We start from the raw sequence: 72,089 nt of genomic DNA, 5'->3' as shown, positions 1-72,089 counted from the left end.
GGTACTGTTTTCACATATTATGCTGACTCTTACAGTTTTTGAAGAAAAAAAAAACAACGAAAAAGAGGGAATTTCATTCTGTAATTGTCCTGGCTATCCCAAGTTTCTATAACATGGCCATTTACCATGTGGGACACTGTCATGTATGCCAGTTTGTCCATATTGCACTGTACATTTCCCTGTTTTGGTTTTAACATCTTATCCTGCTGAACCATGTATGGAGGCTGGTTAAGTCTGGATTGTACCTTTGCTGTGTTCGGCTGGGGACAGCCTTTGTTTAACCCGGGGGGAATATGTAACAGTCACAATGGTGTGGTGTCTCTTTAATGTAACATAAGTCAAGGGGTTATGAGGTCATTAGTGTGCGCCACTGCCCTCTCTGTGATTTATGGGAGCAATGTGCTTGCACGCGAATACATGGAGAGAGACGGACTTTTTATGTTGTGACTTTTTAACCATTCTAAATAAACTGGTCTATCTCTTGAAGTGGTTCTGAGCCACAATTTAACATTTGAACTGGTATTTGTGTAGAAACGCATGTGTTGTGGATAAATGTATGCATCACAAAATATTTTTATTTTTAGAAATAATGTTAGTATTTGTAATCTAAGTAAATTTAACAAATCATTTATTTTCATTTGAAATATATAAAATTATACCAAAATACAAATAGATAGATTTAATCTTTTGTCCAACTAAACTTTCTTACAAAACAAGACACAACTTTCACTGTGTTCCCTCTTAAGTTTGCTCATTAGGTTAATGACTTCTTTGTTTACAAAGGGCTGACAGGAAAGATGTGTCATACTCACCCCTCTTGAGTGAATTATCATTAGTACCTAGCTCCAGTAATGAACCTCAAAGGGTTTGGTAACACAGTACTTGTGTCTTTTATTTCTGTATTTGATATATAGATATATCAAGATTGGGCTTGATAAAGTTGGGCTCACATTATTACACATCTGAATTGAAAACCACTCATTTGTTTGTGCTGTGAAGAAGAAGATGAGGAGGTCAAGATTTCCACCAGGAGAATTACACCCCAGAAAATATTCTGTATGTGAATCATCTTGTTGTCCTTTGTGCTATTTGTTAAAGAAGCTTAATCTAATGATTGCACAATTTATTAAAGAGCAGCTCTCTAAACACTACTCGTACACAAATCAATAATCTACAATAGTGTTACATCCTCACTTCGTATGGATACTCTGAAAAACAGTCTCAAATCAGAAGTACTTGACTCCCTGGTATAACTCTCAAATGCGTACCTTAAAGTAGATCACTCCAAAATTTGAGAGTAAATATAATCTCACTAATTTAGAATTTTATTTAGCCTGTAAAGAGTTTGCCGCTCTATAAGAAAGCCCTCTGTAAAGCAAGGGCATCCTACTATTCATCATATTGAAGAAAATAAGAACAACCCTAGGTTTCTCTTCAGTGCTGTAGCCAGGCTGAAGAGTCACACTTCCTCCAAACCAAAAACTTGAGTCTATCTGAGCGTCTGAGTGCAAGCAACTTTATGACACCAGTTTATGTGCATATAGGGACCTCTTGAGGAAAGCAGTGTTGTGGAAATGTATTTCCACTGAATTGGGCATGTCAGGTTTTTTAAACACTGAAATAAATTGTTGTTAGACATAAAAGTCATGGGTATGTGTGAAGTTTTGCTTTATGTACTAAAAATTAATACATTGTTTGTTATCTAACATGATATTAATATTATTTAGAATCAACAATCAACTTTCCATGCAAACTTTCTTGACTGTGGGAGAAAGCTGCAGTACCATAAAGAATTAACAGCCCTCCCAGGCACAGGGAAAAGTTTACCCAGAAAGACCCCAGACAGCTGGGTTGAATTGAATTGGCTTAGTCACAACATGTACTACCCACTTGACAATATTTTTTTTATTCTTATGACTTTGCTTGTTTTTATTCTGACTGTGCAGCATGAATTTATTTTCCTGAAAAAACAAAAACAAATGCCACGGCCGTGAAGCCTGTTAGTCAATAAAGTAGCCACATGTGATCGTGCTTTGCAAAAAAGGTACACGCACTCATCTATCCATACCATGCATGCCTATGATTACTTAACCTACCAGAGATTTGCTTGAATACAGCTGCAAGCTGTGACCTAAGGGGTTCAGCTGGACATGAGCAATAACTAAATAACAATTAAACCATGCCATGGCATTCTTAAAGATGTAGGCCTAGGCACACTTAAGTGGGATTTGGGAATGGAATTTACAGTGTGTTTCCTACCTGTGCCTAAGCAGAGATCCCCAATGCTTCCTCAACAACATGTCCTTCTGTAAATATTTTTTAAGTAATTTACAAATTTGTTGAAAAAAACTGTCTCAAATTCTCCAATTAAAATATAGATAAAATTACACATTTTCAAAAGCCTGATGTGTGCATATAAGAGAGGCTGTGTATAAGGCTTTAAAAATCTGTCACAAAGGTGACGTTGTGTCTGACCTTATTGCGTATCTATCTGTAGACGTTTTCTTTTCAGGGGTGCAAAATTATGGGAAGAGACTGTATAGAAACATGATTTACAAAGGTCTGTGGGAGGGAATTTAATGCATATTAGGCAGAATTTAGAGCCAAAAACATGTGCCTTATTTTTTCAGTGCAGATGTAAGAGTTACTGCTAGCAGGGCTCAGTTATTTGGAATGAGAGGGGGATGCAAGCAAGGATTTTCTTTTACTGGGAGCCAAGTTACTTGTGTCATTTTTTTTCCAGGTGTGCCCACACAGAGCAACATTTTTTGTTTGTTTTATGTCTATTTCATATAGGATCATTTAACAAACCAAACTGAAATGTCTGTCAATATGTAGCACTCCACTCTCTTAGCTATCTAAACTATGTTAGGCTGGTGTTGGAGCCATTCATTCATTTTGATAATTTTATAATAAAAACTTCTTGCTGCTTTCAAGTACTATATTTGGGTTCCAAACACCTGATCAGATATAACTAAAGGTCTGTAAACAAACAAAATAATTATTGAGGCAGTTCAAATAAATAATTACTAAAGTTGATTAGTTTTTGTTTAATAAAATATGAATATTTACAGCATAGCAGGAAAAAGGCATAGTGTTGTTCACAGACACACAGTTCCACTGAATATTAAAAAACAATCAATCTTTTTTTCCTAAATTTTGTATAAATTGAATTGAATAGTTAAGGTAAGGCAAATATGTTGTGTAAAACCCACAAAATAGAATAATTCTCACTTCTGTCCCAGTCCAGGTGAGTGGTGTTTCAAACATTTTGTGACAAAATGTTCAGAAAATATGCACGCGACACCGGTGTTTTAGCTAGCAAAGCGGCGTGGCTGATGTGGAGTGAAGCCACGTTAATGACAACGTGTTTAACCATTAGAGATGTGAGCAGAACAGACGGAACAATTGACAGAAAAAGTGTGGACTTTATACCAGTTTTTAAATTGTGTTGATAGGCCACGTAAAACCAGAGTTATGATAAAAAATATATGCAATGTTTGGTTTTCTTCCTGAATACTATCGTTGTTTATATTTCCTGCGGGAAGAAATGGTAAAAATGCCGTTTTATAAAGAAAACGCTTGAAAGCACTCTCCGCCCGTGAGCAAAAACAAAAACAAAAAAACCCTGCCAGTTCCTATTGGTCGAAAAATGTACCATGTCGACCAATCAAAAAATGATATGGCAACATGGCATTTGGTTGTTTAGGAAGGGGGAAGTTTTAGGAGTGACGGTAGTGTTTTGAGATGTGAGAGATTTGCGACGTTTAGCGCAAATCTTGTGTAGTTAGTGTGTAGTGTAGAGATTTCTTGTCACAGCATAGGATACATTCAGGTTGCAGCTTAATGAGAATGTTTCAAAGTGTTAACTGACAAATACAGTCAGCACTAATATTTCATATAATATATCCATTTGTGAGTTAGCAGCACACTTCAGTATGTGGGTTGTAGCCCAAAAAACTTCTCATATATAAGATGAAAATGTTTTTAGTTTATAGAAAAAAATCTAATTTTTAAATTTAGACATCTTTCTTTTTACGGTCCGTTCCTATCCCATCTGACGTTTGCTATTTTAGTAGTTGATTCAACAAAAATATCCTCTTACTCTCTTGATGTGACCCTTGACTTCTTAGCAGTTACTAAATTTTTTAATGACCTCAACTGTTTTCAAAGGAAATAAATATTCTTAGGGTCATAAAAGTCTGCTCAGACAACATTAAAACATTAATTTTGTTATTTTGTTTCAAAATAAAGCAATTACTGAATTGTTATTGTTACACAGTGTTGCTCACAAAAACTATAAATAATGACTAAAAAACTGTCAAAGAATCAATGAGAGAAGATGTTAATTCAGTACTTAAATCGTAAACTTGTGGTCTCTGGATTTTAATAAAAACTCAGAAAAGTCCCAGAGTGAATTGGAATATTTTGTGTTTCAGAATTTAACTGTGTAAGAAAATTATCTTCAACATTAAATGTGACTTCTCACCTAAATAGCGTTTAAAAGTTCACAAATCACCAAACAAGATTTAGAAAGTCCATATATGAATATTTGAATATTTCAATGCAATTGAGTTTTATTTATATAGCGCCAAATCACAACAACAGTCGCCTCAAGGCACTACGTATTGTAATGTATTTGTGCCCAGTATGTAAGTGTATTCACAGTTCACAAGACTCTAACCAGCTGTGTTAACCTTCCTGAATATCTTAATAATCTTACTTTTAATTTCCTTTGTCCTGAGACAATAAACAAAAGGATTTACAAGAGATGGGCCGAGGATGGTGCCAATTAACGAACCCTGGCGTTCTTCAAGAGTTAACACCACACCAAATCTGGTCAAGATAACAATAACAAACTGAGGACAATATAAACATGATACACAAATCAGGTGACTCACAAGAGTGCTTCCCATTTTCTTTTTGTCATTATTTGATAATATTTTCACAAAAAATAAGATCCCACAATATGAAAGACAAATGAAAGTGAATGTGAAAAATGACACAAAAAAGTATATACTGGCAACTTGGTTGAAATATTTCTCTGGGTTAACACAAGTGGTTCGCATTACTGCAGCATAGTCACAGAAAGTGTACCTAAGCCTTGAATTGCAGTGAGGGAGCGGTGCAACTGTTACAGGTGTAAAAAGCACAAAACTACAGGCAACAATCCACACAATGTATGTAAATACTAGTGTACGTGTATTCGTTAAATAACTATGATACTGAAGAGGATAGATTATAGCAATTAACCGATCAAATGCCATAATTGTTAAAGAAAACATCTCCATTGTTGCTCCCACCTGGTAAACATACATTTGAATTAAACACTCCACATAGGATATGGTATTAACACCAGCAAGTAGAACCCCGATCATTGTTGGAGTGGAACTAGAGGTATAAAGTATGTCAACAACAGCAAGATTGCAAATCAGAAGATACATTGGTTTATGTAACTGCTTGTCAGAAACAATGAAGATGATATTGACCAAACTTGCAAAAACAGCTAATAAATAAGTTATCAGCATAACCATACCAACTGCTACAGGCCTTTTGACTGTGTCAAACCCACCAATAATAAAATGTGTTAGTTTGATTGAAGCATTCTGTAAAGACATATTTAACAAATATTAAGTTACAAAACGTTTCAAGATGTAGTTGAAGAAGTAAAAATATGCTGAAAATGTTAACCGTGTTTAACAGTTGTAAAAAAAGAAACTGTTATAAGCCTTCTAAACCCAAACAGGTTTGGGTTAACTACAAAAAATTCATTTTAAGTCTCACAACAACAGGAAGTTTTAACTTGGCAGCTCCCTTATCCAATCACACTGGATGTCAATTCTCTGTGTTTACATATCACCAGGGACTGCAGACTACATGATGTATGATGTCACCCCCACCCTCCAAAACCAATGATAGATGAGGATAGATTGGAAATCATCAATTTTAAATTCCACTAATTCTATTTACATACTTCAGCACAAAATGCCACAGGGCCTTATCAGTACCAGTGAAGCCCAATTTACCTCTGATGCTTCAAATGCTAGAACACCTATATAAAAAAAGAACCCCAACAACAACCAAATGAAAAAAGGAAATAAAAACAAACAACCATTTAGTGAATTCCAACATTATATTATAATTTGGACAGACTTTATGAAGAAAAGAACAATTTTTGGAGCATTTTTTAAGCACAAAATTCATATTGATAAAAAAACATATGCAGGCCTTTTTACTGAGGAGATGCAGCCTATTATGCGTAAATTCAGCAGATAAATGCATTGGTATAGCACTCTTCTACTCTGAGCATTTTCATATTTACTAACACACTTTCATACAGCACTTAAAGACTTTTTGACAATTGTAAATAAACTGGTCTATCTCTTGAAGTGCTTCTTTACAAAACAAGACACAACTTTCACTGTGTTACTTCTTACGTTTGCTCATTAGGTTAATGACTTCTTTGTTTACAAAGGGCTGATAGGAAACATGTGTCATACTCACCCCTCTTGAGTGAATTATAATCAGTACCTAGCTCCAGTAATGAACCTCACAGGGTTTGGTGACACAATACTTGTGTCTTTTATTTCTGTATGCGATATATAGATATGTCAAGATTTTGGCTTGATAAAGTTGGGCTCACATCATTACACATCTGAAGTAAAAATCACTCAAATAATAATCATAATCATAATAACAGTTCATGCTGCTCACAGACCCCAAGACCCCAGAGCCGGGTCCGTGACAATGTTAGTGTTTAGTGTTAGTGTTGTACTTAGGAAATTCTGCATTTTGAGTCAAGGGTTCATGTGCTAGGTTATGCCTGAATATTTAGATAATCATTTACGTTTCTGAGTGGTTTTGTAATTTCCTCAGAAGAGCTAGAAACTGAGACAGTTGTTTAGCATGTGTGGAAGGCACGCTCACTTTAAGTTCCCGATTATTCATCGTGTTAGTCTTTCATCTTGTGTACATTAAGTAACTTTCACTTCACACCTGCTTCTCCACATGCTTTCTGCATTAGAGTCCTCCCTTATCTTTTTGCCAGTAAACACTTTTACAGTGTAGCTATGTGCTGGAAATGTTACAGACGCAGAAGTTGGTGAGCCAGCTTTATGAAGGAAAGTAACTTGTGTCACATTGACATGGCTATCAAAAATTCTACTGAGGGCCACTGTGCCCGTGTCCTAATTCAGCGGTACCATTGGTAGGCCGGGCCATTTGAAAGCAGCAAGAACATAAAGGCCAAAAGTGAATGGCTGTTAAATGGAACCTGACCTCCATCATCAAATCATGCCTCCCCTTTTAAAGATTTTGCTGAGACCAGAGGAAAGAGTGGTGTGACTGGAAAGCTGCTCATACAGAGTGTGTAAAAGCCTGTATCAATAAAACGCATAGCAAGGTGCAATGCCGTGTGTGTGTGGGTCCTCATTCTTGTCATACTCAAGAACACTGTTGGTCAAGTTACTTGAAAAAAGTAATCAGTAACTAATTACTGATTAGTAATTAGTTTTACCAGTTTTCTATGCTTTGAACACAAAGAGAGACTCTTGCAACTGGAGCTATGGAGGACAGCCAGCAAATAATGATCCATTTCAGCATCCTCAGTCCAAGGTATGGACACCCACACCTGTAAGGGGTAGTCATGCTGACACTTGAGATCTAACAAAATATGTGAAACGAAAGGAGATGATCAGCTGTGGCCTGCTGAGATTTGCTGATTGGCCAGAAAACTACTGGGCATACAACCTTCAGACGAGACGGGTAACAGCTACCTCGAGGTTCAAAAGAAAGAATGCAGTGCCTTTTCCTCCATTTTTCATTTTTTGTCAAACTTGTGAATGAGGAAGCCAAAATTCGTAATGACCCCAATTTTAACTGTGTCACTGCTGCCAACACCAGCAACCCTAAAATTGAAAGGATGATACAACAGAAGTATCGTTCACCTGTTTCTGCTATGAGCACGGAAATATCAAGTGATGTGGGAGCCACCCCTAACATTCCTACAGGCAAAAACAACTTGGACCCCGATAAACAATGTCAACAATAATATATACAGAGAAAACCCAACAATCATATGACCCCCTATTAGCAAGCACTTTGGTGAGTGGGAAGGAAAAACATCCTTTTAACAGTAGAGATAGTGTCCATTTCCCGAAACCTAACTGGAAGCTGATTCCATAGAAGAGGGGCCTGGGAACTAAAGGCTCTACCTCCCAATCTACTTTTAAATACTCTAGGAACAACAAGTAAGCCTGCAGTGCGAGAGTGAAGTGCTCTAATGGGGTGATATGGTACTAAATAAGGTCATTAAGATAAGGTGGGGACTGATTATTTAAGACCTTGTATGTGAGGAATAGGATTTTTAAGTTCAATTCTGGATTTAACAGGGAGCCCGTGAAAGGAAGCCAATATAGGAGAAATATGCACACCGAACAAGCAGGGACACCACTGCATCCTGCAGTCACATGAGGATACAGTTGTCATACAACAGGACTGAATATTTTTAAAAAGGTTTTAAAACCAGAATATGAAATTAGTTTGAGTGATTTTAGTCCTATTTTGCCATTTGGAGTTTGCCATCATATATTTTAAATTTATTTTGAAATTTTACCTACTGTAGATGTACTGTTATGCAGCCCTCCAAAAAACGAACTGCATATCGCTGGAAGTGAATGAAAAAAACAAAGATTTGTTATTTTTCTATTATGTCCTATAGTACAATTTGCATAAAATAAACTAAAAATATGCTTCAAATTTTAACATATTTTTGAAAAGGTAGTAATATCAGATCGGAGGAGATGCATTTATCACTCTTCTTATGTTACTAAGAATTATAATAATAATGTAACGGAAAGAATTTGCCTTGCAAAGCATTTCTTGTCCCAGCATAGAATAATATATGCAGCTTAATGAGGATGTTTTAAAGAGTTAACTGCCAAATACAGTCAGCACTAATATTTCATATAATATATCCATTTGTGAGTTAGCAGCACACTTCAGTATGTGGGTTGTATCTCTTTAAGATGGCGGCGCACAGTGTTGCAGCGGCTCACGGCTCTCCTTCTCAGTATTCCTTTCTTTTGTTTAGTTTATTTAGTTTGTATGTCCTTCTCATTTCTTTGTATTACGTGCATGGACGCTGGTGCAACAACAGGACAATTATAAACAATCACTGCTCCCCGAACCTAGAGTACATGTCAGTAAGATGCCAGCCTTTTTTTCTACCGAGAGAGCTAACGGTAGTGATCATCACGGCTGTGTATATTCCACCTGATGCCAACGTAAACACAGCGCTCTCTATCCTGCTGAACACTATTAACGAACAGCTGCGGGCCCACCCGGACTGTCTTCACGTAATTGAAGGTGACTTTAATAAGGCCAACATAAAGACTGTACTCCCAAAGTTCTATCGGCATGTCAAATGTCCCACTAGAGGAGAGAACACTCTAGACCAGGGGTAGGCAACGCCAGGCCTCGAGTGCCGGTGTCCTGCAGGTTTTAGATGTGTCCTTTCCTTGGCTGTAGTTAAACCTTTACTCAAAAAGCCATCTCTAGACCCAGCAGTCTTAGCTAATTATAGGCCAATCTCCAACCTTCCTTTCATATCAAAAATCCTTGAAAGAGTAGTTGTCAAACAGCTAACAGATCATCTGCAGAGGAATGGTTTATTTGAAGAGTTTCAGTCAGGTTTCAGAGCTCATCACAGCACAGAAACAGCTTTAGTGAAGGTTACAAATGATCTTCTTATGGCCTCTGACAGTGGACTCATCTCTGTGCTTGTCCTGCTAGACCTCAGTGCAGCGTTCGATACTGTTGACCATAATATCCTATTAGAGCGATTAGAACATGCTGTAGGTATTACAGGTACTGCACTGCAGTGGTTTGTATCATATCTATCTAATAGACTCCAATTTGTGCATGTAAATGGAGAGTCCTCTTCACACACTGAGGTTAATTATGGAGTTCCACAGGGTTCAGTGCTAGGACCAATTCTGTTTACATTATACATGCTTCCCTTAGGCAGCATCATTAGAAGACATAGCATACATTTTCACTGCTATGCAGATGACACCCAGCTCTATCTGTCCATGAAGCCAGATAACACACACCAATTAGTTAAACTGCAGGAATGTCTTAAAGACATAAAGACCTGGATGGCCGCTAACTTTCTGCTTCTTAATTCAGATAAAACTGAGGTTATTGTACTCGGCCCTGAAAATCTTAGAAATATGGTATCTAACCAGATTCTTACTCTGGATGGCATTACCTTGGCCTCCAGTAACGCTGTGAGGAACCTTGGAGTCATTTTTGACCAGGACATGTCCTTCAAAGCACATATTAAACAAATATGTAAGACTGCTTTCTTCCATTTGCGCAACATCTCTAAAATTAGAAATATCCTGTCTCAGAGTGACGCTGAAAAACTAGTTCATGCATTTATTACTTCCAGGCTGGACTACTGTAATTCATTATTATCAGGATGTCCAAAAAACTCACTGAAAAGCCTTCAGCTAATCCAAAATGCTGCAGCAAGAGTACTGACAGGGACTAGAAGGAGAGAGCATATTTCTCCTGTTTTGGCTTCCCTTCATTGGCTTCCTGTTAAGTCCAGAATTGAATTCAAAATCCTGCTCCTCACATACAAGGTCTTAAATAATCAGGCCCCATCTTATCTTAATGACCTTGTAGTACCATATCACCCTATTAGAGCACTTCGCTCTCGCTCTGCAGGCCTACTTGTTGTTCCTAGAGTATTTAAAAGTAGAATGGGAGGCAGAGCCTTCAGTTTTCAGGCCCCTCTTCTGTGGAACCAGCTTCCAGTTTGGATTCGGGAGACAGAAACTATCTCTACTTTTAAGATTAGGCTTAAAACTTTCCTTTTTGCTAAAGCATATAGTTAGGGCTGGACCAGGTGACCCTGAATCCTCCCTTAGTTATGCTGCAATAGACGTAGGCTGCCGGGGGATTCCCATGATGCATTGAGTTTTTCCTTTCCAGTCACCTTTCTCACTCACTATGTATTAATAGACCTCTCTGCATTGAATCATATCTGTTATTAACCTCTGTCTCTCTTCCACAGCATGTCTTTTATCCTGTCTTCCTTCTCTCACCCCAACCGGTCGCAGCAGATGGCCGCCCCTCCCTGAGCCTGGTTCTGCCGGAGGTTTCTTCCTGTTAAAAGGGAGTTTTTCCTTCCCACTGTCGCCAAAGTGCTTGCTCATAGGGGGTCATATGATTGTTGGGTTTTTCTCTGTATCTATGAAGCGCCTTGAGGCGACTTTTGTTGTGATTTGGCGCTATATAAATAAAATTGAATTGAATTGAATTGAATCCTTGATCCAACACAGCTGATTCAAATGGCTAAATTACCTCCTCAACGTGTCTTGAAGTTCTCCAGGGGGCTGGTAATGAACTAATTATTTGATTCAGGTGTGTTGACCCAGGGTGAGATCTAAAACCTGCAGGACACCGGCACTCGAGGCCTGCCGTTGCCTACCCCTGCTCTAGACCATGTTTACTCCAACATCAAGCATGCATATAGAGCCATACCCCTCCTCCACCTCAGTCAGTCCGACCCCCTCTCCCTCCTGCTCTCCCCAGCCTACACCCAGTGTTGCCAACTTAGTGACTTTGTCCCTATATTTAGCGAGTTTTCAGACCCCCCCTAGCGACTTTATTTTCCAAAAAGCAACTAGCGACAAATCTGGCGACTTTTTCTGGTGCTATTGGAGACTTATGATGACTTTTTGACATGAAAGCACGTATCAGTCTTACTCTCATCAAGCAGCGGGTGCTGCCGTGGGCACCTCACCTATGCCAATGTGCTCACAGGTGGCAGGTAGTCCACGCGCAGCAGTCCCCCCTAGCTAATGTCAGAGCAGGAGATATTCGCCCCTATGCGATTGTGGCAGGATGAATGTTATGTCTCGGTTCAACCCACTTTCGGTCTGGCGCATTAGGGGGGCGCTAGTATAAATAGTGGCCATTTGAGCATTCCTGGATCGCTTACCTGTGATCTCCTTTTTGGTCACCTGACTTCACTTGGTGTTGCAGAGATCATCTGCGGGTCACCCTTCTGAAGCCTCCATCGCAGCTGGTAGGTGTTTACTCAGTGTAGTGCGTACATTACCTTACTTGGTGGTAAACAGATATTGTTTTTAGGTCGTAGCTGTAGAAGCCTCCTATAAGCCACTCTGCTCATGATTCGTGATGCTTTTTACTCGGTACGTAATTCAGTTTGTTACGATCTCTGCCTTTCATTGTTCTTTTATAGTAAATACTTATTATGCTTTGCAGGGAGTGTGGGCCTTAGTTTTACACAACGCTACGCTAACTGAAGTGCTGCTGCTTTAGTTTTACCATCTGTTCCTGTTGCGAGGTTTCTTTTCCTGCTGCTGCCAGCCTTTTAAAGTGGTGCCAAAAAGTGATTGTCTGCCAAAAACTGATTGCCAATGTTTCTCTGTGTTTTTTATGTGTAATATCTTTACGCATGTTCGTAAATAGACTTCGGTGAACAGGGTTTACAAAGGGGTTATATAGAGAATTAAAAAATTATCAGTTTTTCAAGTATTTTTACAACTCTGTGTTATTGTACTTACATTATAACCAATCCGGTCCTTTATCCCCACTTAAAATATTTTTACAGAACTATTATAATATTTGCTGACATTTCTGCTGTCCTCTTGGCCAACTTACTCTTACAAAACACATTTTTAATGTTAATGAGATTTTTTTAACTGCATAAATAAAGGTTATATAAAAGTCACTGCCAAAAACTGATTGAGGCTTCTACCTTGTTACACGAATGTTGTTTGTGGCTCAAGATGACTTTATGTCATCCATAAGGGATGCACTTGACATATGTTTCACATATTATAGCCCAACAAGTTACTTATAGCAGTTTAAATACGAGCAATAAGTTTTTGGGAAATACCGGAAATCAGTTTTTGGCACAACACCGGCTACGGGAGTCGGCTGGCGTACAGTTGGGTTATCCCCCAGCGCTGCATATTAGTTTTGTTGTAATATATTATAATTTTCTTTTTTTTCTTTTATTAAGATGCGGAGGGCTGACGTGGAGGAGACTGGGGGCGCCTTGGTGGTGGGAACTTTTGAGTGTTACACACCTGTCTTCTTTTAGTTTATTAGCGTGAGTGGGTGATAGTCTGCTGCACCGGTGTATTGGTGAGTTTTCTTTTTTTTGAGTTGGTGCGTGGCATCCCGGCCCCTCCACTGGTAAGCCTCGGCTCTGAATACCATTTTTTAAGCATATTTGTACATTGATATTTATGATTGTGCTTTTATATGTTGTTTTAAATAATTATTAATAAATTGTCAAACTGTTTTATCATTGAACCTCGTCTCTGTACTGAGTATAGCGAACCTAAGTGCCTTCTTGGTGATTAGTGTTACTTCCAGTATTCTCTGGGTGAAATTCCCAGCGTGGCGTTGTCTTTTAAACTGTGAAGAGTATTTACTTTATTCCCACCTCGTGCTGCCACACATACAAACTGCAAAATCAATCGCGCATGAGCGAAGCCGCTGTTGACTTCGACTGAAGCTGTCTGATGAGGCTTGCTATGTCCATTTTGATGGTTTATGGTTAAAAATGTTCTTGTTTTACTGTTACTTTTTATGAATCACAAGGTTTAAAACTACTTAAAAAGACAACACACACACACAGTCTGAAAATTTTTTAAATTAACATTAAAAAAAAAACAATAATTACTAAAAGTTTTGTTTTTTTTTTACTCACTTTATGTCTCTTCACAATGTTATTTCTCTCTCCTACAGCGTCTGTTACAATTATATAGGCATGACCAATTATGCAAATTAGGTGATGACATCATTCAGCAACTTCTAGCGACTTTTATGACAGCCAATAGCGATTTTCCTTACTGAGGAGTTGGCAGCACTGCCTACACCCCCCTCAGACGCAGTGCCAGGCCCACCACAAAGACTGTTACAACCTGGCCTGAAAATGCTCTCTCCAAACTACAGGACTGCTTCACACAGACAGACTGGGACATATTTGAACACCAGGAACTAGAAGCTTTCACAGGATCAGTACTGGTCTATATCAAGTTCTGTATTGCAAATGTGACTGTGGACAAAAGCATTCGGGTTTTCCCAAACCAAAAACCCTGGATGACCAGCGAGATCAGCTCACTCCTCAATGCCCATGATGCCGCCTTCTGGTCAGGTGACAGAGCTCTGTACGGGGCTGCTTGAGCTGACCTGAAAACGGGAATTAAAGAAGCCAAGACAGACCACAAAAGAAACATAGAGTCCCACCTGTCCAGCAACAACACACGGGAGGTGTGGCAGGGAATACGAGACATCGTAAACCACAGAGGCAGCACTGTGAAAACAGAAAACCCGAGTGTGCGGCTGGCAGAGGAAATAAACAGCTTCTTTGCCCGCTTTGAAACATCACAACAGCAGCACTCATCTGCTTTAGCCCCGCTCCCATCCGTATCCTCACCTGGTTCCTGCACCGCTCCATTCACTGTAACGGAACACGATGTCAGACGTGTGCTCCTAGCAGTGAACCCCAGGTGCTGAGAGCATGTGCCCACCAGCTCACCCTCATCACCAGAATCTTCAATCTCTCACTGGATCAGGCAGCCATCCCATCCTGTCTAAAATCAGCCACAATCATCCCAGTGCCGAAGAGGTCTCCCATCACCAGCCTGATTGATTACCGCCCTGTGGCCCTCACGCCGGTAATCATGAAATGCTTTGAGAGACTAGTCCTTCAGCAAATCAAGGATTACCTCCCCCCAGAATTCGACCCCCCACCAGTTTGAATACCGTGCAAACAGATCCACAGAAGATGCCATCGCCATAGCCCTCCACTCTATGCTGAGTCACCTAAGCGGCAAAGCTACGTCCGAATGCTCTTTGTGTATACAATACAATCATCCCAGACATCCTCATCACCAAACTGGTTACTCTTGGCCTCCCCCCTTTCACATGTGCCTGGATAAAGGACTTTCTCACAAACCAGCCCCAGACTGTAAGACTCAGCACTCATCTCTCATCCATTCACACACTGAGCACCGGCTCCCCACAGGGTTGTGTGTTGAGCCCCCTCCTGTATTCTCTCTACACCCATGACTGCAGTTCGACCCACAACAACAATCTCATCATGAAGTTTGCTGATGACACCATGGTAGTCGGACTCATCTCAAAGGGAGACGAGGCAGACTACAGAGAGGAAGTCCTGAAGTTGGCAGTCGGCTGCCCTCTCCCCTCCCTGATGGACATTTATTCCTCCCACTGCCTCAGCAGAGCAGTAAACATCATCAAGGATAGTTCCCACCTCTCCTCCATACCTGCTTCATCTCCTCCATACCTGCTTCATGCCCTGGGGGACGGGGCTATGGCTCCCCACACTCCCTAGCAGATTGTTACATGGAGAAACCTTTGGAATACAAGCATGCTGATCCACACAGGTATGCACACAGGTGTACACACGGGTGTTCACAGACGCGGACTACACCTTTCTTGGCTGCTGCCTCAAAGCACATTGTGCGCTGTCTATCATGCGTGCTGCACAATAGTGTTTAATATTTAGTATCTACTGTTATCTACTGCTAGCTAGTTTATTGTGATGGTGCTGTATTTATTATGTTGCTCTTTTTTTGTTTTCTTTCTCTTCTGTTTTTTTTCTCCATACAGGTGATCCAGGTGTTTTGTTTGTTTTTCTTTCTTTCTTCCCCCCTTTCTCACCGTCTCTTCTCCCCTCTGTTTTTCTTTCTCTCCCTCTTTTTCTTTCATTCTTTCTCCCTGTCCTATCCCCCAGTCATGTCTGTCCCGTTTGTAGCAACCGAAAATAAAATAAATACATAATTATAATAAAGGTCAATCAAATGGACCAATATGGCAAGGCCATGATGATCCACTTGGTAAAATAAATCCTCTTGGCATCTTTCTTGGCCTTAAGACAACAATTCTGATGGCTAAAGATCCAAACGGGACAACAAAAAGGATAGTTCCCACCCTGGTTTCAACATGTTCAGCCTGCTTCCCTCAGGGAAGCACTACAGGTGCATCAGCAAAAAAACCCACAGACTCAAAAACAGTTTCTTCCCAAAGGCCATAACCACCCTGAACTCACACATGCATCGATAACACAGCCCCCAACCCACCCCACCCCCCAATTTTTCCCATTTCCTCTATGAACCACCACTGTGCAATACCAAATTCTATGTGCAATAACCCAACTGTATATACATAATACTATTTATTACATATTACTTTTAAAAAGTGGTTTGTATATTTGTACATTTTATATATTTTTCTCTGTTAATACTGTTCATATGTATATAGTGCTGCAGAACTGTGCCCCCCTGCATGTTTGCACTGAGTAGGAGATGCTCTGTATCTCATTGTACAACTGTATAGTAACAATAAAGACATTCTGTCACAGTCCTGGGTCGGTGACCCAGTGTTTTTGTACTTTTACTTTTGATACTTTTATGTAAGTATGGAACATTTTGTGTTTCTGAATTTAATTGTGTACGAAAGTTATCTTCAACATTTTTGCATTAAATGTGACTTCTCACCTAAATAGGGTTCAAAAGTTCACAAATCACCAAACAAGATTTAGAAAGAGCATATATGAATATTTTAATAGTTCAATTCAATTAAATTTTATTTATATATCACCAAATCACAACAACAGTCGCCTCAAGGCACTTTATATTGTAAGGTATTTCTGCCCATTATTTTACAAGTGTATTCACAGTTCACAAGACTCTAACCAGCTGTGTTAATCTTCTTGAATATCTTAAAGATCTTACTTTTAATTTCCTTTGTCCTGAGACAATACACAAAAGGATTTACAAGAGATGGACCGAGGATGGTGCCAATCAATAAACCCTGGCGTTCTTCAAGAGTTAATACCACACCAAACCTGGTCAAGATAACAATGATAAACTGAGGACAGTATAAACATGATACACAAATCAGGTGACTCACAAGAGTGCTTCCCATTTTCTTTTTGTCATTATTTGATGATATTTTCACAAAAAATAAGATCCCACAATATGAAAGACAAATGAAAGTGAATGTGAAAAATGACACAACAAATGATAGAATGGCAACTTGGTTGAAATATTTCTCTGGGTTAACACAAGTGGTTCGCATTACTGCAGCAAAGTCACAGAAAGTGTACCTAAGCCTCAAAAAGCAGTGAGGGAGCGGTGTAACTGTTACAGGTGGAAAAAGTGCAAAACTACAGGCAACAATCCACACAATGTATGTAAATACTAGTGTACGTGTATTCGTTAAATAACTATGATACTGAAGAGGATAGATTATAGCAATTAATCGATCAAATGCCATAATTGTTAAAGAAAACATCTCCATTGTTGCTCCCACCTGGTAAACATACATTTGAATGAAACACTCCACATATGATATGGTATTAACACCAGCAAGTAGAACCCCGATCATTGTTGGAGTGGAACTAGAGGTATAAAGTATGTCAACAACAGCAAGATTGCAAATCAGAAGATACATTGGTTTATGTAACTGCTTGTCAGAAACAATGAAGATGATATTGACCAAACTTGCAAAAACAGCTAATAAATAGGTTATCAGCATAACCACACCAACTGCTACAGGCCTTTTGACTGTGTCAAACCCACCTATAATAAAATAAGTTAGTTTGATTGAAGCATTCTGTAAAGACATATTTAACAAAATAATTAAATTACAAAAGGTTTCAAGATGTAGTTGAAGAAGTAAAAATATGCTGAAAATCGTTAACAGTGATAAACAGTTGTAAAAAACAAAACAAAACTGTTATAAGTCAAACAGGTTTGGGTTAACTACACAACAGTGCTTTCACATTTTAAGTCTCACAACAACAGGAAGTCTTAACTTGGCAGCTCCCTCATCCAATCACGATGGATATCAAGTCTCAGTGTTTACATATCACCAGTGACTGCAGATTACATAGATGAGGATAGATTGCAAATCATCAGTTTTAATTTCCACTAATTCTACTAATTCTGCTTTTACCTCTGATGCTTCAAATGCTAGAACACCTATATAAAAAAAGAACCCCAACAACAAACAAATGAAAATAGTAAATAAAAACAAACAACCATTTAGTGTATTCCAATATTATATTATAATATAGACAGACTTTATGAAGAAAAGAACAATTTTTGGAGCAATTTTAAGCACAAAATTCATATCGATTAAATAAAACACATGCAGGCCGTTTACTGAGGAGATGCAGCCTATTATGCGTAAATAAAGCAGATAAATGCATTGGTGTAGCACTCTTCTGCTCTGAGCATGTTCATATGTACTAACACACTTTCATACAGCACTTAAAGACTTTTTAACCATTCTAAATAAACTGTTCTATCTCTTGAAGTGGTTCTGAGCCACAATTTAACATTTGAACTGGTATTTGTGTAGAAATGCATAAATGTGTTGTGGATAATTTTATGCATCACACAATATTTTTTTAGAAATAATGTTAGTATTTTCATCTAATTAAATTTAAAAAAAATCATTTAAGTTAAAATATAGATAAAAATATACAACTATACAAATAGATAGAGTTAATCTTTTGTCCAACTAAACTTTCTTAGAAAACAAGACACAACGTTCACTGTGTTACTTCTTACGTTTGCTCATTAGGTTAATGACTTCTTTGTTTACAAAGGGCTGTTAGGAAAGATGCGTCATACTCACCCCTCTTGAGTGAATTATCATTAGTACCTAGCTCCAGTAATGAACAGAGATGGGCAGTAACGCATTACTTGTAACGTGTTACTATAATCCGATTACTTTTTTCAAGTAACGAGTAAAGTAAGGGATTACTATTGCAAAAACGGTAATTAGCTTACCGTTACTTTCCCATAAGCACGCTGCGTTACTGCGTTACTAAAACCGTGATTTTTTTGCGAGAATGTCTCATGACAATGACGTAAGGGAGTGCGACATTCGTGGCAACAGCTGTGTGCAGATCAACAATGGATAATATATCGAGTGCGGGAGAGAGTATGACTGTGCAGTGTTTAAAGCGTGGAAGTACTGACGTTACTTTGAGTTTGAGTCCATAAAAAGTGACAAAAACATTAGCGTCCGCTGTTCACTGCGTGGGAAGAAAATGTCGTTTTACAGCGAAAAAAACCCTAAACTTCCGAGCAAGGACCGAATGCGCTACCATGGAATGGGAAATTCACAGACAAACGGATTCTTCCACTGACCGCTGCGGCACATCTGCACCAGGGCAAACATCCGCCTGCTATACAGGTGAAAATAGAGCAACAGGACCGCTGAGTCTTTGATTTTATTTATTTTCTGCTATGTTTCACTTGCATTTATTTGAAAGACTGAAAGTAAACACACAAAAAAAAAAATGTTTTATGTGCTGGAATCTGCAGAAAATAGGCTTAAATGTTAAACAAATTTCTTCCAGTCAGAGAATGTTGCATATAATTTAATTTTTGCTTGATGCATAAAGTTAAACGATTAAAACTAATAAAACAAGTTTTAAAAAGAGACTTTTCCATTTGATTACATTTTCTATGATGGATTATGCAGAAAAAATAGAATTGGGCTGAAAGATCAATTGCTTTATCACCTATTCGGGTTGTAAATCTTGTTTTTAAAAAGTAACTAAGTAACTACGTAATTAGTTACTTTTGAAAATAAGTAATCAGTAAAGTCACGGGATTACTTTTTCAGGGAAGTAATCAGTAATTAGTTACTGATTACTTTTTTCAAGTAACTTGACCAACACTGCTCAGGACTGACTTAGCCCCTCCCTCCTGGCTCACAGCTTCTTCTTGGTTGGCAACCAATGTCAAGGCGCATTACCGCCCCCTGGCTCACAGCTCAGTGGACATTTAGATGAGAATATATATATTTGACACATTTAAGGAAAATACTAATAAAATAAAATAAAAATAAATAAATGTCCCCTTTAGAATTTATTTTGCTCTATAAAATAGTTGTTTTCTTTTACAATCACTCATCTTAGCAGTAAGATATACATGACAAGAGAAACAAATTACGTTTGAGTGAAAATGTACATTTTTGCACTCTCTGGTCAACTGACTCAATGACTCAAACAACCTGATTCACTCTGGTGAGTGACTCATTAAAACTCGATTCAGTAAAAAGAATCGAATTTGCCATCACTAGTTTTGTATTTCCTGATGTTCAGCAATAAAGCTGCCTTTTAATTTATATTTACCTCTGTGAGTCTGTGTTTGGGTCCTCTCCTGCCTACTTCACATGGCTAGCGCATGACAGAAAGGGCGTTAAGAATAGTGATGTGTCGGTTGCGAACGAAATGGCTCTTAGGTTACGTTCACACTGCAGGCAAAAGCGCATCAAATCGGATTTTTTTGACCCTATGCAACCCATATCTGATCATGGTATGACAGTGTGAACGGCACAAATCCGATATTTTCAAATCCGATCTGGGTCACTTTCGTATGTGGTACTGAATCCGATACATATCCGATGTTTTAGAAAGCGACTGCTGTTTGAATGGTCAGGTCGCATTAAATCCATCTTTTACGTCACTGACAAAAGACAGACGCCAATTATCAGCTCCGGAGAAGCGCCCGAGAAGACATCGCGAAGGCTTACTGGCCATCCAGTGTAGATGTTAGTGAAACTGTTGGGAAGACAACGTTGGAGAAACGTGAACATTTTATTTGTACTGCATAATCTGCAGATTCTGACAGAAATCTGCAACTATCCTTTGAAGCACCGCTCCTCTCTAAAACAGCAATAAGGATAATTATTAGGTTATTTACATTATTTTGTAAATAACAAAATAACTTAAAGCAAAAATTGGGAAACGTAAAGTCCGAAGTCTTAATATTAAGGGCCACCAGTCAAACAATATTGTTTGGTCTGGGTCTAAACAGAGTGCGTTGTGTGTCTTCTTTTGCGCATGCGGGCCGCTTTGAGCGTTCACACTAGAGCGTGTTTGTATGGGCTCAAAATGTATGGGCTCAAAATGTGGTAAAAAAGATTTGTATGTGTAAAAAAGATTTGTATGTGTAAAAAGAATTTGTGTGTGCGTAAAAAAGATTTGTATGTGTAAAAAAGATTTGTGTGTGTAAAAAAGATTTGTGTGTGCGTAAAAAAGATTTGTATGTGTAAAAAAGATTTGTGTGTGCATGCGTAAAAAAGATTTGTGTGTGGACTTAGAAAAAAAACCCCTGCAAGTTACAAGTACGAATTTTGACCCTATTTTTCTTCCTTTCATCTGATTGGTCAATGTCATGTCAATCACAAATGTAACAATCCAATCAGAGAACAGATGGGTTTGGCTGTCGGAGGGGCGCTTTTTTGAACTACAGGTCCTTGAAGGGTGATACAGTTTGAAGCTGGAGGATCTCTATATAAATATCCGATAGCAGCTAGGTCCCCTAACTTTCAGTAGCTGTTGAAAGGAAAAAGTTGTGGTATATCAGTGGTTAGAAATACCATTATTACTTTAGGATTAGTTTAACACAAAGTCAGGGCTGACCCAGGACCATTGCTGTGAGTCACAGTGCGCAGCATAAAAGTCCTTTCACATCAGACGCAGGATGTGCTGCTAATATGGGCTCAAAATGTGGTCATAAATATTTTGTACTTGTAAAAAAGATTTGTATGTGTAAAAAAGATTTGTGTGTGCGTAAAAAAGATTTGTGTGTGCGTAAAAAAGATTTGTATGTGTAAAAAGAATTTGTGTGTGCGTAAAAAAGATTTGTATGTGTAAAAAAGATTTGTGTGTGCGTAAAAAAGATTTGTATGTGTAAAAAGAATTTGTGTGTGCGTAAAAAAGATTTGTATGTGTAAAAAAGATTTGTGTGTGCGTAAAAAAGATTTGTATGTGTAAAAAAGATTTGTGTGTGCGTAAAAAAGATTTGTGTGTGCGTAAAAAAGATTTGTATGTGTAAAAAAGATTTGTGTGTGCATAAAAAAGATTTGTGTGTGGACTTAGAAAAAAAACCCCTGCAAGTTACAAGTACGAATTTTGACCCTATTTTTCTTCCTTTCATCTGATTGGTCAATGTCATGTCAATCACAAATGTAACAATCCAATCAGAGAACAGATGGGTTTGGCTGTAGGAGGGGCGCTTTTTTGAACTGCAGGTCCTTGAAGGGTGATACAGTTTGAAGCTGGAGGATCTCTATATAAATATCCGATAGCAGCTAGGTCCCCTAACTTTCAGTAGCTGTTGAAAGGAAAAAGTTGTGGTATATCAGTGGTTAGAAATACCATTATTACTTTAGGATTAGTTTAACACAAAGTCAGGGCTGACCCAGGACCATTGCTGTGAGTCACAGTGCGCAGCATAAAAGTCCTTTCACATCAGACGCAGGATGTGCTGCTAATGCTAACTGCTAACTAAAAGCAAAGGATCCAGAATTTGTTGCGCTGGCTGCTGGGCTCTGTGGGTTTTTGCAGCAGCTCTACCTGTACTAGATGCACCTGCTCCTTGTCTTTTCTATCTCTGACTTTATGTCCTCTACAAGAGTTTCTGTTTTTTTTGCTGGTTCTTCAAATGTTCAATAAAAACATGTATGCTAATTCATAACGAAGAAAGCTTTGTAATGAAGACTGTCATTTCCAAAACACTGCCCGCCCCCACCCCGCGGTCCGCAGCGCTGTTGAAAAGGCTGTGGAAGTCCCTGTATTAAACACGTAGTCCTGTGACACAAAAATCACCAAACTCGGACGACCACAGACTGTTTTCCTTCGTGGTGATGAAGGAAAACGCTGGGTTGGCATGTAAAAGGGCATTTATTCCCTTCAAAGACCTGCAGTTCAAAAAAGGCGCCCCTCCAACAGCCAAACCCATCTGTTCTCTGATTGGATTGTTACATTTGTGATTGACATGACATTGACCAATCAGATGAAAGGAAGAAAAATAGGGTCAAAATTCGTACTTGTAACTTGCAGGGTTTTTTTTCTAAGTCCACACACAAATCTTTTTTATGCACACAAATCTTTTTTACACATACAAATCTTTTTTACGCACACACAAATTCTTTTTACACATACAAATCTTTTTTACAAGTACAAAATATTTATGACCACATTTTGAGCCCATATGGGGGGAGGGACGGTAGTTACACTCGCAGTAGCACAGGAACAGAGCTGGAGGGAGAGACAGAGAAAGAGAGCCAGGGCCAACGACGTCACATTAGAAAGGTATAGTAATCATCCACAACTATTTTCAGTTGCGGATGATAAAGGATTCAGAAAGTTTATTCATGCAGGCTCATATGACAGAGAATATGCATCTTCTTTTAGTTTTCACATTTTAATTTATATTTAAATGTTTTGTGGTTCTCAGTGTTTTGTGTTGTTTCACTTTAAATTAGTTTACTTTACTATGTCAATAGTTGGTTTTTGTATTATATGATTTATTTATTACATTTTATGTGGAGTGAATAAATAAAAGTATATTTGTGTATAAATACACAAATGCTTTCAATTGTGTAATTTAAGTGATCTAGGTAGCTCTGTTTTGGAAGTTCAGTTAACGCTTGAAATGTGTTTTGGCGTTTGTATGTGCTTTGTCTGTAGGGGCCACTGCATATATTTATATAAAAACATATATAAATAAAACCACTTTTTTTTACATTAGTAATTCCTTTTGTGCATAATTTTATATTATTGTTAATAATAAATTAATTAAAGCGACAAAACAACCTGAAGAGCCGGTTGGGAGCCGAAAGAGCCGGCTCTTTTTAGTGAGCCGAGCCAAAAGAGCCGGAAATCCCATCACTACTTAAGAATGACATTACATGCAAAATACCTCTGTACTCTGTACTGTTGTGTGACTACTACAAAGGTAAATAAAACTCACAAAGACAGCTTGATTATGTGCACCTTGATTTACATCAGAATACCCCCATCCATCCATCCATCCATCTATTTCCATCCATAAAAAAGGATGTGTATAAGGCTCTAAAACTCTGTCACAAAGGTGACTTTGGGTCTGACCATATTGCATATCTATGTGTAGACGTTTCCTTTTCAAAGTGCAAAATTATAGGTGGAGACTGTATAGAAACATGATTTCTATATGTGGTAGGCAATTTACTGCATATTAGGCTGAATTTAGAACCAAAAACATGTCTTTTTCAGTGTAGCTGTAAGAGTTGCTGCTAGCAATGCTTAGATATTTGGAATGAGAGGGGGATGATATCAATACAAGCAAGCATTTTCTTTTTCAGGGCGCCAAGTTACTTGTGTCACTTTTTCCAGGTTTGCCCACACAGCAACTTTTTTTGTTTGTTTTACGTCTCTCTGATATAGGATCATTTAACAAACCAAACTGAAATGTCAAAATATAGCAGTCCACTCTCTTAGCTATCTGAACCTTGTTAGGCTGGTGTTGGAGCCATTTATTTATTTTTATCACTTTTTAAATTGAATGAAAACCTCTTGCTGCTTTCAGGTATTGAATACTATCCTTGGTTTCCAAACACATAATCAGACACAACTCAAGGTCTGGAAGAAATCAAAAGAGTTATTGAGACAGTTCAAATAAATAATTGTTAAAGTTGATTTTTTGTTTTTGTTGATTAAATTATGCTTATCTACAGCATAGCAGGAAATCACATTGTGTTACTCACAAACACAGTTTCACTGAATAAAAAAACAAAAACTTTTGTTTTACATTTTTTTACAAATTGAATTGAATAGTTAAGGTGCAAATATCTTGTGTAAGTCCACAAAGTGGATTTCTGTGCCAGTCAAAGTGAATGGTTAGTGTTTCAACCATTTTGTGACAAAACGTTCAGAAAACTTGCACTGACATCAGTTAAGGCTATTTCAATATTTCTCTAAAAAAATAAAAAGCACACTCAGTTCACAAGATTTTAGTCATATGTGTTAACCATTTTAAAAATCTTATAGAACTTTTTTTGTGAATATCTTAAAGATCTTATTTTTAATTTCTTTTGTTCTAAGAGAGTACACAAAAGGATTTACAAGACATGGACCGAGGACTGCACCAATTAATAAACCTTGGCGTTCCTCAAGAGTTAATACCACACCAAACCTGGTGAAGATAATGAGAACAAACGCAGGACAGTAATGAACAATTACACAAATTAAGTGACTCACAAGAGTGCTCCCTATTTTCTTTTTTTCATTATTTGAAGATAATTTGACAAAAAGCAAAATTCCACAATATGAAATACAAATGAAAATGAAAGTGAAAAATAAAACAAAAAATGCTACAATGGCAACTTCATTGAAATATTTGTCTGGGTTAACACAGGTTGTTCTTAACACAGCAGCAAAGTCACAGAAAGTGTACCTAAGCCTGGAGCTGCAGTGTGGGAGGGGGACAACTGTTGCAGGTATGTAACACATGAAAAACCAGTTAACAAACCACACGATAAATGTAAGAACAAGAACACGTGTGTTTGTTAAATAACTGTGATACTGGAAAGGATAAATTATTGCAATTAATCTATCCAATGCCATAACTGCTAAAACAAATGACTCCATTGATGTTCCCAAATGGAAAACACACATTTGAATTAAACACTCCACATAGGATATAGTATTAACACCTGCAAGTAGAACCCCAATCATTGTTGGACTGCAACTGGAGGTGTACATTATATCAACAACAGCAAGGTTGCAAATCAGAAGATACATTGGTTTATGTAATCTCTTGTCAGAAATAATAAACATGATATTTGCAATATTGGCAAGAACAGCAAGAAAATAGGCTATTAGGATAACCACGCCAACAGCAATAGGTCTACTGAGTGTGTCAAAACCACCTATAATAAAGTGTGTTACATTGATTGAAGCATTCTGTGAAGACATATTCCGTTTGGAAGTTGAAGAGGAGAAGAAAAAAGGCAAAGCAAATATTGATAAAATACGTGGTAAATCTTCTTTATCAGACTTCACAAAATCCTCTGAGCTCAGTCAAACAACTTTGCTTTTACTGGGAAGTATTTGAACCTCTCATTTTAAGGCTTGTAAGAACAGTAAGTTTTGATTGGACAGCTCCCTGTTCCAATCAAATTAGACATAAGAACGTGAAATGTCTATATTGGATCAGATATTGCAAAAAGATGATGTCATCCCCTAAATGACAGGATAAAGGTTGATTGGAAGTTACAATAACCTGTATTTTGATTGTTTTCAATGGATTTTGTCACACCATTTGCATCAAATAACAAAACAAAAGCTCAAAATGAGCTTGATCTATGTTACATTTGTCTCGCTACATCTCTGTAACACTACACCCTATTAATGGCTAGGAAGGGACTAATATTAGCAGGAAGTTCAAGTATTGTATTCCATTTTCTTGAGAAGAAAAATGTTACACAACTGTTAGATAGCTTTAATAGTGAAACTTGGGTCTGGAAATGTTACAAATGGAGAAGATGGCAACTTTATGAAGGAAAGTAACTTTGTGTCAAGTTAACATGGCTGTCAAAACAATGTACTGAGGGCTACTGTGCCTTTGTGCCAGTTCAGCGGTAGCATACATAGGCCAGGTAATTTGAAAGCAGTAAGAACATAAGGTCTAAAAGTCAGTGGCTGTTAAATGGAACCTGACCTCCATCATCAAATCATGTCTCCCTTTTTAAATATTTTGCTGAGACCAGAGGAAAGAGTGCTGTGACGACTGGAACGCTGCTCATACAGAGTGTGTAAAAGCCTGTATCAATAAAACGCATGGCAAGGTGCAATGCCGTGTGTGTGCGGGTCCTCATTCTTGTCATACTCAAGAAGTACCAAAGCCTGAGAGAAGCGCTTGAGAAGATGTGGAGGGTGAAGGCAACAGTGGTCCCAGTGGTAATGGGAGCAATTGAGCAATGACCTCCAAGCTAAGTGAGTGGCTCCAGCAGATCCCAGGAACAACATCCAAGACTCCTATCCAGAAGAATTGTAGGAATAGCAATACTACGCAGGACTCTCAAGCATTTGATGTGTGATTGTGTCATAAAGTTGCTTGTGTAACTGATCATATGCAACTTCATGAAACAATCATTATTGCACAATTTGTTTAAAGAGCAGCTACCTAATTCATTCCTCATTCTTGTCATACTTAAAAAGTACCCAAGACTGAGAGAAGTGCTTGATAGTGATGGGATTTCCGGCTCTTTTTAGAGATCCGAGTCTCTTTCGGCTCCCAACCGGTTCTTCAGGTTGTTTTGTTGCGTTAATTAATGTATTATTAATAACAATATAAAATTATACACAAAAGGAATTACTAATGTAAAAAAACGTGGTTTTATTTATATATGTCTATGTATAAATATACACGGGGGCCCTAGAGACAAAGCACATACAAACTCCAAAACACATTTCTAATGTTAACTGAACTTCTAAAACAGAGCTACATAGATCACGTAGATTACACAATTGAAGGCATATGTGTATTGTTTATTCATACAGAAGAACTCATATATATTCAAATAATAAAAAAAAATAAAAGTTCATTTACCTGTTACTACCACACACCCAATCCGGTCGTTGGTACTTCCTGGCTTGTGTAGCCACTAGGTAACAAAAGCTCAACACTGCACCTAGCATCCTGGAGCACTTCTGTTGTGTTTTGTACGTGTTTTGGAGTTTGTACATGCTTCGGAGTTTGTACGTTCTTCTTCTGAGTTTTTACGTGTTTTGGAGTTTTTTATGTGCTTCGGGGTTTGTACGTGCTTTGTCTCTAGCGGCCACCGTAAATATACTTTTATTTATTCACTCCACATAAAATGTAACAAATAATTCATATTATACAAAAACCAACTATTTACATTTCAACTTTTTTTTGTTTTGAAGTCCATTAAGTCTCTCTCTCTCTTTTGAGGTCAACTTCCTGAAGGCCTGAGTCATGGAGTACCCGCATGATTACGGCCTAATGATGTTCACCTGAAAGGAGTAATCCAATTATCCACTGATAGTGGGTCAAACCATCAGATGAAAGCTGGGGCATGAGCTGAATTTTCAGTTTGATTTGATTTAGTTAATTTGTATATTATTTAGCTGTGGTGTGTTTGTAATCAAATATATGTGAGGTGTGTTAGAATAACTGCAGCATTTCACTGTATAGGTTTTTTGTAGCTGGGCTGTGTCGGGGGGGAAATCTTTTATAATAATAAAATAATGTATACTTTATTCATCCCCGTGGGTAAATTACTCTCTCTGTGTTTAACCCATTCACTCAGTGAAGCAGTGGGCAGCCACTCATCAGTGCCCGGGGAGCAGTGTGTAGGGACGGTACTTGCTCAGGGGTACCTCAGGGTAGCTGTTTGGTGGATGCGAACCCCCGGCCTTCTGATTATGGGGTGAACATGCTACCTACTGAGCTATCCCTGCCCTCCTTTAATATTTTATTGGTGGTAGTATGACCGGCATTCATTTAAGGAGGGTTTTTGTGAGAGGCTGGGTGGCTCATTTTTAGATGTGTTGCTGGTGAGCATGTTAAACCTCTGTACGTGGAAAAAAGAATATTGTAACGTTCTCAAGAACCAGACGTTTTGATCTCAGTTTGTCCGTTTATTCGGTTACACAGGCAAACGGGCCGTTAACTCCAGGGAGAGTGCTCACGTACAACCCCTCACTTCAGCCCCGTACAGTCACACAACAACAAGGACCCCCCTCCCCTTCATGCACACATTAACTCCCTTTTTCCTGCAGCACAACCAAACATGTATCTTAAAGAAATAACAACAGTGTGCAGAGATAACCAACCTGTCACTGTAAAATAACCTTTAACTATCGTTACAATATATTCAAAGCTTTGAAAAACAACTGGCAGGTTTTTTTTTCCCATCTGGTCCCATTCACATTACCTTCGCATTACCATTACCTACATTTTGGTGTCAGAAGTGGGATGCGGCGCTTTGTGAGTGGGGGTGGACCATATTAATAGTTGCAAAATGGGTCCGAAGTCACAAGCCAAAGTTCAGAAGATGGAGGTGGCAGAGGACTGCCTGGAGGAGGGCGCTATAGGAGGACTGCCCCTGATCTTGAAGCCTAGGCAGGAGCAGCTGCATCCCGATACTACAGATTTAGATTCTATTGCAGGGTTGCTACAACAGTGCGTACGCTTCCAGCAGGACATGAGTGACAGGTGGGAGAAAGAATCAATAAAGCAAGATAAAAGATGGCGCCAGATGCAGATCCAAATAAACAATCTTCGAGATGATTTGGAGCAGCAACAAAGTGCAGCAGGCTAGCCCCAGGAGCCTTTGCCGCCCTGGCAGCAATTGAGAGAGGAAATGGTGATCCCGCCCAGTGTTTCGAGAGACCAAGAAGGTCGGAGCTGGGGGAAAGCAGTGATACCAAAGCCTGAGGTAGGTGATGACATCGAGCAGTACTTGATAACCTTTGAGAGGCTGGCAGTGACGTATCAGGGGCCTGAAGTGGAGTGGACGGTGAGACTGGTTCCTTACCTGTCAGGAAGAGCTCGAGCAGCTTATGTGGCTATGGCAGCAGAGGACACTGGGGATTACCAAAAGGTTAAAGAAGCGATTTTTTTCAAAGTATGACATTAATGAAGAGGTATACCGACAGCGGTTCTGGGAGCCTGACAACCGGCCTGGTGAGAGTCCAAAATCGTTTTATAATCGTCTGAAGGACCTGTATGGCAAATGGATCCAACCAGATAAGAAAACCAAGGAGCAGGTTGGAGACACAATTATCCTTGAGCAGTTTTATCGCTCGTTGACTCCAGAACTCCAGGTGTGGCTGAAAGAAAGGGGTCCAAAGTCAGCGCAGGAAGCTGCTCAGCTGGTGGAAACGTTTCAAGCAGCAAGGCGAAGAGCCAGAAGCTTTTGGTTCGGGGCTTCGGCCAAATCTTTCACTTCACATGGTAAGTCATCTGGGGTTGGGGGTGGTTCTAAGGAGTTAAGGTCTTTGAAGTAGGGGGGATGTGTTTTTACAAACACATCCCCCCTAAGTTAACCACCAAACCTGTTTGTTTCTATTGTTGGGTGGAGGGTCACATTAAGCATGTGTCCAGCCAGAAAGGCCAGAGCAGCATATGTGTGTACCCTTCCAAGGCCCTGTGAGAATGAAGTTTGGGAAGGGAAGCAGCAAACCACTGCCGTGAAGATAAATGGTAGGAAAGCCCAAACCCTCCTGGACACTGGTTGTATCTACTCTGGTCGAAAAAATCCACGCTTCGTACTGATGTCCACAATTCTTTTATTCCTCTCACAATCATGGAGCACCATGAAAACTAGAAACAAGTAAAATAATATCAATAGCACATATGATATTCATCTCAGCCACTTATTTCCTTTCACAAAGTGCACGTGTTAAACAAATAACAGCATAATGTTTTTTACCGTCTACGCCTTGTAAAACCAGCAGTAGAAAAGTTGTACATACATACGCCGTGTTACTGTTCTGTCTTGTCTCTCCCGCGCACAGCTTCCGGTTCCCGCGACTCACAGGAAGTGACTACTTCACAATAATTTTTAACAGAAACATTTCTTATAAGAAAGCTCTATCACTGGATTCATAGATTATCTTTTCCTACTGCAAATGTACCAAATAAAGAAAACAAATAGAAAACAATATAACGATCTCAGACGCTTCTGGTGTTGTCATGGCAACCCACGCAAACATTTCAGCATCAGCTACACAGGTAGTGTGCAAACATTAATATATCCAGTGCTAGTCCAGCAAGAGTTGCCTCTGGATAAGCCTGTCCTTAATATTTCATGTGTACATGGTGATTGTAAGGCCTACCCAGTAATGGTAGTTTATCTCGAAGTTTCGGGACAGAAGTACCTTATCTCTGTTCGGGTGGTGGAAAGCTTGTCATACCCCATAATTTCAGGTCGGGATGTGCCTATTCTGCAGGAGTTGGTACAAACTTGTAAACCTGTAAATACTGTCACAAGGTCATAGGGACAAAAGCAGAAGGAGGAGGAACAGCGCAGTGAGCAGGTGTCAGAGGCTGAGAGTGGTGTCAGTGCAGTCCCAAAGCTAATTAGTAAGCATGTGTGTCAGACTCAAAATGGGGTGGAGGGCCAGAATGAGCAATCTGACAATTTCTCTGAATTGCCATTTTATGCAGAGGTGTTTCCAGAAATTGCAATTAAAGCTAGGAAAAGCAAAAGGCAAAGAAGATTAGAGAAAATGGCAGGGACGGTTAGGAATACTGTTGAGCTGCCAGTCCCAGATAGCGGAGAAACTGTCCATGATGACTTTTCAGAGCTGCAGAAACAGGATGTGACATTGGAAGGCCCTTTTAAACAGGCAGCGGATGAGCAGCCCAGCCAGTTGATAGAAGAGGGATATTACCTCAAAGGACAAGTGTTGTACTACAAAGCCAGCAGGGATGACAAAGGAAAGTTAGTAGTCCCCTAGCAGTGGCGGGAACAAGTTTTAAGATTGGGGCATTGTATTCCCTGGGCAGGGTATCTGGGAACAAAGAAGATAAGAGACCAAATTGCCAGCAGGTTCTATTGGCCAGGTACGAAGAGAGAGGTTGAGGAGTCTTACTAAATCTGTCAGCTGGCCGGGGATAAAAATGTCCCAAAGTTTCCTTTACAGCCTTTACCTGTTATTGAGGTTCCATTCAGTCACATTGCAATGGATATATAGGGAGTGCAGAATTATTAGGCAAGTTGTATTTTTGAGGAATAATTTTATTATTGAACAACAACCATGTTCTCAATGAACCCAAAAAACTCATTAATATCAAAGCTGAATGTTTTTGGAAGTAGTTTTTAGTTTGTTTTTAGTTTTAGCTATTTTAGGGGGATATCTGTGTGTGCAGGTGACTATTACTGTGCATAATTATTAGGCAACTTAACAAAAAACAAATATATACCCATTTCAATCATTTATTTTTACCAGTGAAACCAATATAACATCTCCACATTCACAAATATACATTTCTGACATTCAAAAACAAAACAAAAACAAATCAGCGACCAATATAGCCACCTTTCTTTGCAAGGACACTCAAAAGCCTGCCATCCATGGATTCTGTCAGTGTTTTGATCTGTTCACCATCAACATTGCGTGCAGCAGCAACCACAGCCTCCCAGACACTGTTCAGAGAGGTGTACTGTTTTCCCTCCTTGTAAATCTCACATTTGATGATGGACCACAGGTTCTCAATGGGGTTCAGATCAGGTGAACAAGGTGGCCATGTCATTAGTTTTTCTTCTTTTATACCCTTTCTTGCCAGCCACGCTGTGGAGTACTTGGACACGTGTGATGGAGCGTTGTCCTGCATGAAAATCATGTTTTTCTTGAAGGATGCAGACTTCTTCCTGTACCACTGCTTGAAGAAGGTGTCTTCCAGAAACTGGCAGTAGGACTGGGAGTTGAGCTTGACTTCATCCTCAACCCGAAAAGGCCCCACAAGCTCATCTTTGATGATACCAGCCCAAACCAGTACTCCACCTCCACCTTGCTGGCGTCTGAGTCGGACTGGAGCTCTCTGCCCTTTACCAATCCAGCCACAGGCCCATCCATCTGGCCCATCAAGACTCACTCTCATTTCATCAGTTCATAAAACCTTAGAAAAATCAGTCTTGAGATATTTCTTGGCCCAGTCTTGACGTTTCAGCTTGTGTGTCTTGTTCAGTGGTGGTCGTCTTTCAGCCTTTCTTACCTTGGCCATGTCTCTGAGTATTGCACACCTTGTGCTTTTGGGCACTCCAGTGATGTTGCAGCTCTGAAATATGGCCAAACTGGTGGCAAGTGGCATCTTGGCAGCTGCACGCTTGACTTTTCTCAGTTCATGGGCAGTTATTTTGCGCCTTGGTTTTTCCACACGCTTCTTGCGACCCTGTTGACTATTTTGAATGAAACGCTTGATTGTTCGATGATCACGCTTCAGAAGCTTTGCAATTTTGAGACTGCTGCATCCCTCTGCAAGATATCTCACTATTTTAGACTTTTCTGAGCCTGTCAAGTCCTTCTTTTGACCCATTTTGCCAAAGGAAAGGACGTTGCCTAATAATTATGCACACCTGATATAGGGTGTTGATGTCATTAGACCACACCCCTTCTCATTACAGAGATGCACATCACCTAATATGCTTAATTGGTAGTAGGCTTTCGAGCCTATACAGCTTGGAGTAAGACAACATGCATGAAGAGGATGATGTGGACAAAATACTCATTTGCCTAATAATTCTGCACTCCCTGTAGTGGGGCTGCTAGAGCGTATTGTCAAGAGAGGTTTCACATTGCAGGTCCCAGGTCTGTAGGTTATTGAAAACCTTTTTCAGTTTTTGTGGTCAGTCCACACGATGAATGGTTGAACGGTGCCTTCCAGCCAGTGTCTCCATTCTTCTAGAGCCAGTTTTATTGCCAGCAGCTCCCAGTCACCGATGTCATAGTTCCACTTCGCTGGGGAAAGACGATGATAGAATATAGCATATGGGTGGAGCTTACCATCATTTTGCTGGGATAATACAGCTCCAACCCCGGAATCCAATGCATCCACTTCAACCACGAAAGGCTGATTCAGTTCCGGGTGGCAGGGGTTGGGAGAGGTAGTGCGAGTTTACTAAAGTCCCAAATAAAGCGACGGTAAAAATTGGCAAATCCCAGAAAAAGCTGGAGTTGGCGGTTTGGGCCAGTTGACAACTGCTTGGACAATTCTCTGGGTCTGGTTTCACATTTCCCTGCTCAATTATGTAACCCAGGAATGCCACAGAGTCCACGTGAAACTCAGTACGAGATACTAAAAATGCCCAAGATGAGTGTTAAATGCTGTTTTCCATTCGTTGCCTTCCCTTATCCGTACAAAATGATAGGCATTTCACAGATTGAGTTTACTGAAAATGGTAGCTCCCTGAAGCAACTCGAAGGCAGAGGTGAGAATTGGTAATGGGTATTTGGTTTTAACGATAATGTTATTGAGACCACAAAAATTAATACAGGGTTGGAGGGATTTGTTTTTCTTTTCAACAAAGAAAGGTTCGGCTCCTATGGGAGAGGAGGCTGGTAATTCCAGCTATTCGAGAGTCTGTAATTGTTATGGTCCTGGGTCGATGACCCAGTGTTTTTTGAGTTTTGTACTTTGGGTTTTTGGTTTCTTCCCATGGTGTCAAGTTCCTTAGGTTTTTAGTGTTTCTTGAGTTCTAGTTTTAGGGTTTGTTATGTGGCTTCCTTGTGTTCTGCATTTCCTGTTTTATTGTGAAGGTCTGTGTCTTATGCCAGTCTGTTCACTTTGCATTTCCCCTGTCTTGTCTTGTCAATCAGAATCAGCTGTGCCTCCCTCCTGTGTGTAGTTTCCTCGTTCCCATCTGTGTATTTATAGTGTGTGTTCTCTCGTGTTCGTCACTAGTCCGTCTGTGTTTCTTCCCTGCGTTTTCTCCCAGAGTCGCCAGTACAGGTGAGTTTTGTTAGTTATTCCCAGTTTAGGTTATCTTTAGGTTCTGTTTTTGCTTGCTGTGTTTCTGTTTGTGCCACCAACGTTTAAATAAAGCTCGCTCACATCCAAGCCAGTGCCAGCATTTGGGTCCTCTCTTACACACACCACACGCCTGCCACCGCAGCCATGACGGTAATATATTTCTCCATAGCCTCTCTTTCAGGCTGAGAGAGACTGTAGAGGCAGCTAGTGGGGAGTGAAGCACCATGGAGGAGATCTATGGCACAATCATAGGTAATGACAGTGCGTGATCTTTACGAAACACTTCAGCAAGATCATGGTACACCAGTGGAACAGACGTTAAATCGGGAGGTTCTGATGGCACAGGTTGAGGGGTGGCAGCCCGGAGGCAGTTTATGTGACCCCAGCCCTTTACTAGTCAATATGAGGGTTGTTCTGTTGGAACCAGTGCTGACCTAAGTATGGAAGAGAGCTTTTGCTAGACAGGTCGCCCACCAGTACTCTCTTCACCATGGATGGGAGCGCCCTTCTGATCAAGATGGACAGGTTGAGATGAAGCAGCTCTTATGGCCACAGTAAAGGCACTCACCAGAGGTTAGGCGGCATTGGTGTTCTGCAGGTGTGAGTCGTGAGCACCCCAGCTGCATGGACTGTTCTCCCTCTTCACCATCACCATATACGTATGTGTCTGGGTTTGGACATTCCGTCACCCGGCAGTGAGGCCACAGGTGCCAGCGGCTCCCGGAAACCACGACCCCATGACTCCGGCAAGCCCGGAGGCAATCATCCACCCCGATGCACAGGGTCATGTGAGCATATAGAGAAGATGGCAGTTCACGCATAATTAGCTCATCCTTGATTTCCTCACACATTATTTAGGAGAGTGCTTTTGATAGCTTCCTGACCCTGACCTGTTTCTTCGGCCACTATCCAAAAATCAGTTGAAAAGTCGGACATGCTCCGCTTACCTTGCTTGAGGTTTAATTGGTGAGAGGCTGCCCTGATAGGTTTGTAACGTAAACCTATTCGCTGGAACGTTAAGGACAATTTGCTACGCAGCAGAAAGCAAGACACAAGGCACCAAAGTTCTCTGGTTTACTCATGCATGAGGGAGACCTGCCTGGAGCCAAGTGTCGTCCCACCACTTGACCTCCGTCAGACTCTCAGCCAGGTTCCCCATAGCACTCCTTTTATTGTGGTTACATGAATATGCATAGGGTCATTAACATATAACATCTTACATAGGTATACATGTGAACAAAGAATACTGTGTGTGTGTGTGTGTGTGTGTGTGGGGTCAGAGTGTGACCCCATAAAGACTTCCCTAAACCCGCTGGTCTCGAAGTCCAGCAGTTCATCAAACCAAAAGGCACTTAGACTAAGACAGATATAGCTACGTTAATCCTACCATAAAACAATAAGACAAGGTACGACCTCTTCCCATGCTCCCAGGATGTAGGTGTGCATTCTGGAATGCACACCAAGCCTTTGTAGCCTGCTAAAGATCACACATCCTATCACTGCACAATTGATTATACACCTCTAAGCATATATGGTTAAATATTTCCTAATACAAATGACAATAATAAAATCTAAACCCATCATGCCCCTTGTCCAAAAAATTCTTAAATTTAGCCCAAAAATCTGAGTAAGAGATTTCAAGGTTAGTAAGTAACATGACTTGTGCCCATTTCAGTGGACAAAAAAGGCAATTTTAGCTCTGTCATCAGAGGTGCCACTGTTGGCGAAACAGAAGCAAACATTGTGTTTACATGCAGGAGAGTTGGCACGGGTTCCCAGCCAGCCAATCATCTGTGGGTGCTGGCACGCTTGAATTTGCTTGAAGAAAGGCTGGCTCACTTCTTCGTAAGGCCAGGGGCCGTAGCTAATAATAACTAACTAATAATTAAACCATGCCTTGGTATTCTTACAGATTTGGGCCTTGGCACAGTTAGTTGGGATTTGGGCATGGAATTTATATAGTGTGAGTGCTACCTGTGGCCAAGCGGAGATCCCCAATGCTTTCTCAACAACAGCTACTTCCAGGGGTGGTCCTAGCCTGTTTGGTGCCCTGGGCGAACACTCCCTGTTTTTTTTGGGGATTTGACACAACCCAGGTAAAATAATTAATACATAATGGGCTTGGATTGACAACATTATGAATGAAATGTGCACTATTTGGAAGTAGCACACCCCTTCACCTTTCAACAGGTTGTGTGTGAGCAGCAGCAGAAAGCAGGTGCACCGAGGGCCCTCGCGTTCTCTTTTTGCATATATGAGTGTGATAGAATTTAGAAAACACATTGGTGCAAATCTTAAGTCTATATCATAATGTCTTCTGTTTTTGTGTTTGTTGTAGAGCTATCAACGTCAGCGCGTTAATGCCGTCATCATGATTAACGCGATTAACGCTGAATGGACAAACTTTGGACAAACTGCCCAAAATGTGTTGACAAAGACATTTCAGGGATTTTGAGTCATTCTGTGCTCCAGATGGATTAATTGCATTAAAAATGTTTTAATTGCGTTAATTAGGGCTGGCCGATATGGCCCAAAATTCATATCTCGATATTCTTTAGCTGAATGGCGATATGTGATACATATCTCGATATTTTTTTTAAGCTATAAAGTAAGAACAAAAAGAGAGTTCTTAGTCAAAGCTGTGTCCCAGATCTCACACAGGCACTTTTATTAACATACAGCGCAGATGTACATGAAAAAATTACTAAGAAATAAATTATCAGCATTTAATAATAATGCTCCATAAATAAAATAAAACAATGTTGTTTTTGTGCATAACAAAAAGCTCACAATTGTGCAGTCAGCATGTAAACTAAAAGACGCTGAGCATAATAACAAAGACAGATTTCGCAGCTGCTCTGTTCCCAAGTTCTACTGCGTGACTGGCAGCCTGGAGTTTGAAATCCGCTTCGTAACCATGTCTCTTAACAGGTGCCATTTGTGCTCCTTATACACACACACAGTACGGTAATATTACGTTGAAGCACAGTACATATTACTCTGTGAGGCTCCTGACTACGGTAGCCATAATGCTCCAATAATCCATCAAGCGGTGCAGCTTCGTAGCTTACCAAAGTCGTACTAAAACATTTTTAACAGATTGCTGAGCGCCGTGTACCATATAAAATCGGTTCGCGGTCAGTAAGCACAACCAGAATTCATACATAAGGCACACTGTCGATTTTTGAGAAAATGAAAGGATTTTAGGCCGTGCAGACCCATGCATGGGGCTATGGGGCTGCATGGCATCAACGCGTTAGCGCGGTTAGCTCGTTGATGCCGTGCAGCTCCACGCATGGAGCGATCCACGGTAATTTGTTAACGGAGATTTGCCGTGTTAATGCCGTTATGGCGTTAACATCATTTTAATGAGATTACCACTACCAGCACTAAAATAGTAATCTCCAAATGTTTTGTTTTTACCGACCAGCTCCTCTTTGATAGCTGCCGTGTTGCCTGCAGCTGAAGCGATGGGGCAGGGGAGGCAGAGTAACGTTGCGCAGAGACAAAGTGGACAAAAGAGAGGCAAACTTGCAGCTCCACAAGTATAATTATAATGTAACATAGACTATATTGATATAAACAATATTGTCACATCTCGTATCTCGTATAAAAAAATATATCGATATATTTAAAAACTCAATGTATCGCCCAGTCCTAGCGTTAATCACAATGACAGCGTTAACGTTGATAGCCCTAGTTTGTTTGTTTTGTTTTTTTTTTATTTTGCAAGCTGGTTATTAGGTGCTCCAGCTAGCCAGAGAATCCTCTGCCGTCCCGCCCCTCTCCTCCTTGTGTAGAAAGCAGCAGGTGCACCTCGCAAATGGAGGGCGCCCTTACTCCTCACAAATGGGCAATAGAAAACTGTTCGGTGCCTACGAAATCACCAAAATGCGCTGGCATGTTGTCAGGGCAGCATGGGTGCGAGCAACTTTTTTTTTTTTTTTTTTGCCAATGCCATGATGCCACCCCCACCACGATGCCGCCCTGGGCAATGGCCCATGTCCTCATATCAAAAACCGCCACTGGCTACTCCTGTAAACATTATATTAAGTAATTTACAAATTTGTTAAAAAAAAACAAAACAATTTCACAATTTCTCCAATTAAGAAAGAAGTAGATAACAGGCTTTTGAAAATGTATGATTTTATGTGTATAACAGAGGCTGTGTGTAAGGCTTTAAGAATCTGTCACAAAGGTGTCTTTGTGTCTGATCTTATTGTATATCTATGTGTAGAAGTTTCCTTTTCAGAGTGCAAAATTATGGGAGGAGCTGTAAGAGTTGCTGCTAGCAGTGCTCAATTATTTGGAATGAGAGGAGGATGTTACCAATACAAAAAAGCATCTTCTTTTACTGGGAGCCAAGTTACTCGTGTCATTCCTTCCAAATGTCCCCCACACAGAGCAACTTTTTCTGTTCGTTTGTTTTATGTCTTTTTGATATAGGATCATTTAACAAACCAAACTGAAATGTCTGTGAAAATACAGCAGTCCACTCTCTTAGCTATCTAAACTATGTTAGGATGGTGTTGGAGCCATTCATTCATTTTGATCATTTTTGAAATGTAATAAAAACTGATTGCTTTCAGGTATTAAATACTATCCTTGAATGGCCTGTATTTGTATAGCGCTTTACTAATCCGTAAGGACCCCAAAGCGCTTTACACATCCAGTCATCCACCCATTCACACACACACACACACACACACACACACACACAGGTGATGGCAAGCTACGTTGTAGCCACAGCCACCCTGGGGCGCACTGACAGAGGCGAGGCTGCCGGACACTGGCACCACCGGGCCCTCTGACCACCACCAGTAGGCAACGGGTGAAGTGTCTTGCCCAAGGACACAACGACCGAGACTGTCCAAGCCGGGGCTCGAGCCAGCAACCTTCCAATTACAAGGCGAACTCGCAACTCTTGAGCCACGATCGCCCTTAGTTTCCAAACACCTGATCAGACACAACTGAAGGTCTGGAAACGAGCAAAAGTATTATTGAGGGAGTTCAAATAAATAATTACTAAAGTTGATTAGTTTTTGTTGATTAAAATATGATTGTTTACAGCATAGCAGGAAAAAGGCATACTGTTGCTCACAGACACAAAAACAGTTACACTAAAAACTTTTGTTCTAAATTTTGTATGATTTTAATTGAATAGTTAAGGTGCAAATATCTTGTGTATTCTAAAAGTAAAATAATTCTCACTTTTGTGCCAGAATCAAAGTGCATGGTTGGTGTTTCAACCATTTTGTAAAATAATGTTCAGTAAATTTACACCGACATCAGTTAGGGGTATTTCTGTGTTTATCTAAAAAAAAAAAAAAAAAAGCACACTCATTTCACAAGATCTCAGTCATATGTGTGAAACTTTTTCAAAATCTTAAAGAGCTTTTGTTTAATTTCTTTTGTTCTAAGAGAGTACACAAAAGGATTTACAAGACATGGACCGAGGACTGCACCAATTAATAAACCTTGGCGTTCCTCAAGAGTTAGTACCACACCAAACCTGGTGAAGATAATGCGCACAAACGCAGGACAGTAATGAACGATTGCACAAATTAAGTGACTCACAAGAGTGCTCCCCATTTTCTTTTTTTCATTATTTGAAGATAATTTTACAAAAAGTAAGATTCCACAATATGAAAGACAAATGAAAACAAAAGTGAAAAATAAAATAAAAAATGCTATAATGGCAGCGTCATTGAAATGTTTCTCTGGATTAACACAGGTGGTTCTTAACACAGCAGCAAAGTCACAGAAAGTGTACCTAAGCCTGGAGCTGCAGTGTGGGAGGGGGACAGCTGTTGCAGGCATGTAACACATAAAAAAACAGTTAACAAACCACACGATAAATGTAAGAACAAGAACACGTGTGTTTGTTAAATAACTGTGATACTGGAAAGGATAAATTATTGCAATGAATCTATCCAATGCCATAACTGCTAAAACAAATGACTCCATCGCTGTTCCCAAATGGAAAACAAACATTTGAATTAAACATGCCACATAGGATATAGTATTAACACCTGCGAGTAGAACCCCAATCATTGTTGGACTGCAACTGGAGGTGTACATTATATCAACAACAGCAAGGTTGCAAATCAGAAGATACATTGGTTTATGTAATCTCTTGTCAGAAATAATAAACATGATATTTATCATATTGGCAAGAACAGCAAGAAAATAGGCTATTAGGATAACCACGCCAACAGCAATAGGTCTACTGAGTGTGTCAAAACCACCTATAATAAAGTGTGTTACATTGATTGAAGTATTCTGTGAAGACATATTCCGTTTGGAAGTTGAAGAGGAGAAGAAAAAAGGCAAAGCAAATATTGATAAAATACGTGGTAAATCTTCTTTATCAGACTTCACAAAATCCTCTGAGCTCAGTCAAACAACTTTGCTTTTACTGGGAAGTATTTGAGCCTCTCATTTTAAGGCTTGTAAGAACAGTAAGTTTTGATTGGACAGCTCCTTCTTCCAATCAAATTAGACATAAGAATGTAAAATGTCTATATTGCATCAGATATTGCAAAAAGATAATGTCATACCCTAAATGACAGGATAAAGGTTGATTGGAAGTTAATGCTCACACACTTACAATAACCTGTATTTTGATTGTTTTCAGTGGATTTTGTCAAACCATTTGGATCAATTAAAAAAACAAAAGCTCAAAATGAAAGAAAGCTTGGTCTAAGTTAAATGTGTCCCACTACATCTCTCTAACACTACACCCTCTTAATGGCTAGTACAGATGGAGAAGATGGCGAGCCAACTTTATAAAGGAAAGTAACTTTGTGTCATGTTAACATGGCTGTCAAAAAAATGTACTGAGGGCTACTGTGCCTGTGTGCCAATTCAGTAGTTACAATAATACATTTTAATTAAAAGCGCCTTTCAAAACACTCAAGGACACTTTACAGAACAAATTTGGAACCTGACCTCCATTATCAAATCATGTCTCCCTTTTTAAGAATTTTTCTTGGACCAGTGGAAAGAGTGGAGTGACTGGAAAGCTGCTCATACAGAGTGTGTAAAAGCCTGTATCAATAAAACGCATAGCAAGGTGCAATGGCGTGTGTCTGGTTCCTGATTCTTGTCAAAGGCTGAGAGAAGCACTTGAGAAAATGTGGAGGGTGAAGGCAACAGTGGTCCCAGTGGGAATGGGAACACTTGGGGCAGTGAACCCCAAGCTAGGTGATTGGCTCCAGCAAATTCCAGGAACAACATCCGAGATTTCTATCCAGAAGATCACAGTTGTAGGAACCGCAAAGATACTGCGCAGGACCCTCAAGCATTTAATGTGTGATTGTGTCATAAAGATGCTTGCGTATCCAATCGTATGCAACTTTATGAAACAATCATTAGATTGCACAATTTGTTAAAGAGCAGTTACCTAAAACTGCAAAGAAGTCAATAATCTCTTTAATAGTGTTACATCTTCTATTTGTATGGCTCTGGATACTGTGAAAAACAAAGTCTAAAAACATAAGTACTTGACTGACTCATATAACTCATACGAAATGTCATATCAGTACTTAAGAACATTATTTAGCCAAAAAGTTTGTTGCTCTATAACAAAGCTCACTATAAAGATATAAGATATATTTTTACTCATCGTATTAAAGAAAATAAGAACTACCCTAGTTTCATGGCTGACGGAATGGACTCACGTGCAAACTTGGAAATCAAGCAAACAGTCTTTACAGTCAGCAAGTGAACTATATTCAAAGTGGGGGGGAAGGTCAGGGGCTCCAGGGATCCACGGCAGGTGGGGAGAAATGCACACTCCTCATTCGCTCCACTATCCTCGCTCCTCACACTCCACTCCTTCGTACACTTGCTCCGCTCTTGTACTCCGACACACTCCTCACAAACACACTACACTGCTCAGTCCAACACTCACGCTCAGGCATCCAGGAAAGGACTGGAGAGCACAGACTTACAGTTTTTCACGATTGCTAAGACACATTCCTGAAAAGCTGCTCTCCTTTTCCCCAAACTGTGAACACAAAACCCAGTTTTCAAGCTACATTCACAAAACCTCTGACTCTTCTTGCAAAACCAAACTTTCACCCCAAAACAGTTCAATCTGTGCTCAAAACTGAACTATGCCGTCAAATCATGCTTCAAGTCAATCTAAATTATATACTCTACTGAGTAGTCACTAAACACTACATAGAAAAAAGGAAAACACAATGCTCAGGACTAAGCGGTAGAAATAAATGTTTATTTAGTCTAAATGTATGTTGCAAAACAAAATACCTGGGCATTTCTAACACTTGTACATAGAAAAGAGAATTTGCCAAAAAACAGAAATCCTGTGCATTTACATGTAGCACTTGTACGTAGAAATAAAGCACACAAATATAAAAATGAAGTACAAAGGAAAAAAGTGCATTACTCCACCACAGCATCATTTCTCCATACTGGGTCAGGCCACAGGACTTCATCTACATCACAGGCCACATTTTCTCTGGCCTGGCAACGGGGGAAAAAACCCCTGGCATGCCATATCCAGGCTTGACATGCCTCCACACCCATGTCACCACAGGCCAGTTCCATGGCTTGCAGGAGATTTACCCTGGTGTAAGGTTGGTGTTCATATACCTTCCACCGCCACGAGGAGAAGAATTCTTCAATGGGATTCAGGAAAGGGGAGCACAGTGGAAGGCAAAGATTGATAAAACCTTGGTTCATACTGAACCACTCCCTAACCTGGAGGCCCAAACATTGTCCCAAACAACAACATAGATGGGCTGCTCATCCTGCTGCCCTAAAAGAGCATCTCGCATGTGATTGAGGAAGATGAGGAGCTGGTGAGTGTTGTAGGGCCCTAGGTTGGCATGATGGTGGACAACACCATGATTGCTGATGGCAGCACACAATGTGACATTGCCACCACGCTGCCCAGGGACACCAACAATGGCACGTTGGCCAATCACACTACGGCCTCTCCTTCTCCTTTTGGTAAGATTAAACCCAGCTTCATCCATGTAGATGCATTCATGGAGTTTTTCCATTGCGTCCAGTTCAAAAACTCTCTGTAGAAATATATATGTATACATTTTTGTAAGTGATGTAGGCCAAATACAGTAAATCACTACTTACAGTAACCAACATTTATGTATCTGGATATATACAAACCTGTACATACTGGAATCTTTGCTCTTCGACTCTATCAGAGTTGCGTTCAAAGGGCACTCTGTACAGCTGTTTCATGCGCGGTCTGTTGCACTTGAGGACATGGTCAACAGTAGAGAGGCTGACACTGTCGATACCCTCAAAATGCACATTGTCCTCAATGATCCTCAGCTGAATTTCACGCAGTTTAATGGTGTTGTTCTCACAGACCATGTCGACAATTAGGGTCTCTTGGTGTGGGGAGAACATAGATGTCCTACCACCCCCATGTGGCAGTCTTTCAATTCTACAAAAAGAGAACATGCACTTACAAAAATATATCCATGGAATAGGCCTACAAACAGTCGGACTAACCCTCCATTACAATACTACAGTACACTGGCACAGTGATGTACCTAAACATGTTTACTGTGTTACAGTATGTAGTACAGTCATTGTACATATGTAATTGCTGTCAACATTTACATACAATGATGTCAAAAAAGGTAACTACCTGTTCTCTTCTCTTAGAGAGACACGCTGAATCTACTGATGTTTGGTTGTACCCTTTGTCTGGCCTTCTTCATTGTCATACCATGGACAAGAACATGGTCAATCACAGTAGCTCTGATTTCATCTGATATTACTGTTCTTTGTCCTTGGTGACCACCTCAACCACCTTGACCTGCTCAACTTCCTCTCACACAAACTCCTCTTCTTGGATTTCTATCCATTGTAGTGCCTCACAAACCAGTGCTCTGGCTGATATGTACCCTCACATCATTAGCCACAAGTGTGATAAATTTTGAGTTGTTGTGTTCAACTGGTGACACCTGAGCTTTAACTGTGTTTGACTTTTGCCACCTGTGCTCACCATTATGCAACACAGGTGCATCACAATGACAATGTGTTGCAAGATGTGTTTACACAGGGGAAAAGTGCTTATAGTTTTGCCAAAAGAGTGACTGATTCAATAAGTGGGATCAGGCAATTGAAAACTTTGGTTCAGACGGAGTTCGCATGGAGGCAGGACCCAAACACAGACTCAATACGCCAATTCAATTTCAATTAAATGTTCTTTATATAGCGCCAAATCACAACAATAGTTGCCTCAAGGTGCTTTATATTGCACAGTAGATCGTACAATAGTAGATACAGAGAAAAACCCAACAATCATATGACCCCCTATGAGCAAGCACTTTGGCGACAGCGGGGAGGGAAAACTCCCTTTTAACATGAAGAGTACGAACAGGTATGAACAGGTACGATTCAACCGTAGCTTGCCTCCACCAGTGTGTGAATGCGAGAGTGAATGAATAGTGGCATTGTAAAGCGCTATATAAATCCAATCCATTATTATTATTATTATTAACACATAGTGAGTGAGAAAGGTGACTGGAAAGGAAAAAATCAATGCATCATGGGAATCCCCCAGCAGCCTACGTCTATTGCAGCATAACTAAGGGAGGATTCAGGGTCACCTGGTCCAGCCCTAACTATATGCTTTAGCAAAAAGGAAAGTTTTAACCCTAATCTTAAAAGTAGAGATAGTGTCTGTCTCCTGACTCCAAACTGGAAGCTGGTTCCACAGAAGAGGGGCCTGAAAACTGAAGGCTCTCCCTCCCATTCTGCTTTTAAATACTCTAGGAACAACAAGTAAGCCTGCAGTGCGAGAGCGAATTGCTCTAATTGGGTGATATGGTACTACAAGGTCATTAAGATAAGATGGGGCCTGATTATTTAAGCAGGATTTTGAATTCAATTCTGGATTTAACAGGGAGCCAATGAAGGGAAGCCAATACTGGAGAAATATGCTCTCTCTTTCTAGTCACTGTCAGTACTCTTGCTGCAGCATTTTGGATTAAGTAGAGGCTTTTCAGGGAGGTTTTAGGACATCCTGATAATAATGAATTACAGTAGTCCAGCCTGGAAGTAATAAATGCATCAACTAGTTTTACAGCATCACTCTGAGACAGGATATTTCTAATTTTAGAGATGTTGCGCAAATGGAAGAAAGCAGTCTTACATATTTGTTTAATATGTGCACTGAAGGACATGTCTTGGTCAAAAATGTTCCTCACAGGTTCCTCACAGTGTTACTGGAGGCCAAGGTAGTGCCATCCAGAGTAAGAATCTGGTTAGATACCATATTTCTAAGATTTTCAGGGCCGAACACAATAACCTCAGTTTTATCTGAATGAAGAAGCAGAAAGTTAGCGGCCATCCAGGTCTTTATGTTTTTAAGACATTACTGCAGTTTAACTAATTGGTGTGTGTTATCTGGCTTCATGGACAGATAGAGTTGGGTGTCATCAGCATAGCAGTGAAAATGTGCACTATGCCTTCTAATGATACTGCCTAAGGGAAGCATGTATAATGTAAACAGAATTGGTCCTCGCACTGAACCCTGTGGAACTCCATAACTGACCTGTGTGTGAAGAGGACTCTCCATTTACGTACTCAGAAAGATCAATTGCAGAAAAAGAGTCTAAATGAATACCAATGGTACTGAAAGTAGCTGTAGATAATGTTACATCTGTGGGATGATTATTGGTAATTTTTTCTCTAATGATTAAAATTTTATTTGTGAAGAAGTTCATGAAGTCATTACTAGTTAACGTTAAAGGGATGGTTGGCTCAAAAGAGCTCTGACTTTTTGTCAGCCTGGCTACAGTGCTGAAGAGAAACCTGGGGTTGTTCTTATTTTCTTCAATCAGTGACGAATAGTAAGATGTTATAGCTTTACGGAGGGCTTTCTTATAAAGAAACAAACTATTTCTCCAGGCTAAATGATCTTCTTAATTTGTGACACGCCATTTCCCCTCCAGCTTATCTGCTTATCAGCTATCTGCTTTAGGCTACGTGTTTGAGAATTATACCACGGAGTCAGGTACTTCTGATTTGAGGCCTTAGTTTTCACAGGAGCTACAGTATCCAGAGTCGTACATAGTGAGGAGGTAAAATTATTAACAAGATGATCGACCTCTGTTGGTGTAGCGTTGAGGTAGCTGCTCTGCTTTATGTTGGTACAGTGCATTGAAGATGATAACAGTGGGTGGATTATATTCTTAAACTTAGTTACAGCGCTTTCAGAAAGACATCTACTGTGATGAAGTCTACTCTCCACTGCTGTGTAATCAATTATTGTAAATGTAAATGTTATCAGAAAATGATCAGACAGGAGAGGGTTTTCAGGAAATACTGGTTTTTTTTTTTGTTTTTTTTTTGTGTCCCGTTTGGATCTTTAGCCATCAGAATTGTTGTCTTAAGGCCAAGAAAGATGCCAAGCAGATTTATTTTACCAAGTGGATCATCATGGCCTTGCCATATTGGTCCATTTGATTGACCTTTATTATAATTATGAATTTATTTTATTTTCGGTTGCTACAAACGGGACAGACATGAATGGGGGATAGGACAGGGAGAAAGAATGAAAGAAAGAGAGGGAGAGAAAGAAAACCAAAGGGGAGAAGAGACGGTGAGAAGGGGGGGAAGAAAGAAAACAAACAAACAAAAAAAAACAAAAAAAAAAAACACCTGGATCACCTGTATTGAGAAAAAAAACAGAAGAGAAAGCAAACAACAAAGAGCAACATAATAAAAAAAAAACAGCACCATCACAATAAACTAGCTAGCAGTAGATAACAGTAGATACTAAATAATAAACGATATTGGACAGCGCACAATGTGCTTTGAGGCAGCAGCCAAGAAAGGTGTAGTCCGCGTCTGTGAACACCTGTGTGTACACCTGTGTGCATACCTGTGTGGATCAGCATGCTTGTATTCCAAAGGTTTCTCCATGTAACGATCTGCTAGGGAGTGTGGGGAGCCATAGCCCCGTCCACCAGGGTATGAAGCAGGTATGGAGGAGATCCAGGCCCCAGAGTACAAGGACCCGAGGAGGACCACCAAAGGGGGGGAACCGTGCCACCCTCCTGGGAAGAGCTGGGTAGAGCCCCAAACGAGAGGTCACCCCGCAGCTACAGAGCAGAGGCCAGAGGGGGTTGCAGTGGCGTGCCCGCGGGCTCTGCCGGCAGCCAGCTGTGCCAGAGAGGACCGAGCTTCAGGCCCAGAGGCCAGAGGCCTGAGGGCATCCCACCCCCCGGAAGGAGCCCAGCCGGGCCACAGGCGCCCGGCCCCGCCAATCGGCCACCAGGAGTGAGCCGGTACATACATGAGCGCCCAGCCCCAGACGACAAGGACCACCAACACACCAACGTCTGAGGGCATCAGCCACCGGCAGGGAGTGTGGTGAGGGGAGATAGGCCTTCGTACTTTAGAGGGCCTGAGATGTACCCAGAGAGGTTGAGTCTAAAACCCAACCTGACATATAGACACAGACGAACAGGCACACGCGGACACAAACGTGCATTCCCACCCCATATGCACAACCAAATACTCGGCACTCACCCAACGTGTAGACAGACACAAATAGACACTGCACAGACAGTCGCACTCCCCAAGCATACTCTATATCCCAGGTCCAGGTACCCCCACCCTCAGAGGGGTTCAGGAAATACTGTTAAATGTTCAGTTTCTATGCCATATGTTAACACAAGATCTAGAGTGTTATTAAAGTGGTGGGTGGGTTCTTTTAAATTTTGAGAGAAGCCAATTGAGTCTAATAACAGATTAAATGCCATGTTGAGGCTGTCATTTTTTGCATCTACATGGATGTTAAAATCACCCACAATAATTATTTTATCTGAGCTCAGAACTAAATCAGATAAAAAGTCTGAGAAATCAGACAGAAACTCTGTGTAAGGCCCAGGTGGACGATAGATGGTAACAAGTAAGACTGGTTTCTGAGTTTTACAGCTGGGGTGGGCAAGGCTAAGCATCAGGCTTTGAAATGAATTAAAAGTCTGTCTTGGTTTTTCGTTGATTAATAGGCTGGTGTGAAAAATTGCTGCCACACTGCCCCCTCGGCCTGTGCTTCGAGATTTCTGGTAGTTAGAATGACTCAGGGGTGTTGATTCATTTAAACTAACATAATCATCCGGCTGCAACCAGGTTTCTGTAAGGCAAAGTAAATCAATTTGTTGATCAATTATTAAGACATGTACTAACAGAGACCTGGAGGAGAGAGAACTAATATTTAATAATCCACATTTCAATGTTTACTCTTTGGTTCAGATGTGGATACTGTATTGTTCTTTCTTTGCGATTTTTTATGTTTAAGTTGTTTATTGATGGTTTTTAGTTTGTTTTTTGTCTGTTTGGGAGCTGACACAGTCTCTATGGAGATGGGTTTTGGGGGGATAACAGGAGGAGAGAAGCTGCAGAGAGGCATGTAAGACTGCAACTCTGCTTCCTGGTCCCAACTCTGGATAGTCATATTTTGGGGGGTTTAATAAAGTTGTCCATATTTCTAGAAATGAGAGCTGCTCCATCCAAAGTGGGATGGATGCCATCTCTCCTAACAAGACCAGGTTTCCTCCAGAAGGTTTGCCAATTATCTATGAAGCCCACATCGTTTTTTGGACACCACTCAGACAGCCAGCAATTTAAGGAGAACATGCGGCTAAACATGTCACTCCTGGTCTGATTGGGGAGGGGACCAGAAAAAACTACAGAGTCCGACATCGTTTTGGCAAAGTTACACACCGATTCAATATCGATTTTAGTGACCTCCGATTGGTGTAACTGGGTGCCATTGCTGCCGATGTGAGTTATGAGTTTACTGAATTTCCGTTTACCCTTAGCCAGCAGTTTTAAATTTCCCTCAATGTTGCCTGCTCTGGCCCCGGGAAGACAATTGACTATGGCTGCCGGTGTCTCTAGCTTCACATGTCTGAGAACAGACCCAGATAGCAAGGAGACATTGAACAGATGTTGATTTTCCATCTGAACCATCAGAATCGTCAGGATTGAAATGTCAACACAAAACCAATGTTGAAACAACATTGAAATACTGATGAAACCTGACACTGACATTGAAATAACATTGATTCACTGTTGTTCTGTCATCGTTGATTGTTCATCTATTTATAGTTGACAAACCATCAATTTATGGTTGAGCGAGAAATTAAAGCTGCTACCACTTGGACTATTCCATAGCACCTCCTCTCACAGTGGTACATCCCTCCAGGTAACCATTGTCTTGTACAGTAGAGCGGGACATTAGATTAACTCTTAGCGGAATTGACCGGAGAAGGCATCAGTTCATGCACTGCACTGGCCTGCACCACGATTAGTATAAGGTAAGAATGAATGACTTTTGTTCTATTCGTTATTTCCACGGTTGCATTTGAATAACAGTAAAAAAAAAAAAAAAACTTGTTAATGTAAAGTTTCGGACAAAATGTGGGAGCCCGAAATTGTGTCTACTTTCATCTTACAATCCGGCAACAAATAAATTGCACTGCGAACAAAGTCTATCAACAAAGAAAACATTTTCGTTTCATACTTTTCCGTTACATTCCCTTACAAAGCTAGCTTTAACGCTTCGAGGGTTCCTTTGTTCTTGCCGTCGCCTCGGCGCTTGACCCAGACTTTCGCTCTGTAGTTGCTTTTTAGCATAGTACTACAAAAAATTGTAAATCTGTGATATATGATTGATAAACGTAAAGGTAACTGTATAAATGTGTTCAATGACTTTGTTACTTTTAATGATTGGAGAGCACCCGCTTCGATTCACACTCAATTCAAACTTTACGTTGCACTCTCACGTAACTTTACGCTGCACGCTCACCTAACTTTACGTTGCACGCTCACCTACCTTGCGTTTGCACCTTTCGTCCACACGTAAACTGCGTTTTATTATTTATTTATTAGTTTTTCGCCTCTCACTGCTTAAGCCATTAATCTTTCTAGAATTGTTTTTTTAAACAGATGCGACCTCACAAAAGATATTAACTATGCTGTCAGACCTGACGAGAGCTGTTAACGAACTCTGTGAGGAGGTCATCCGCCATCCCTGCTGCAATGAATCGGTAGATGCTGGGGTACTGCCTCTGGATTTGCCCTTGCACAACATTGAGGAGCTAAACAATGCAGAGGCAGCTCTTCAATCACAAGAGGCAAATAAGGCAATGGTAAGTATATAAAGGTTATGTACACTTTGTAACTATAAAGTGTAATAGCTGTCAGATGTGATTTAAATACATAACAACGGCCTGTTGATTAAACACACAAGCACTTGCATACACATTTAAGACATGAGACACGCTAATTCCATCTCTTAAAATGTGTCTATAGGTGAGACGCTTTGCCTTGATTGGAGGGACCACACTGGAGGTGCGAGTCCGCCGTGTAATGGCTTATGCCATTACAAACGAGCTGGCCTCGGTACTAAACTGGGCAGGGAAAAAACCAAGGACCAGACAAAGCAAAAAAGGGCATTTAAAGATACAGCGCTCTGCAAATGCATATTTGGTAAGTTTTACCGTTTTTTTGCTATATTACTTTGTCTTTCTTAATAACAAGACTTTCATGTCCGGTTAATCTGGAAATGGAGTCTTTGGTCTTTGGCTTGTTTAGTCCTCGGGTTGTAGTTTGTACAGCCCGAGGACCCCATGTTTATTTTGTTTTAAAGGATACACGGCACACCATGCTAAGACTTATCACTTTTTCCGCTCATAGCTCTTTGGGAATCAAATGCGGCACTTTGCAGATTTACGCCTGGTGACTTTCATGTTTATCAGCCTAGGAGTTTACATACTTTCTCCCCGCTGAAGACAGTTAACAAGAGCTTATTCATGTGCTCTAATTCACTTTTTTTGTTTGTGTGTGTGTGTGTGTGTATTTTTGTCCTAGATGACCTGACACAGCAGTTGGGGGCAAACTCTATGTCCGAGTTTGTCTTTGCACAAGCAGTGCAGAAATGGCTCCGATACGCCCCAGATCGTTTGGGTGGTGCAGAACGCACATCATGCATCCCCATCCCGGAGTAAAAAATTACAAACTTCTGTGAAACATATAAATGTAAATAGGAAACTGTCTTTTAATAAAGTATTTAGCAAACAAAGCATGCCTATTGACCTTTTTTTGTTTATTTTTTTTCTCTGTTACATCGCATGCAATGCTTTCTTATTTTAGGATACTAATATTGACATGATACATTGTGAGACATTTGGGTTTTTTTAATAAAGGGTGTCCAATTTGAGGAATAAGTACAATTATGTGTTTAGGTGGTTTAAGTATTGATGGAAACATGCAGTAGTTTAGTATTGGTTAAAATACCTATAAAGAAAGGTAGATTTCCAGTCATGATTTAACTGTTGTTTTAATAAAAAGCAACTGTGCGAAAGAGGTGGAAAATCAACACCATAGCTCAACAGTGTTTCAATATCATAATCTGACATTGTTTCAATGTCAACAGTATTAGAAAATATAACATTGAATCAATGTCAGGTTTCAACATTGATTCAACATCCAAACCTGACATTGTTTCAACATTACAAAAGGGTGCAAGAGTGACGTTAGGTCAACGTCACACTTCAACGTTGATTCAATGACATCGCCTGATATTGACTCAACATTGTTTCAATGTTTCCTTGCTATCTGGGGAATCACCAATTACCAGAGTTTGACCCCCGGCGGGTGTGTCGCCGAGTGGGGAAAAACGGTTAGACACATGAACAGGTTGGTGGTGTACCTGTTCATGTAGGTACACCACCAAACTAGTGCTTAAACAGAAGCCCTAGTTTGCTTCTGTTTAAGACTATGCTCCCTCCTCACCGTCACCCAGCCGCCCTCTTTCCCCAGGTGCTTGGGGTCTGCTGGGGAACAGCTAGCGGGGCCTATGCTATCTTTGGCTGCATCAGCTACAGGGGCCTAGCTACAGGTGAATGAAGGGTGCGAAGCCGAGTCTCCAATTCAGGTATCCTGGCCTCCAGAGCAGCAAATATGCTAAATTTGTTACAAGTATCACTACTGCTAAAGGAGTCCGAGGAGTAACTAAACATCTGACACAATAAGCAGGAAAGTGCAGGAGGGACAGGAGGGAGAGGTGAAGAGCTAGCGAGTGGGCTGCAAGCTATGCTAAGCTAGCGAAACAGTAAAGACACAGTGAGTGAATACTTTGGCTATAAATTAGGTAGTGAGTACACAGAAAGTGTGCTTCGGATGAAGCACGTGAAGATTATGCTATGAAAAAAAGAATGTATCTAAAAGTTTTTAATTAAATTGCTAAGCAGATAAGCCACTCAAAAACACCACCGTGTTTGAACAGGAACAGGAAGTGATACTCTACCGCAAAGAGAGTGAACACCAAGTGACAGAGCCACCCTGTCACTTGTCCTCACCAGTGGTTAGGTGGCATTGATGTTCTGCAAGTGTGAGTCGTGAGCGCCCCAGCTGAATGGACTGTTCTCCCTTTTCACCATCACCATATACGTGTGTGTCTGGGTTTGGACATTCCGTCACCGGGCAGTGAGCCCACAGGTGCCAGCGGCTCCCAGAAACCACGACCCCGCATGCACCGGCGAGCCTGGAGGCAATCATCCACCCGGATGCATAGGGTCATGAGAGCATATAGAGAAAATGGCAGTTCACGCATAATTAGCTCATCCTCACACATTATTTAGGAGAGTGCTTTTGATAGCTTCCTGACCCTGACCTGTTTCTTCGGCCAGTATCCAAAAATTAATTGAAAAGTCGGACATGCTCCGCTTACCTTGCTTGAGGTTTAGTAATTGGTGAGAGGCTGCCGTTGCTATGGATCCCTTGTCAAAAACATTCTTAAATTTAGCCAAATCTGAGTAAGAGATTTCAAGGTTAGTAAGTAACATGACTTGTGCCCACTTCAGTGCATGGTCGCGCAATAACTGGACGAAAAAGGCAAGTTTAGCTCTGTCATCAGAGGTGCCACTATTGGCGAAACAGAAGCAAAAATTACTTGTGTCATTTCTTCCAGGTGTGCCCACACAGGGCAACTTTTTTTTGATCGTTTGATGTCTTTTTGATGTAGGATCAATTAACAAACAAAACTGAAATGTCTGTCAAAATACAGCAGTCCACTAGCTTAGGTATCTAAACTATGTTAGGCTGGTGTTGGAGCCATTCATTCATTTTTGAAATGCAATAAAAACTGATTGTTGCTTTCAGGTATTAAATACAATCCTTAGTTTCCAAAACACATGATCAGACACAACTGAAGGTCGGGAAACAAGCAAAAGAATTACTGAGGGAATTCAAATAAATGATTACTAAAGTTGGTTAGTTTTTCTTGATTAAAATATGATTATTTACAGCATAGCAGGAAAAAAACATACTGTTGCTCACAGACACATAAACAGTTTAACTAAATTAAAAACAAAATCGAAAACTTTTGTTCTAAATTTTGTATGAAGTGAATTGAATAGTTAAGGTAAGGAAAATATCTTGTGTAAAACCGACAAGTAGAATAATTCTCACTTCTGTGCCAGAATCAAAGTGAATGGTTGGTGTTTCAAACATTTTGTGAAATAATGTTCAGTAAATTTACACCAACATCTGTTTATCTACAAAAAAATAAATAAAAATAAGCACACTCAGTTCACAAGATTTTAGTCAGATGTGTTAAACTTTTTGAAAATCTTAAAGAGCTTTTGTTTAATTTCTTTTGTCCTAAGAGAGTACACAAAAGGATTTACAAGACATGGACCGAGGACTGCACCAATTACTAAACCTTGGCGTTCCTCAAGAGTTAGTACCACACCAAACCTGGTGAAGATAATGCGCACAAACGCAGGACAGTAATGAACAATTACACAAATTAAGTGACTCACAAGAGTGCTACCCATTTTCATTTTTTCATTATTTGAAGATAACTTGACAAAAAGTAAGATTCCACAATATGAAAGACAAATAAAAACGAAAGTGAAAAAGAAAATAAAAAATGCTGCAATGGAAACTTCATTGAAATATTTCTCTGGGTTAACACAGGTCGTTCTTATTACAGCAGCAAAGTCACAGAAAGTGTATTTCAGCCTTGAACTGCAGTGTGGGAGGGGGACAACTGTTGCAGGCATATAAAACACAAAACACCAGGCAACGAACCACATGATAAATGTAAGAACAAGAACACGTGTGTTTGTTAAATAACGTTGATACTGAAAAGGATAAATTATTGCAATGAATCTATCCAATGCCATAAATGCTAAAACAAATGACTCCATCGATGTTCCCAAATTGAAAACACACATTTGAATTAAACATGCCACATAGGATATAGTATTAACACCTGCGAGTAGAACCCCAATCATTGTTGGACTGGAACTGGAGGTGTACATTATATCAACAACAGCAAGGTTGCAAATCAGAAGATACATCGGTTTATGTAATCTCTTGTCAGAAATAATAAACATGATATTTATCATATTGGCAAGAACAGCAAGAAGATAGATTACTAGTATAACCACACCAACAGCAATAGGTCTACTGAGTGTGTCAAAACCACCTATAATAAAGTGTGTTACATTGATTGAAGCATTCTGTAAAGACATATTCCGTTTGGAAGTTGAAGAAGAAGAAGAGAAAAAGCAAAGCAAATATGGATAAAGTATGTGGTAAATTTTCTTCTATATCAGATTTCACACCTCTGAGCTCAGTCAAACACCTTTGCTTTTACTGGGCAGTATTTAAACTTCTCACTTTAAGGCTTGGAAGAACAGTATGTTTTGATTGGATAGCTCCCTCTTCCAGTCAAATTAGACATAAGAATGTGAAATGTCCATATTGCATCAGATATTGCAAAAAGATGATGTCATCCCCGCAAAATCCCCTTGTAAATGTTCACATGCTTACAATAACCTTTATTTTGTTTGTTTTCAGCAGACTATTTAGATCAATTAAACAAAAAACAAAAGCACAAAATGAAAGAAATCCAGGTTCATGTTAAAAGTGTCCCGCTACATCTCTCTAACATTACACCCTCTTCATGGCTAGGATGAAGCTAATTTTAGCAGGAAGTTAAAGTATTTTATTCCATTTATTATTTTATCTGGAAAGGAAATTTTTTCACAAAACTTTTAGGTAGCTTTTATAGTGAAATGTCTATGTAGCTATATCTTTCTTTCCTCCACTCTGGAAATCTCTGGCTGCCTTCCCTGCCTGCTTGCCTGCCCTCCGGCCTGGCACTGCATCCCAGATACTCTGCCTGCTCAACTACCTCTCAACACTTCCACTGAGTTTCCCTCCTCAGAGCCCTCTGAGCTCGGACCTACAAGTCAAAAGAACAAACTCACCAGGAAACTCCTTTCTGTTACCTGCTCCTTACCTCATAACAATAACAGCTTCTCCATCTTCTTGCAGATCCTTCCTCGTTCCTCTGTTCTTTGTTGCCATTTTCCCTTCCGTGATCCAGCCCCTATGACCCCCTCTCCAGTGCCAGTCAACTTGTTGTCCCCTTTAGTTTTTCCTACTCCAGATCCCCTCTACCCTGTGATTATCGGAGTTCAATAAATCTCAGTAAATAGTTTTCCAGTGTGTCTGCTTTTGAGTCCACTCCTTGGGCAAACCGCTTGGTTTATAACAGCAAGTCCCTGGAACAACATCCAAGATTTCTATCCAGAAGAGCACAGTTGTAGGAACAGCAAAGACCCTCAAGCAGGACCCTCAAGCATTTGATGTGTGATTGTGTCATAAAGTTGCTTGCATATCCAAGTTGTAGCAACTTTATGAAACAATTTTAGATTTTACAATTTGTTAAAGAGCAGCTACCTAAGTATGCACAGAAGTCAATAATCTCTTTAATAGTGTTACATCCTCACTTTGTATAGTTCTGGATACTGTTAAAAAAAAAAGTCTTAAATCAGAAGTACTTGACTACCTCGTATAAATATGAAATGCATAGCTTATAGCAGATAACCCTAAAACTTGAGATCAAATGTCGTCTTACTACTTAAAAATTTTATTTAGCTCATAAAGAGTTTGTTGCTCTATAACAAAGCCATCTGTAAAACTAAGGAATCTTATTATTCATCATATTAAAGAAAATAAGAACTATGTCATGGAATAAATATATATTCTTGGTGCTTATTTTCTGTTTATATTGTTTTATATAGGCCGGTGTAGTAAAACGCCACTTTGAGTTACAATGTGTGCTAAAGGTCACAGAGTACTGCTTAAGACAGGAAACTGCAAGCGACGCTTTGTGCACCGCTGCAAAACAACAGGATGTAGACAGGAAGTGAAACTAGGCAGCGCGCACTGCAGAGTTGTTTATATTGAAACTATCTGTGACTATGTGTGACGTATGACTGATTATGTTATGCTCATTTTGGCTTCTAATGCTTCAGATCTGCTCAGGATTTAGCCTGTGCACATCCCTTTCTGGAAAGTAATGCTTGAATAAAATAATTACACTTTTGATAAAGTCTCGCAAGTATCAGATTTTATCTAATAGATATAAAAAGATGGAAATGTACTGTTAAGGTAAAATATATATTCTTAGTGCTTATTTGCTGTTTATATTGACGCCACGTTCCAGTGGCCCCCAGGATTACAGGCCCGTGGCACTGACCTCCCACATCATGAAGACCCTGGAAAGGCTCATCCTGGAGCAGCTGCAACCCATTGTCAGACCACATCTGGATCCCCTTCAATTTGCATATCAGCCTCGTCTCGGAACAGAGGACGCCATCATCTACCTGCTAAATCGTGTCTACACCCATCTGGACCAGCCGGCGAGCACTGTGAGGGTCATGTTTTTTGACTTTTCCAGTGCTTTCAACACCATGGCAAAGACCAAGGAATTGATAGTGGACTTCAGGAAGACCAGGAGACACTTGACCCCTGTTTCAATCCAGGGGCTCAGTGTTGACATTGTGGAGGACTATAAATACCTTGGAGTACACATTGACAATAAACTGGACTGGGCTAAAAACACCACAGCACTTTACAGAAAGGGCCAGAGTCGTCTCTATTTTTTGAGGCGACTGAGGTCCTTCAACATCTGCCAGAAAATGCCCAGGATTTTCTATGAGTCTGTTGTGGCCAGTGCGATCCTCATGCTGTTGCATGCTGGGGGAGCAGGCTGAGGGTCGCAGATGCCAACAGACTCGATAAACTGATTTGTAAGGCCAGTAATGTTGTAGGGATGGAGCTGGACTCCCTCAAGGTGGTGTCGGAGAGGCGGATGCTGTCCAAGATAAAGACAATGTTGGTAACACCTCCCACCCACTCCATGCTGGTCAGTCACAGGAGCACGTTCAGTGAAAGACTGAGATTACCGAAAAGCACCACTGAACGACACAGGAAATCATTCCTGTCTGTGGCCATCTCTCTGTACAACTCATCCACTTAACACACTATTTACTGCAACAGCTACACCATTCTTGCACATGTTCTTTTTCAGCTTTTAATTGATAAGTGACTTTTATGTATATATATGCCTGTATATATTGTGCTATTCTTAGGGTGTGTATTGTCTGTCTCTGTTAATGTTTGTTTATAATGGAGCACTGTAACGAAAAATAATTTCCCCTAGGGACCAATAAAGTATTCTGATTCTGATTCTCAAAGACCGCTAAGGCCGGAAGTGCGAGGCTTGTAGGCTTGCGAAATGGGACGGTCTAGCCTCCGTCGCGCTGCCCAGGTTGCCTAGCAACCATGATACTTACAGCTGGAAATGTTTCATACAGCTTTGTTTGACAGAAATGAAGGAGAACATATTGTGGCGTGTTGGGGGAGCAGCTAGTTCTCTCCCATCATGCCTTGGGACATGTGCTGCTGTTTAGATGTTCTTGTTTTATTGTTTATGGTCACGTTACTTTTAACTGTTATCTTGAATGTTGTGTTTACGCTGTGGTGCAGAGTCACTGACAGTTGTTGTTTTGTAGAGAGAGTGCTGTACCATGAGTGACTTCTGTTGTGCTGTTGTTGAACCTTGAGGCACATTGTAGCACTGGCAAGTGTTTTAATAAAGCGCTCCCCCTACCTGCTTGGGGTTGAATAACAAGCTCAATCTCTCTCTGTGAGCTTCTTTGTTAAGATTCCTCTGCATGCCACAATATTTTGTTCATTTGTTTGTTTGTTTCTACATGAACTTTGTGTGATTTGATAAGTATCTGAGGCTGAGACCACAGGACTGTAAAAACATGATTGTTGGGCTTCATATCTGTACTGAACAGTCATTTTAACATTAGCTAGTAAATAACAATTAGCTAATATTGTTCAGGAGACTTAAGTCATCTCACTTTGGTAATGTAAATATAATATGGCCAATATTAACCCTCTGGGGTCCAGGGTATAATTGGCTGTTTTTGACTACTTTTGATTTTACCTCTATATTTCACCTTTAAAATATGTTTTTCTTGCCTTGTTTGATACCATTATTTTCAGCACAACTTCAAATATCTGAAATTTGAGTTATTTTTTCATTTTGGTATACTATATTAGCACAGTTGATCTAAATTAAGACAAAAAATTCAAAATCCGAGTAGAAAAAAGTTATATTTCTTACTGTAAAACCCACAAACATGTTTAACGAATCATTTTCATAACTTGAAATGCAAATAGAAATTGTGCACAAGTTTTGCAAACAACAAAGTTATATAGTACTATTTACCTAAAAATGCAGCCAAGGTCTCAGGCGTTTTTTTATATAACCATTTAAATCTATTTACAGAACAATCAGGTGTGCTGCATCAAATAAGAAGGCACACAAATTATTTGTGCCAGTCCAAAAAATGTAGTTTGTGTTCAGTATAGAGGAGAACACCAAAGGCCTAAATCCTGCAGGTCTGACAGCAGGAGGTGCATCAGTCCAGTTTTCCATGTGGGAACAGCGTTTACACTGGAATCTGCCTTTGATGGCTTTTTTTTTGGAGAAAATGTGAAATTCAGCAGTATAACTGACACACAATACACAACAAACTAACTATAGCCTCCAAACACGCTAAACGTCACTAATGTCGCACATATGAAAACTCGCTCTCTCTCTTTCTTTCGCTCGCCCGCTTTCCATTGTGGGTGTCACTCCTAAAACCTTCCCCTTCTCCCTAAACAACCAAGTGCCACATGTTGCCTTATCATTTTTTTGAATGGCTGACATGGTAAACTCTAACACCAATAGGGAAGGGGTGTTTTTTCTTTTTCTTTTTTCACTGGCAAAGGGAGAGTGTTTGCTAGCGCTGTCTGTAGAAAACGCAGTTTTTACCGTTCTTCCCGCTGTAACACTAGAATTACTGAGCCTTTTTTTCCCTGGTGCAAGTCCCTACTACTAGATTTACTAGCCTGCGCAAATTTGCGTAAATTCCCCCCGACCCTAACACTTCTTGGCACCCCGCTGAGATTTTCACAGGTCTTCAGCTCCATTGTTCTCCTGCTTTTGTTGTGCAAAGACACCAACCCCCAACCATGAGAGATTCAGGTCTTTCCTTCCCTGCAAGGCTACTTTCCTTCCTTACCTGCAGCGTACAATACACGATGGCAGTTCTTGTCAATCCTTGTCACTACATTGCATGCCTGTCCATAAACACATATACACAGAGTTGTACATATATTTATATAGCTGCTTTTGTCTTGCACTGTCCACTTTTTTGCAATGACAATGCAGATTTTCCACTTGTGGGACAAATAAATCATCATCACGTCTTGGTGCATGGAACTTAGAACACACACAGTCTTGTTTTTTTTAGGTGCATAAATTGTCAAGGAGACACCGCCACTTCTAAGCACTGAAGTGGAGAATACCTCTTGCTTTGCAGTATCTTTTGCAAGTTGAGGAAGTTCATGCTGGACTTTATTCACCGTGCCCAGTAACGTTGTTTTGCGCTGCAGCAGTCTGTGCGACAGTGACAGTGAAGTAAAGAAATTGTCCGTTGTGACGTTTCTCCCATCATCCAAAAACGGCTCCATCAGTTTCATGTAGGGCTGCCACGATTAGTCGACTAGTCACGATTACGTCGACTATCAAAATCGTCGACGACTAATTTAATAGTCGACGCGTCGTTTGAAGCTTTGTAAGATCCCAAAAGACGCAGGGATAAGTAGTAGGATTTAAGAGTGTAATAACGGACTGAAACAGAAGATGGCAGCACTGCATGTACAAGGATGCCAGCTGCCGTTAAACCCCGAAGAAGAAGAAACTGTGTCCCAGAATTCATAGCGCGGCCCAGCTCAGTTTCCAACAATGGCGGCAGCTAGTTAGTTTTAATGTTACTCTTATTATTCTTTCTGGGTCACAAAATAAACGTTTAACATATTTTCAGGCGAGAATGTAGCTGTGTAAACTTCAAACATCTGCTCAGTTTATCAAGACACCACATATTTTCAAAAGCGCTCTGACGTTTTCGGAGACGTCTGTTACCCACTAGCTCGTTAGCTAGCCGGGGTTACAGGCTGACTAGAGCTGGTGAGAACACCAGACTCCCGGCAAATCGTTTTCAAACCCACCGCCATCTTTCACTAACTCAGGTTAAATATATATATAAGTCACTTAGAGAACTTAAAAATGTTATTGTTTGGCTTTTTTCAGTACTTTATTTGTTCCTGAGTAAATCGGTTTGGCTGAGATTAAAGTTATAGTTTTTACACAGCTGAATAAATGTCAAGCAGACAACTGATTATCAGAAGTGTGAGATGCTCGAGAATATACTGCGGTGTCCTGTTATATTTTAGATAGCAAGGAGCAGACGTCTCAGTTTACTAAACTCCACCGAAACAATCTGCAAACTTCATTAAAATTTAATAAACTATCATCTTGTCTTTATTTTTAGTTAGCGCATACCTTAAACACTTAAAGCTGTAAGCTAATGATAGTTATATAAGAGCAGATGCATGCTGGTGCAATAAGCTGTACGTTTTACGTTCAATGGATGCATGATCCGATTAGTCGACTAATCGCAAAAATAATCGGTGACTAGTCGACTATCAAAATAATCGTTTGTGGCAGCCCTAGTTTCATGACCACGTTCTCTGCCAGCCTCTCTCCCTTCTGACGACTGGGGTCCTTTCCCAAGTAAGGAGATGCACTGCAGACATATTTGGTGTCCAAATCCGTGGCCATCCAGAACTTGATCCCAAATTTGTCTGGCTTGGTTGCAATATACTGTGTGAATGGACAACGAACCTTGGTAGGGAACAGCTGTTCATCTATGGTCATGTGTTCTCCTGGAATGAAACTCTTAGCACAGATGTCGGAGATCGCCGCAAATTTGTCTGTTTTCACCCGTTCTGCCCGCGTGTCCCTGTCATCAAATCGAAGGTGTTGCATAATTGAAATGAATCTATCTCGGGGCATTGTCTCTTTGATTACTGGCACCAGAAATCCTTCTGACCAGCAATCCACAATGGCACCAACAGGACACATGATTGCTCTTACAAACAGGATTGAAATGAATGCCATCAGTTCATGAACTGACAAATTCCAGTCCGGCTCTGTTCTGCGGGCTTGATGTACCGTGCACTCTCTGATGGTCTGCAGCATTCCCAGGTCTAACAGGCAAAGGAAGCTTTGGAGCACACTTGTAATCTTACGTTGTCAGAAGATAAACAAATAGAGAATGGTAAATTTACATGAACCTCACTCTAAATGGGTTTATATAAATATCATATATAATATGGCAATGACAAACCTTAGCAGACTCTGTGGGTCCAGCTTGCGCAGTGAAGCACGAACGATTTGCTACTGCACTGGGCATTCCAATGTCCTCTTCAACCCACACAGTGCCGTCTTTTGCCGTGTGGCTCTGGCTGGGCTTCCCAGTACCAAGGGGCCTCTTCCGTGGAGGCATGTTGGGTTCTTGTTCCGTCTCCCTTTCAGATTCTTCTGAGGAGGTATCAGTGGCCTGCTGGACAAATGAAACCTCTCCTCCATCAGAATCTGCTTCGTCCATTTCCTGAAGCAAGGCCAAAGCCTGTTGCGCGGAGAGGTTCTTTCTGCGTGGCAGTGATACGGAGGCCATCCTGATGTGCGTTCTCAGAAATGCGAACAAGAAATCATTCTCCCGTCTGGGTCGGTCTGCTTTTATGCACAGCACTGTGCTGTAGTCAAGCAATGCCACTCCCTCACATACACAGTGACAATGGAACAATGGAAGATCTGTGCTGAGAGTCAAGGAAGGTGTGAATGTGTGTCTTTTATATTTGCAGGTCAGTCAATGTGTGGGATATTTTGTATAGATACGGCAGGCATTTCTGAAAGTTGTAACACAGAGGTTTGGCCTGACTTGGATCTGAGCAACTCTGAGTGAGCAAATGCAAATGTGCCAGGCCTCAAGGATAATGGGTGGTTTGCACAACAAAAGCTGGAGGAGAAACGAGCTGACGACCTGTGAAAATCTCAGCAGGGGTGATTAACACCTCGGGACTTGCACCAGAAAATAAAAAAGGCAGTAATTCTAGGGAGTGTTGGGTTTAGGGAAGTTACGCAAATTTGCGCAGGTTAGTAAACCTAGTGGTAAACACCACTGTTTTGTTCAGAAAAAAACATTGCGTGTATTTTTTATCATAACTCTGGTTTTACGTGGCCCATCGACACAATTGAAAAACTGCTATGTAGTTTGAAGCCCGCACTTTCGACCCAAGTTGAAATGGAGACTCCGAATCGCTGCATATTGTAGCTGTCTCGTCTTAAATTGGTCATGTGATTTTGACGCGCCAGCGCGTCCAGCGACCCCAGAGGATTAAAGTTATTATACTAGTCATTATTGGTTATTACAGCAGTGAGCTTGAACTCTGTGTCAAAGATTCAATTATTATTCAATTAGATTGCAATTATTTATATTTCCTATCACCTTAAATCTTCACTCAAAGTCAAGTATCTTTGACAGTGTATATATAGATGTATCATATATAAGAGACACATATTGTTCGTTTAATATGTTGGTATTACTAAATTTGGCTCAGTGCTTACTAGGGGTGCAACAATACTTGTATCGGTATTGAACCGTTCGATACAGTGCTTTCGGTTCGGTACGCATATTTATCGAACAATACAAAAAATTTTATTTATTTTATCAACTTTTCTTCTGACGATGCTGTCTGTGTTGACCGCTCAGTGAGTCTGTGTTCGACTACTCCGCCTAGGCTGCACTGTCGAGTGCAGATCCACTGAGCGCAGCGCAAGCTAGCAAGACAGAAGCTAAGCTCGAAATTGAACCTCCCCCACCCTCATTCAGATCTGGCGTTTGGAACTATCTTGGTTTTCATGTGACGCATGACCCTGATGGTAAGCGCGTCATGGACAAAAGTAAAACTGTATGTCGGATGTGCCACGCAATGCTCAATTGGTGGGAAATAGTGCGTTAGCGCAGTTAGCTTGTTAATGTGTTGACGCTGTCCAGCCCCACGCACGGGGCGATCCGCGGTAACTCGTTAACGGAGATTTGCTGCGTTATGGCGTTAATGTCATTTTAACGAGATTAACGCTGACAGCACTAGTGGGAACACAATGAATATGACTGCACATTTACACCGACATCATCCTAGTGCAAAGACAAGTGGAAGCAGACAAAAACAACAAGCACGCATGCTACAAACTTTACCCGAGTCATTTAGACAGCCATTAGCACATGATTCTCCTTATGGGGATCTGATATGTTTAATATGCTGCTGAGAATATAGCCCAGAAGAAGCGTATAGTATAGTTTTTATTTTGGAAAGAGCCATTTCTCTGTAATAAACTCTTTTCCAAAGATGAGTGATTTCTCAATCAGATAGATTTTTTTTTTAAATTTTGTTGTTTCAGCAACATTACATTTAAAAAACGTACTTTTGAGTTAAAATATATATTTATAATTTTAATAAATGACAAATTAAAAAGGCATGAACATTTTTTTGTATCGAAAAAATATCGAACCGTGACACTAAAGTATCAAACCAAACCGAACCGTGAATTTTGTGTATCGTTGCACCCCTAGTGCTTACATATGTGTAAAAACAAAATGTGCGAGCTGTGATAACTGTTGCTGATAAAATGAAGAGTAGACTGATATATTAAATATTCCTTTATTGGGTGAGAAAATCATACCATCTCATAACTACTTTAAGTCATACAGAATAGATATCAGAGCCTTAAACAGGCTGACTTCTGCTAAATGGGTCAAACTGGGCAGAAAGTATACACATAACATCCTTATAGAATATGATGTAACACTATATCTCAGAATATATAAAGCATATAAACAATTACAGCAATATGACGCAACAAACACAGCAGTATTACTAATCCAGAATCCAGAACTGAAACAAACATTTATTTTTAGATCCATTCTGCTGCCGATACATATTTTAGGTTTCTGAATATTAAACTTGTTACTGCCTTTCATAGTGTTTAACTTGAAGGCCCTGAGTACTTTCTCCCACATTGAAAACACTGGAATGATAAAATTATTTGAACATTACCTAATAAGACTGATTCAGGACAGACAATTAGTTCTTTTAAACTTTCCTAGCAGTCCTTCACAAACAGGGAACAGTCTGTCTATTCTCTCCATCTGTCAGCTGCTGCTGGCTCTTCCTCCTCCTCTTCCTCACACACTGCTGAGTTTGTCCTGGTGGATCATCAGGGGTGCAAAGCCTCACAGATGATGTGCAGCAGTGGGTCCCTCAGTCTCACACACACACACACACAGCGGTTTTCATACACACCCTCTTCACTTCACTGAATTTCATCAGTTTCTACAGCCTAATTGAACTCTTGTTCTATGTTCACACTCTGTATACTGTACCCTCTATAATTCTACTCACTTTTAATATAAAAAGAATGCACCCTCAGCCACACACAGAAAACTGAACAGTTTCACACAAGTATATACTAGTGATGGGATTTCCGGCTCTTTTTAGAGAACCGGCTCTTTCGGTTCGGCTCACTAAAAAGAGCCGGCTCTTTCGGTTCCGAACCGGCTCTTCAGGTTGTTTTGTTGCTTTAATTAATTTATTATTAACAATAATATAAAATTATGCACAAAAGGAATTACTAATGTAAGAAAAAGTGGTTTTATTTATATATGTTTATATATAAATATATGCGGTGGCCCCTAGAGACAAAACACGTACAAACTCCAAAACACATTTCTAGCATGAACTGAACTTCCAAAACAGAGCTACCTAGATCACTTAAATTACACAATTGAAAGCATGAAAGCATATGTGTATTGTTTGTGTATTTATACACAAGCATTCATATATAGTCAAATAATTAAAACAAAAAAAGTTAATTTACCTGTTATTACCACACACCAAATCCAGTCGTTGGTACTTGCTGGCTTGTGTAGCCACTAGGTAACAAAAGTTCAACACTGCCCCTAGCATCCTGGAGCACTTCTGTTGTCTTTTGTACGTGTTTTGAGTTTTTATGTTCTTCTGAGTTTTTATGTGTTTTGGAGTTTGTACGTGTTTTTACGTGTTTTGGAGTTTGTACGTGCTTCAGGGTTTGTACGTGCTTCAGAGTTCGTACGTGTTTTGAAGTTTGTACGTGCTTTGTTTCTAGGGGCCACCGTAAATATACTTTTATTTATTCACTCCACATAAAATGTAATAAATAAATCATATAATACAGAAATCAACTATTCACATTTCAACTTTTAACTATTTAAATTTTCAGCTTTTTCCTTTTACAAATTTAAAGTGAAACAACACAAAACACTGCAAACCACAACACAATTAAATATAAATTATAATATGAAAACAAAAAGAACATGCATATTCTCTGTCATATGGGCCTGCATGAATAAACTTTCTGAATCCTTTATCATCTGCAACTGAAAATAGTTGCGGATAATTACTATATCTTTCTAATGTGACGTTGTTGTCCCTGGCTTTCTTTCTCTGTCTCTCCCTCCTGCTCTGTTCCTGTGCTACTGAGTGTAACTACCGCCCCTCCCCCCTCTTCCCAGCGTAAAGCGCAAGGCTCGCATGCTGAGTGAAGCGGAAAAAAAGTGCGCGAGAGAGGGTGAGAGAAAGAAAAAAAAAACCCTACGGCTCACGATAAGGAGCCGGCTCGCGTCGTTCACGTCAAAGATCCGGCTCTAAGAGCCATTTCGTTCGCGACCGACCCATCACTAGTATATACTCAGGTCTTTACACTTGTAAGCATTCACAAAAAGAAATCCTTCACATTAAAGTCCTCAGCGTGGTTAGCAGAATTCCTTTGGCACAAATCTTCAGCAAAATTAACACCGTTTTTCAACTCACGTCACAATTCTTTTAGCTCAGCTCTGCAGCACAATTCACACAATACTTTCAGCACCATTTTAGCACAATTCACTCAGGTCTTTTAGCAGCTCTTCTCACCCTTATCACACCATTCTATGTCACACTTTCAAAACAATATGCACTTCTGCCCATGCAGCCAAAGGACAATTTAAACTTCACTATATATTCACACGTTTATACGTATAACAAAAGACACCAAATGCCAAGACACATTATTCAACGTTTCCATGACACACTTTACGTCATCCTCCACTGGTACCAGTCGTCCCTACACAATTTCGACAACTTTAAAATCTTATTTGTCCATGTCCAACCTTGCTAACCAGTTAACCTGTTTCTGTCCCGGACAGGTGCCTGATCTCTAAACCCTATGTTAATTTAAAAGCGTTTCCCCCGTCCGAAGCTTTACTTTACCGGCGTCTCTCGCCTGAAGCTTTACCCGAAGCTTTACGTTAAGGTTTCACGTCCGAAGCCCGGCCTCTTCATCTAAATAGTGCAACTTCGTCCCGGACGAAGAAGTGGTCCTTGACCACTGGTTATTAACAAGGTCCCAAGTCTTGGCAGTGACCAACTGGGATTGTGCCGGACGCCGCCGGCTCTCGCCATGCCTCTGCGATGAGGAGGAGGTTCCCACCTCTGAACTTTTTGCACTCCTAGTGTCATTTCTGATCATGCACCACTTAGCATTGATATCAAGCTCATAGCCCAGTCCTCTTTCTCCCGCCCTGGAGATTTAACTCTTTGTTGCTTTAGGATGTGGGATTTGTTACCTTTATTAAATCTGCAATTGACAAATATATAGTGTTCAATGACAGCGATACTGTCACAAGGTCGTTGCTTTGGGAATCTTAAAGCACATGTATGTGGGCAAATAATTTCTTTCTCTGCTCATTCAACTAAAGACCGCAAAGCCAAACTTTAAACTTTGTCTACACAAATTTGTGACATAGAGAGGTTGTAACCAGTCCCACTCCTGATTTGTGTAAAAAACTACTTGAAACAAAGTTTGATTGATTTATTGACAAGTTAGCCCCAATACTTCTTTCAGTGTATAATGACTCTTTTGAACATGGTCTATTGCCCCCTACATTGTCTCAAGCTCTAATTACTGTTCTCCTAAAGAAGAGTAAGGATCCTACATCTTGCGCGTCATATAGGCCTATTTCACTGCTAAATGTGGATGTTAAAGTCTTGGCTAAAGTTTTAGCAATTCGCCTTGAAAAAGTTGTTCCTACTATTATTATTTCGAATGAACAGAATGGCTTTATTAAAGGCCATTACTAATAACTACTAATCCGGAAGTAGTTATTTCACTAGGCGCTGAGAAAGCTCTCAGTTGCGTGGAGTGGAGCTTTCTCTTTGCGGTTTTACAAAAATTTGGTTTCAAGGACTGATTCATTTCATGGATTCGATTGTTGTACAAGTCACCCCAAGCCAGTGTGTACACAAATGGTGTTTCCTCTGGCTACTTTGCATTGTTGTGCGGCACGAGGCAAGGCTGCCCCTTGTCCCCGCTACTTTTTGCCATTGTAATTGAGCCCCTCTCTATGGCTTTGAAGTCCCTCCCTCATTTTCATGGTATTTCCCGGTCAGTTCTTGAGTTAAAGTTGTCTTTATATGCAGATGACCTGCTTCTATATGTTTCTGATTCCTTATCTTGTATACCATCGATTGTGTCTCTGTAAAGAAGTTCGGCACTCTGTCAGGTCATAAAATAAATCTTCTTAAGAGCGAATGTTTCCCCGTAAATTCCTTAAGTCTTTTACTTAAACAATCTGATATTCCTTTTAGACTTAGCCCCTCTGGCTTTAAATATTTGTGAGTTAATATGACTCGTACTTTGTCTTCTTTATATTCATTAAATTTCTTGCCTTTGATCACTTAATTCAGTCAGATTTCCAGAGAAGGAATTTGTTACCTTTGTCCCTAATTTGTCAGATTAACGCAGTAAGGATGACCATTTTGCCTCGATTGTCATTTTTGTTTCAGAGTATTCCTGTATTTTGTACTTTTTTCAAAAAGTTAGATCAGGTAGTTATATTATTTTTGTGGGGAGGGAAACATCCCATGGTGAGGAAATCACTCCTACAGAGACTGACATTTGATGGTGGTCTTGCCTTGCATAACTTTTTATTTTATTATTGGTCCTCTCATATTCACAAATTGACCCACTGGCTTGAATCTCAAGAATTGCTGGTGTGAAACTGGTGTAAACTGGAGCACCTGTCGTGCACTTCCTCCCCCTTAGAAGATTTAGTGTTCTCTCCAATACTACTCAACCCTTCTCATTTCACAAAAAAACCCTGTGGTACAGTCTAGTCTTAGGATTTGGTCACAATTCAGGAGTCATTATAAGTACACCTCTCCATCAGTACACATGCCCATCACACAGAACCATCTGTTTACTCCCAGTCTCTTTGATGGTACTTATGTACAGTGGAAACATCATGGTATTAACACTTTTAAAGATCTTTATGAAGATGGCACTTTATTAAGTTTTTCAGAACTCTGTTCAGGTCTGAAAACAGAGATGGGTAGATGGCTACCCATCTATTTCGTTACTTTCAGGCACGGCATTGTACTTCTGCTCTCTTCCCCTCCTACCCTCTTCATCCAAATGTCCAACCGTGGGAGGAATTGTTGTCCCTTAAACCCAATAATGCATGCATTTATTACTTCCAGGCTGTACTACTGTAATTCATTATTATCAGGCTGTCCTAAAAACTCCATGAAAAGCCTTCAGTTAATCCAAAATGCTGCAGCAAGAGTACTGACAGGGAGTAGAAAGAGATCTCCTGTATTGGCTTCCTGTTAAATCCAGAATTGAATTCAAAATCCTGCTCCTCACATACAAGATCTTAAATAATCAGGCCCCATCTTATCTTAATGACCTTCACTCTCGCATTGCATGCTTACTTGTTGTTCCTAGAGTATTTAAAAGTAGAATGGAAGGGAGAGCCTTCAGGCTTCCAGTTTGGATTTGGGAGAGAGACAGTATCTCTAACTTTTAAGTTTAGGCTTAAAACGTTCCTTTTTACTAAAGCATATAGTTAGGGCTGACCCTGAATCCTCCCTTAGTTATGCTGCAATTGATGTAGACAGCTGGGGGATTCCCAGGATGCATTGAGTCTTTCCTTTCCCGTCACCTTTCTCACTCACTATGTGTTAATAGACCTCTCTGCATTGAATCGTACCTGTCATTAATCTCTGTCGTTGGTCCACAGCATGTCTTTATCCTGTTTTCCTTCTCTCACCCAAACCGGTCGCAGCAGATGGCTGCCCCTCACTGAGTCTGGTTCTGCTAGAGGTGTCTTTCTGTTAAAAGGGAGTTTTTCCTCCTCACTGTCACCAAAGTGCTTGCTCATAGGGGGTCATATGATGCTATAAAAATAAAATTCAATTCAATTGAATAAGAAATCAATTACATCTTTAATATATAACAACTTATGGATAAAGACTGTAACAGGATAAAAACTGTAATTGAGTTGGACAAACTTAAATAATTGATGACATATCAACTTATTTATTGCAGTTGAGTGCAGTTTAATTTAATTCACTCCATCCAACCCATACAAAATTACGTTAGTCTAAGAAAAAAACTTAATGCTAAAACAAAGGCATTTATCAATGTGGAAATCCTTTCTATGATTATTTTAAGTTCATTTAGAGGTATTTTAAATCAAACTAAAAATTGTCATGAGAGTAAACCCTGTTAATCAAAAAAGTTGCCACATGTGATCATGCATAGCAAAATGCAAGTTGTGACCTAAGGGGTTCAGCTGGAGATGAGTAATAACTACATAACAAGTAAACCAAGTCTTAAAGAAGTGGGCTTAGGCACAGTTAAGTAAGTTTCGGGTATGAAATTTATATAGTGTGATTGTTAGCAGTGCCCAAGTCCAGATCCTCAATGATTCCTCAACAACAGCTACTTCTGTAAACAGATTTCAAGTAATTAACAAATTTGTTAAAAAAACAAAAAAACCAAAACCATTTCACAATTTCAATCTTGAATTTTCAAAAGTCAGTCATGTGTATAAGAAAGGCTGTGTATAAGGCTTTAAAAATCTGTCACAAAGGTGTCTTTGTGTCTGACCTTATTGCATATCTATGTGTAGAAGTTTCCTTTTCAGATTGCAAAATTATGGGAGGAGGCTGTATAGAAACATGAATTACTAAAGTCTGTGGCAGGCAATTTGATGCATATTAGGCTGAATTTATCAACAAAAACATGTGTCTTATTTTGCACATGTAGCTGTAAGAGTTTCTGCTAGCAGTGCTCAGATATCTGGCATGAGAGGGAGGTGATACCAAGACATAGATGCATCTTCTTTTACAAGGCATCAAGTTACTTTTGTCATTTTTTCCAGGTGTGCCCACAGTGAGCAATTTTTATTGTTATTTATAGCTATCTCAACTATGTTAGGTCGATGTTGGAGCAATTCTTTCATTTTCATCATTTTTGAAATGTAATAAAAATGTGTTGCTGCTTTCAGGTATTGAATACTATCCTTGTATTCCAAACACTTGATCAGACATTACTGAAGGTCTGGAAACAAACAAAAGAATTATTGAGGCAGTTCAAATAAATCATTACTAAAGTTTTTGTTGATTAAAATATTTACAGCATAGGAGGAAAATACATACTGTTGCTCACAAACACAGTTTCACAAAATGTAAAAAAGACAATCAAAACCTTTCATTCTAAATTTTTTATGAATTGAATTGAATAGTTGAGGTAAGGAAAATATCTTGGGTAAAACCCACAAAGTAGAATAATTTGCACTTCTGTGCCAATCAAGGTGTGCCAGAATCGAGGTAAATGATTTGTGTTTCATTTTGTGACAAAATGTTCAGAATGTTATGGGCTATCACTGTATTCATCTAAAAAAAAGAAAAAAGCACACTCTGTTCACAAGATTTTAGTTAGATGTGTTAAATGTTTTGAAAATCTTAAAGAGCTTTTGTTTCATTTCTTTTGTCCTAAGAGAGTACACAAAAGGATTTACAAGACATGGACCGAGGACTGCACCAATTAATAAACCTTGGCGTTCCTCAAGAGTTAATACCACGCCAAACCTGGTGAAGATACTGCGAACAAATGCAGGACAGTAATAAACGATTACACAAATTAAGTGACTCACAAGAGTGCTCCCCATTTTCCTTTTTTCATTACTTGAAGATAATTTGACAAAAAGTAAGATTCCACAATATGAAAGACAAATGAAAATGAAAGTGAAAAAGAAAATAAAAAATGAGACAACAACAACTTCATTGAAATATTTTTCTGGGTTAACACAGGTTGTTCGTATTACAGCAGGAAAGTCACAGAAGCTGTATTTCAGCCTTGAACTGCAGTGTGGGAGGGGGACAACAGTTGCAGGCATATAAAACACAAAACACCAGGCAACGAACCACAGGATAAATGTAAGAACAAGAACACGTGTGTTTGTTAAATAACTTTGATACTGGAAAGGATAAATTATTGCAATGAATCTATCC

At 39.9% G+C, this 72,089-nt stretch overlaps 2 protein-coding genes across 2 annotated transcripts; both read right to left on the bottom strand.

The window, feature by feature from the left end:
• Positions 1 to 24,910: 24,910 nt before the first annotated feature.
• LOC146373435 (olfactory receptor 5AR1-like) lies at positions 24,911 to 25,843 on the bottom strand. The gene is made up of 2 exons (XM_084951645.1): positions 25,582 to 25,843; positions 24,911 to 25,008 (listed from the first exon to the last, which is right to left on the bottom strand). Exons 1-2 carry the CDS (start codon positions 25,841 to 25,843, stop codon positions 24,911 to 24,913), a joined length of 360 nt encoding a protein of 119 aa, XP_084807771.1.
• A 22,993-nt stretch (positions 25,844 to 48,836) lies between these two features.
• Positions 48,837 to 52,949, bottom strand: LOC146373434 (uncharacterized). The gene is made up of 3 exons (XM_084951644.1): positions 52,872 to 52,949; positions 52,019 to 52,101; positions 48,837 to 49,311 (listed from the first exon to the last, which is right to left on the bottom strand). The coding sequence occupies exons 1-3, from the start codon at positions 52,947 to 52,949 to the stop codon at positions 48,837 to 48,839; spliced, it is 636 nt and encodes a 211-aa protein (XP_084807770.1).
• Between the last annotated feature and the right edge of the window lie 19,140 nt (positions 52,950 to 72,089).

This window comes from Perissodus microlepis, chromosome 14, assembly GCF_051167445.1.
Source record: "Perissodus microlepis isolate ML-2025 ecotype Zambia chromosome 14, ASM5116744v1, whole genome shotgun sequence".
Classification (NCBI taxonomy): Eukaryota; Metazoa; Chordata; class Actinopteri; order Cichliformes; family Cichlidae; genus Perissodus; species Perissodus microlepis.
The sequence above is the reverse complement of the archived record's forward strand: the minus strand, read 5'-3'. Positions and strand labels throughout refer to the sequence as shown.

What these genes read in the sequence shown, in the direction of transcription:
- LOC146373434 (XM_084951644.1), bottom strand. Translation starts at nt 52,949, where the DNA reads ATGATTGCCTCCAGGCTCGCCGGTGCATGCGGGGTCGTGGTTTCTGGG. An exon ending in ACCTGTGGGCTCACTGCCCG is followed by an intron (nt 52,102 to 52,871) that starts GTGACGGAATGT and finishes CTACATGAACAG; the next exon opens with GTACACCACCAACCTGTTCA. An exon ending in GGTCAAACTCTGGTAATTGG is followed by an intron (nt 49,312 to 52,018) that starts TGATTCCCCAGA and finishes CTCCTTGCTATC; the next exon opens with TGGGTCTGTTCTCAGACATG.
- LOC146373435 (XM_084951645.1), bottom strand. Translation starts at nt 25,843, where the DNA reads ATGTCTTCACAGAATGCTTCAATCAATGTAACACACTTTATTATAGGT. An exon ending in GATTGGGGTTCTACTTGCAG is followed by an intron (nt 25,009 to 25,581) that starts GTGTTAATACTA and finishes TAATTGGTGCAG; the next exon opens with TCCTCGGTCCATGTCTTGTA.